Source organism: Perna viridis, chromosome 12 (assembly GCF_037379345.1).
Source record: "Perna viridis isolate PV_CMFRI_1.1 ecotype Kerala chromosome 12, ASM3737934v1, whole genome shotgun sequence".
Classification (NCBI taxonomy): domain Eukaryota; kingdom Metazoa; phylum Mollusca; class Bivalvia; order Mytilida; family Mytilidae; genus Perna; species Perna viridis.
Window position 1 is genome coordinate 20,582,177 of NC_142456.1, and position 72,089 is coordinate 20,654,265.

Consider the following 72,089-nt stretch of genomic DNA (forward strand, 5'->3'; position numbering starts at 1 on the left):
ATTTATTTTAGTATAGGTTCTGGTAATTTCTGTTCTATTGTTCTATTGTTTTATTGTTTTGTGTGTTTTTGTTTATTTTGTTCTTTTGTATTGTAGATTTTATAATTCGAGAGGTTTACCTTGTGTACATGCTGTTATCAAATTTTCCATCGTTTGCACTTTAGGCATTCATTTTTTTTTGCTTTTGATCTTAAATTTCATAGATATGACTGAGCAGTTATAGTAGTAATATAATTAGTGTGTGGTATTTTGATTGAGTTGCGTTTAAATTGTCCATATCTCAAAGAGTTTAATATAATATTTTGGTATTTTTAGTATTTCAAAAATACCAATTATATAAATATTGAAAATGTTGTTATGCTGCACAGACGTGAGTAACATATTAACCGCAGCATTAGAACCCAATGCATAGGAATATATCTAAATGATAAGAACATGTATACACAAAGTACTCAAAATATGGCATATGGGTCATAAATGTCAATATTACAAATTCTAAAATTCTTTGAAATAGTTTGTTGTCTGCTGGGCTGGTGAATCCGGAAACTTAGGCCCATCAGCTGTGTCATCGATCTATTGGGTCTATATACAAATGTTCCAATCATACATGTATACATACTGCAAAAAGTGGTCTGTTATACTCAGGTTTCAAAAGTTATCTTTTATCAGCAATTATGAAAAATCGCACATTAACTATTAAATGACAGTTAAAATCGTTAAAATTAAGTATAAAGAAGAGTTTTTTAAACACAAATTAAAAAAAAATACATCTAGTGAATTGATGTGCATAACATTGATAAAATGAAATTGACAATGACATCTTTATTTATGACCAACATTGTCAGTATAGTGTCTCTGAATATTATCAATATGACTCAGAGTGCTACTTGATCATTATTTGAGAATGTTAATGAAACAATATTTGACATTTACAAGATAGATAATGAAATTGGAGGCTTAATTCCTTACAGACAAATCCATACGCCATGCACGCTTTTGCAAGTTTGTATTTTGCATGCAATGTAGGCGGGCTTGCTTCTGAAAAAAAAAATAACCTAGTATAGTATAATTAAAACATATTCTTAAAATAGATATGTTTTTAAATGTGTTTTATTATATTTTTCATTATAGAAAACATAAATCAATTGACATTGGTTTCAAGGCGAATTATGCAGAAATGAGTAAATCAAAGAAGGATTGGCTACTCTCGTACATTTATTTGAGTAGAATACCAATATCAGATCAAATAAGTAGTTTAATGCTTATTTATTTTGATAATAAAACTAACACAGTCGTGCCATAACTTCGGTTCTTACTGCTGTCTTACCAATTAAGGTAATGTATCTTGAACGTTTAGTATACTCTAACACATCGATGCAACTATAATTGAATAGTTAATACAGTTGATGTGGCGGAATAAAATGATATTGCTTAAGAGGTGTACTGGAGTACTTTAAGAGTATACAATACTAAAACTGTAATAAATACTACCTACTTAATTATGTCATACAAGATTGTTCAATGAATAATTTATATTTCCTATCAAACTGTTTATGAATTCATTTCCTCGACATAAATTTCAATCTGAATAAGTATTTTGTTCCCTATTTATCACCAAATTGCTATGAATAGATACAAATACACGCAGGTCAACTTTTTAGCAAACAAAGTCTAGCAGATTTTACCGATTTTGTGATATCTTTCACTTTTTAAAATCTTAACTACATATCAGATTCATGTTGTCATAAAAATTGCTTATTTCACTGGTATCATAATTGAATTCTCTATAGTCACTGGAACACAACAAATAGCTTTAAATAAGGTGGTGCTGAATTTATATGTAAATAAATACTCGAATTTTTCTTCATCTATATTCTATAAGAGGTTATGTATCGGTTTTGTAACTGAGCAATCAACATATATTCCTGCTTTAATCATCTTTATATGTTCTTTGTGGTTCATGTGATTTGTCGATAAGGTCGTTATTTGCACAATTAGTTCACAGCAGTTTCTTCTTTGTTGAAGCGTATGATTAAACTCGGTCATCGTCAAATCTCGTAGCTACGTAATTGCTATTTAAATTTGAAAAAAAAGATTGATTAAAATATTTGCAGTACCATACTAAGGGATGAAAGTGAATTGAGGTATTTTACAAACATGCGAAATTCTTAAGTCAATAAACATCGGCAAGCCAGAGGAAATGAAACAAACAACGCTGGATAAACATAAATTGGAAAAATTACTAAGAAAACATATAGTAATGGTATACCTAACCATCTATCTAACATAAGCATTGATTTCAATTAATTTATATATTTAGATATCTGTTTTTAAACAAATGTTCTTTTAATTGTTAAATTGAATTTTGCCATACCAACATTCCTTGTACCTTTAATTTAAGTGGGGGCTGTTACTATCTGTGTATTCTTATTTCAAATCAATGGAGCCCAAATCGAACGGAAATAAAAAGAATGAATTCCAAAGATAACGTCTAGACAGGGGAAATAGACACAAATAACACAGAACATAAAATAAACAAAAACGAACAAAGAAAAGAAGTAAATGAGCGACCAAGACTTCCCTAAAAGCAAGGTTATGATGAAACAAAAAAACAAACAAACAAACAAAACAAAACAACACAAAAATAAAAACAAAAGCAAAAACAAAAGCTAAAACAAGAAATAGTTAAATAAAACAAACACGCAAATAAATGTGTTTTACAGCCACATCAATCAATCGAAGCAATAACACAATGATACAACTTGTATACAGGTTTTAGAACGAGTTATTATACTGTGTTTCGCTTTTAGTATTTGTGTGCTATTTATCGATTACCACAATGCTTGGTATAAAGTCAGTTACCATAATCATTAATTTTGAAATGCCAATCAAATATTAAAGTACATTTTATTTATGAAGAAGAAATGACAAAAAATGATAATCTACTAGCACTAATAATTTTTTTTACAACTCTAATACAAACATACTGCTCATATTAATGTTTATATTCGGATATACGTTTCTTGGAGTAGGTTTTCATAAGCAGCGTTAGAACGAAATGCATAGGAAGACCTTCATGAACAAATAAAGCATTCTTTCAACACGCACAGACTGTTGCTTTTGGACAAATAATAGGAAATCTTTTATACTTTTTTTCACACATATTTTGCAAATAACACTAACTGGAGAAACAGTAGGCATCTTCTCTACTTTTAGAAACTGTTGTCTACCAGTTATAAGATACAGTAGAAATGTTGGGAAGTAATAAGACAAAAATCTAATAATACTGTGACATGCGTGGCATTTTGTCAAGATTTACAAAAATTGCCTCTGTTACTCAACAGAAACGTCCCCAACCTTGAATAAATATTTATTTTCATACACAAAATAAACAATCAAATCTGTTGTAGCGAACATGAATTATCCTGTATATATAGACCCTATGTCTCACTTAACTATGAGTTTCCTGGTCATTTGAATATAACTAAAGAAAGTAGATATAAAGGGTAATAACTCTTGAAACCAATGATATGTTTTCATTGTAGTTAATTTCATCAGCATCAGTCATGCGTTTATTTGAAGGAGAATGAAATCAATTTACGTTACGTAAATGCATTTTCAAATATCAATGTTCAAAAGCTCTAATTACAATAAATACATATAAGGCATTACAAACAAAACAAACTGATGCGGTGTTTTTTAAACCGACATACATGTATGTAACAGAGCAATTTTATACATATAAGACCGTCATGACATAGAGAATGAAATACTCATAGCAGCAAAGCATACTTAGGAAAATTTTCAACATGTAAACTGACAAAAATTGTGAGAATGTCTCACTGTGTTCTGCCCCTCAGTGAGCTTTAAGTAGTTATATGCATAATAACCAAGTAGCATTGATTATAGCAATTGAAGTAGTTATATAATCAAAGAGAATTAAAACAGCAAGGTAAAATAACAAGTTCAGAGAAGCTTTAGTTTTAATGCATAAGGTTAGATGGATGCAGTGATTGCATGAGCTGTCATATGAGTCATTCTATGAATAAATGAGATGTTTTAATTGACTGAAAGAAGTCCGAGTTCTAAAACGGTTTTGCAGCTTGTTCATTAACTTGGCAGTTGAATGATTTGAAACCATATTTAGTTGTTATTACTGATAGAACTGCTGCTAATTCTGGTACCTTTTATAATCGCGTTTTCTTTAATCTTGATTACGTCATTTATGTAGGTTAGCCTTCTTTTTGTGTACAATGTTTAAAGCTGCGAATGTCATATATCGAACACGTCTGATTTTAAATGTTGGTATCATAGACGTTTCTAGTAGTTGTTTATAATATGTGTTTTATATAAATCTGAGTGCTTGCTTTTGAATTCTTCCGATTGTTTTTGTATTGCTTTTGCTGCAGAAGTGCAAACTGAATTGTGAAGTTCAATAATATGTAAGAATAGTATATGGTAAGTTCACCCGATCTGTTTACCTATTTCCATAAGTATGTTGAGTTGTGTTGATGCCTTTTAATAATCATTTAAGATATGGCTGTTGAATTTCAGTTTAAAGACAATGGTAACACCGATTAATTATGCTTTAACTTTACAAGTACTCCCTGCCATATGAAAGCTTATATTTTTATCATTTGTTTTCTTAATTAGTTCTAAATTGTCCGATTCTCGATTTTGTATAACCATATCTATGTTTTGTTGTGCATAAGACAGAGTTTTTTCATCCGCATTATTGTATAGAGTGTTATTATTCGTTAAATGGAAGATGTCATATATGAAGAAGTTGAAAAGGACTCCAATAATCAAACCTCTTCAATCTCCTTCATAAATATTTTGCAATTCACTCAGAGTTGTACCAAGTTTCATTAATTGTTGTTTGTCAGATAAGTATTTGTTGTGAGTTTGGGTGCATTGTAAGACAATCAATGGTATTTCAAGTTCTGAAGAAGATCACGCTGTATTTAGTCGAAGTTTTTGCTTACATGTTTTTTTTTTTTAAATGGTTAGATTATTTGTAAGAGTTGTGCCCTTTAACCAGGGGTAATTCCTTAAAATGGATTTGATTGTACAAACTTAATCGTTGTTATTTTTAAGCATTTAAACGGCAAAATTGGCATTTTCATTAAACAACAATAGGCATATTACATTAACAGTGATTTATTGGAGATTTTCTAGTAAAATGACTACAATGAAAGGCAATTGCAAACTGTTTTATGGTGACTAAATAATGCCGGTTTTGACATTCAATCCAAAAGTGTGGGCATTCCGAGGAAAGCTGATGATACGTTGATCGTCAACAATGCGGTTTGCCTCCCGAAAATTGATCACCGTCTAGACAATCTTTTTCCTCTGGAGAATCTTTTTTGTGTTCTACAAAACCATCAATCAACCTTCGATAGGTCTTACCCACGTAAACCATTTTACAGCGTTTGCATTTGGCAGACCAATGCGTAAACAATGTTTTCAAATGTACAAGTGAAACCATCATTTAACTCAAAGAGGTTGGCGGACCCGACGACATCGCCAGTTGCCGAAGTAAAATGACATGTCAAAGAGCAGGGTCCTTTACAATGCCGTTTGCCTTTGCAACTGGCTGGGAGGGGGCGCCTAGGAACTCGTAACCAGGTGCGTTTTCTGTCACTAGAACGTTTGAATGACTCCTGATGATCAAACATTAAGGTGATATTGATGTAAAGGGAAACGACTCCAAGCAAGGGTTCATACAAAGATTGCATGAAATATTTGTTTTTAATTGAATTATGAAATATAAAATGTCACAAATGAAACAGTACGGCTTACAAATAACCTTCCTAGTTTTATTAACTTAATATCCAGCATATAACTGTATCCATCATATAATTATTTACTATCATTTGGAAAATGAATATGTGTGTGAAATTATTTTGCTCAATTCTGTGCTAAACAATGCGCTTTCGTCAATAGTCATCATAATTTGATATAAGGTAACCATTGTATTAAATGCTTGCAAGATTTTAGCAATGACTTTGTTGAATAACGATTTTATCAAAATGCTTTAGATCATTTAAACCTTTAAAAACTCTACAGTGAGCTTTTCGAAAACTTTGTTGTGGTTGTGGTTTTGTACATAAATGGTCAGACAATATCATTTTTGTACGAAAATTTAATTATAGGCTTTTGCAAAAGAGAGGGTTTTATATAGGCAAATAGCTGAAAATTGTTAATATACCTATAAAGTAAAAAGGAAAATTAAACGTTTGAATTACAAACAAAATAACACATGGAAATTTAATATAAAAGTATAAAAATTTTGGCACAATTACGTAATCATGGAAATTCCATCCATCCAAAATTATTTTAACAAATAGTAATATTAAAATAATGCCCAGTCATGTTTAAAATAAATAGCTACTAAATTGTTTAGCTTTCCTGCTTTCATAATGGTTTTACATTTTCATAAAAATTACATGGACTGATAGCATACAAATTGATTGAACAAACATGTCATTAATTTTAATCATTTGTATTTATTAAGATTACATCATTGAATTTTATTTATTTATTGAAACCTGCTTTGGTATTTTTTTAAAGAAAATATGGCACAAGGAATGACAGTAAAGGAAAAAAGATTTTAGAATGATGCATATGGTTCTAGAGCATATTATGTATTACTTTGACCAATTTTATGGTTGTTATGGGATTCCACAGATGATAGAATATATAACAAAGTTGACCCTGATGCCTTATGGATGCAACATTACAGCTTTAAATAATTGCTACAATTTGAATCTTACATCATATGCTGTTAATGCCTTTTCTGGAATCATTTTTTAACATGAAATGATTGCTCAAGTTGATAGCCAACGCCATTCGATAAATAGTAGGCAATGATTTGTACATTTATCATTGACAAAAGCATGTACGCTATACACCTCATGCATATTCAATTACGCTTGATATTGGATATCCAATTAAGCAGTCAGCCTAGTGCAAAGCTTAAATCATCTTTATTCGTCTGAACACTCCACTCGATCTTCTTAAAAACGATTAGTTGCCTGGTTCGTGAAAAGCAGTTTTCAACCAGGTGACGCGCAGTCGTGGACATTATACAGCGAGGAGCAGTCATGAATATGTAAATATGTGACTTTTACATTTTGGTGTATTTCTATGAAAGAGGAAGTTTCAAATTTTGTCCAAAGGTAAGTTTATATTTTGCTCTTGTCGTCATCATCATCATCCTCAATAACACAAATATAATATAATTACAATTTCTTGAATTAGTAATACTGCTAAATGACAACTGATTTTACGAAAGTCATATAATGTACACGTATTTACAGGTATATAGCTTAAATTTGACACGATTCGTTTCAATTTGTGGGTTATTTAACCAGTTCAATAAGGGGTCTGAATGATCATAAAAAGTTATCGTATTTACATTGTGTTGACAGACATATGTGTCCCAGTGAATTTAAACAATTCTTTCAGCATACATTGTTTAAGTAGCCATATACTAGAGATTTGATTATTTCAAAGCATTATTTTGGAGAAATAGCTAAAATAACCAGGAACACGCTTTTTTCTGAAATAACATTGCAATATAACGAATTGAGCAAACGAACTGCTAACGAATTGAAATAAAGTAATTATAAAAGTCATCTATCAGTTTTACGTGCCCAGAACATCTTTTGAACACGTAAGTGAATACAGAACGAATCCAAAAGTTATGTATACGCTTTTCTAACGATTTCAAGAAATTGAAAATTGGCAGTTAACGAATGGAACGCTTTTACAGCGATAGCATAAACGAATCTACATTTCATTTTATTTTGGAAATATGCTTACAAAATCAGTAAGTTATTTTAAAAAAATAATGCAAGCAAAAATAAAAAGAAAACAGCAAGAGGTTTTTTTTTTACGAAAATGTGATGTGATCAAATGTAATGCAGAATCTTTAGAAAGGATTGATAATTTATAATGCTTGATTGACTGACTGGTTCGCTGTCGTTCAGTTTTGGGACTTTTCAGTTATAATAGCTAACCTGATGACAAGAGTCCTACTACATGTAGATTGCTTGACTGGGCTTCGTTATACATATTTGTAATCGACAGTTTTGTGTCATTATATTATAAACACTCTTCCATATAAGACACGTTTATACGTGTACATCAGTATCAAGACTGATTATCTTTGATGTACAATAAATCAGGTCACCGTGTATAAACATGACATGCGCAGGCATTTGATAAAATAGTACCCCGTGAAACCCGTCTAAACTGAATATTTTCCGACTTTAAAATTGTTCGAAAAGCGTTCGGTTTACCAAGATTTAAAATACATTTAAATTGATACAAAAGGACTTCAAAAAGTGTTTGGTTTCGACAGAACTAAGGATTATTCAGGGTTCGGTATAAACAGGTTTAATCATATATGACGACTCTTTATGCTTTACAATTTCCGTTGTTTCTTGATTATCCATCATAAACACATATAGAAAAGTATTGCTGAATAGATAATTGCATTTTATGCAACATGCTATTGCTTAAAACTTTATTTATTGATACAAATCGAATGAAACGGTCATTCGAAGGAAATAATAAAAGGAAATCGAGGGAACCAAGATTCTAGCAGATATCAAAGGAACACAATTAATGGACAAAGACGGACAAGGAAAATACACAAAAAAATTATGAAATAACTAACAGAATACATACAAAGTAACAACACAGACTCTACCTAAACATAAGAGCATGGACCAGGTTCATTAGTTGGGTTAGGCTAATAATTTCTTTATACTAATGACATCTTGAGAGATCATCCGATAACCATAGTAAAATGATTTTTTACTTCAAATCTTAAATGGTTGCTTTTGAATATTCAAATCAAAATATAAAACAAACAAAATACATGTAGTTACTTGTATCGAGATTTCTTAAAGGCTTATTTTTTAAAATGAAACTAAAACGAAAAAAGCCCCCTCTCCACAAAATGTATTAATATCAAAATAAAGAAACGGGAAGTAAAATGTAAATTTCTAAAATATTTTTTTCGAACAGAAATGAAAATGAATGATTAACGTGTTAAAAGGGTTCTAACCGTAGTTAACTTTCTGATAACGAATAACGAGCGCCTGACAACATAACAAGTTTTTAATAACGTGCCCAAAACTCAACTATTGGTCTCTAAACGTTTTCGGCAATTCTCTGGCTTTCGTCGAGAACTTTTATGTTCGGAACCAGTGTTCCCATACGAGAAACAACAAATTAGAAGGAACGCAAAACGGCGATTACATGAACTTAAACAAACGTATGCGTTCCCTTTATGTTCTCTGAAATTATGACAAAAATGTAGTTCGTATGTCCATTCGTTAATATGTAAAAACACCTTAAGGAGCAGATGAGTTTTACGTGGGGAGACTGATAATTAAAATATTAATAAACAATAATAATTTATATCAATTCCATGATGAAAACGCTGCGAAGTACATGAATGTGGTGCACTTCTTCACTTTCGTCCGATTTTTGTCAATGACCATCTTTCCAAGTGAAAAAAAAAAAAAAAACACAGACCAATGAAACCAGTCTGTTATAAGATATTGTACATTGTGCCGGTACCACTCCAATTTACCTTTGAATAACAAAGTGTCTTATTTCTTTCCAGTTGTATTTTTATTCAATATAACAAACTTTGAATCACAAATTACCCTAGAAGTTTACTACAATTATTCTGTTTAAATGACACATAAAGTTACTTTGATCCAATTCATATATCTATGTCTTAGAATAAATTGCCTCTTAAACTAAATTACATAGACTTTTAATATCAATTAACATCTTGATAGAGAATTATGCTTATCACTTCAATTTAATGATCTAAACTGCAATAAACCAAAAAAAAAAAAAAAGCTTTGAAGTTTTATTGAATAACACATGTTAACGGTATTTTAATACATTTGATGCTACAAACTGTACAATTTCACTATAATATATCAATCAATACGTCTAAAGAGAGCTCAATGTATATTCAAATATTCTGTCACGAACAACAAACAAATAAATAAACACCACATTCTCGATTCTAACTGCATCATGAGCTTTGCAAAATGGGTTTGAAGTTGCAAATTTTCTTATATTTTAACTATCATTCAAAATGTGTAAAATACGAAATCACTTCAAGGAGACACCTGTCCTGTTTCCAAAATGTTGGTACAAAAAAAAAAAAGCTTGAATATCATCTGGAGTAACTTCCTTTATTTATACGATCAATATTTTAAGTGTCTTTTAAGCAGATAGATAATTGTTTGACATTTTTTTTCTGCTATTAAATAATTCAGCGCCCGACAATGTTCGTTTGAAAAAATTGTAACAAAAAATAGGAAATCCATAGTCAAGATAAGGCACCATACATATAAAAATTGCCATAAGAATAACATTATATACATTTATAAAAGACACAGGCTTAATAAAAAAATGGGGCGTGGACCAGATTCTTTGGTAGAATTTTATATTTAGCAACTTTTCTCTGTTTTTCATTAAGCGTCCGTCAATCTATTCTTATATAAATGATGTCATTCAGATTTAAACGTATGTGGAATACTCCAGCATTGCTTAAAGGTCACCTAGTATGTAACGATTAAAAAGAACGTGACAGAGATATTTTTGTAAATGAATTATTTCAAATACAATCGGCATTTACTGTCGTATAGAACGATAAAACTAAGTTATGAGTTGCTTATTACAAGTTCCCAGCGTTTCCAGCACCTTGGCTAGGCAAGGGTCACGGTCCTGTCTTTGCATTTTGCGCGAAGAGAAGGGGCAGGTTAGTAACTCTTAGATAACAGACTAACATTTGTGATAAATCCCAGATTCAGTTTAATTTGGCTCAATAACAGTTGTGATAAATCCCAGATTCAGTTTAGTTTTTGTTGATATTTAAATTATAACCGATGAGAGTTAGATACTATAAGATACTATAAAGTGGATCATTTATTCATTCTTTACGTGAAGCAGGCAGACACGATGAGGTGCCTGAAAATTAAAATTATGACATTGTAAATGTTCAAAATTACTGACAACAGAAGGAAAAATACTTTCTTATAGCACAAAATACAAACTACACAGCTCTGTACATGTATTTTTACGTGACCAAAAAGAAAGTTTATAACAACGTATAAACAGTAAATAAGAAATGGTAGATAGTATCCTTATTCATAAATGTCTTGATAAGAGTCCCTCCCTTTTTCTAATATTCCAGTCCGCCCCTTCCCAGGACAATGATGTTTCCTACGAACTATTATTCTGTAACAACTATGTTACCATTTTGTCCTATTCATATGGCTACTAAAAATTGGAGTTTGTTTGAAAGGAGAAACAATCTAAGAAGTTCTATTGCGTCTGAACTTCCTTAAAACGACAGTTTTGTGCGTTGAAAGTTTTACAAGGAATCTGGTTTGCTTTTATCAACTAGCACAGATCACGGCGGATCCAGAAGGGGTGCAGGGGGTTTGTACTCCTTTTTATTTGAAAATTTGTTATTTTCATTTAATTGTTAAAAAGTTGTAAACGATGTTCTAGCACCCCTTTGTTTTCCGAGGAACCTCGCCTGGCACCCATTCTATTCAAAGTCTGGATCCGCCTCGGCAGAAGATTTTGCAATACAACCATTAGCCAGAAAGCTAAAATTACGGCGAACAACATGCATGTACATGCGTGTACATGCTTCAAAGTTGAAAGTTTACATTTATGTATAATCAAATTTATTACGATATCCAGCCTTCTCCAAACCTCAAGTCTTTTCGCCAAAACGTGAGTCATATTCATGCAATGTATCAAAAACTCTACCACTTTTCAGTTAGAATAAAATGATAATAAAAAAACTGAATTGATTTATATTTCCATTGACGATATATAACCGTTTACTGTCTAAGCCTTTTTCACGTTAATTGGGCTGGCAGGCTGGTTAGGCGTGTGCATATTCAATTTGATTAGTGACCTCCGACAATAATTTAAACAAATCAGCTGTATATTTGATAAGTTAGATAAGTTAAAAATAATAATAAAAAAGATTGTTCTTGAATTTAGTAATATCGTAATCTCAAAACAGTAACGTCTTTCTTGAATATCTATCTAGATTTCAATTGGTACTCTTTTTTTTAATTTGTTGAAGTTAACAGTAATGTTCCTATATTATCTACAATAGATGTAAAATTGATCATTAGTAATGACGTGATAATAGAGAACTTCATTGTGACGTCATAATCTGCGATACATTTTAAAAATCGACAATTTTTTTATTGAACCTCAACGATTATCTCAATAACATAAACATGAAGTCCCAAAGTTACTGGAATAAACGTTTTCTCTTGTTGCTCTATAGAACGTTAAATATGTTTCGGGGAAATTGATATGATAAAACTCTAAAATTTTAACGGAACGAATGCCTCCTCTGTTATGCTTTCAAATGACAAAAGTTTAACTTATACAAAATAGATAAATCGTGTCGATTGCCTCGAGCTCGATGTTGTTCATTTCTTAGAAGAACACTTAAGATTTTAAAAGTTCCTTATTTACGTATTGTATATTGATCTTATGTTATATTTACATCACAAGACCTGTCATTTAGGTTTCCATGGTCATGCTGAACTGCACTTCCAATAACATAGTAATTTGTCTTATATTCAGACGTTATGTATTGATAATATTCAGTGAAGTAAAGGTGCCCTCAATCACACATTGCTAATGAAAATGTAGTTACGGTATGAAAATAAAATCAAAATCACGCAGAAATTGTTATCACTAATGAAACAAGTTTGTGCTCATCGTCATGACTCGACGATCCCATACCCATTAAGTTTGCTGGTTGGCAGATTCCTTTAAACTTTATATATATATTATTTTGTACCAAAAAGAGAAAACTATTTTAATTACGAATATTTCTAGTTTCGCAAGTCTCCCGTTTCATTACAAATATGATTCTTTATTTCGCCCCTATGAAACTGAGTGACTGAAATACAAAATCACATAAACATATCGACTTCAAAAGACACTTTCCTAAAAGATTATTATCGACAAGGGTTTAAAGCCGGCCTTTCTCTGCATCAGTCAAGATAGATTGGCAAATTCTTATCTTTACTCCTAGTTTTTAGTGGAGTCCGAGTTGCTCATTTACTTTTGTTACTTTGTATGTATGATTTTAGTTACTTTATGTTCTTTGTTGTGTATGTCTTTTTTCCATGTCTGGTCTTTGTCCCTGGATTAATTCTTTTGATAACCGCTATAACCTTGGTTCCCTTGATTACTCTTTCACCAATAAAATCGCCATTTTAACTAAGCAACGAGTGTTTATTTTCTATGAACTCTTAAACAATGTGAAAACTTGTTATTTCTAATATAAAATGTTTAAGACGTAAACCACAAATAACCAATATATACTTTAGCCTTACATCCAGACGAATTGCTTCTTTACTAATGGATTTGAATTGAATATTCGTATCACATGGACGATATAACGATCACCACTTCCTATTAAATGACATTGACATGTTGGTTTTTCTACATTTTAGTTAACAGGCATGTATAGAAATTGAGTTTTGATATATGCTTTACATGTCTGCCTCTGATTCATTTTTATTGGTATGTTTATCACTTTTTATTACAAAAGAACCGCATTTTTATACATTCACTGTATCCTTATTGTGATGTAAAAGACTACTCCTTAGTTGATAATTGTCATTTTTACAAGAATATGTACGGTTTTGAGTGATTGAAAACTGCTTTTGTATGCAGTTAGTAAAATATCAATGCCTTCTTCGGCCCATCGCTCATGATGTCATGCACATTTTAAAATCATTTTTTTATTATCTGCTTTGCCCATATGTCCTCATGCATTTAGTCGGATATCAACGCTTCTTCAGCTTTTTCGCCCATTGCATCATGAATTTAGTAAAATATCAACATTTTTTCGGCTGCTTTGAGGATGGTGTAATGTCAACCCCTTTGGTTGTTACTTTGCCCTTGGCTTCACCAATAGAAAGTATATCAACTACGTGTACGTGTACAACAGCATTGTTTACGTGAAACGAAAAAAAATGTTATGAATTATTTTTGTTTGCAATTGATGATCATATAAGATTATCCTTTTGCAATTTACAATAACACTTTTGAAGAGACTAGAAATTCCATAAACAAAGCTGTTCGATATTCCTTTATTCTATTAGAGTAATCATGGGAACCATTATTTTAGAACATAAAATAACCAAAATATATACAAAACATTCAATTGTAAATGAGCAAACTCGGATTAAAAAAAAAAAAAACAAAAACAAAAACAAAAACAAAAACAAAAAACAAACTGGGAACATAGACCAGGTGCACCGGTAGTGTAAGCGTACTCTGCTTTTCTGCAAACACCCGCTGAGCTGCTCATATAAAGTCCAGTCAAGGGTAGACGAAAGAGGAAAGTAAAATTATGACATGTTGTACAAATCGATTCTCATGGTGTAGATTGATACACTCTAACAATTTATGAGTTCATGATGAAGACCACAAAAGTTCTGTAATTATGTATTCAAATTTTGTATCATCATAACCATGTTCCAGAAGCCTATAAAGCGCATAAAAAGTGCACTGCTGATAAAAGAAATAACGTTTTCTAAATAAACCTACACATTATCAATTACAAGAACACTGTTTGAATATGGTGTTCAGTCCTTTTAATTTTGTATATTTCAATGGTTGGGTACCGTAGTTAATCACATTTTGCTCTGATTATCATTTATACAACTCAATATACATTGAAATAAACTCTAACTTTACGAATGTGATTTAGCTAGTTAATATTTCCTAAATTGTTTACAAAAGAACAGTTTATGTTATCAAACAAAATTTCAAAAGTTCAGTTAGTCAATAAAAACATTACTAGCTTACCTAGATTGATAGGAAAAGCATACCACACAAACAATTCTTATGTCCTAAAACATATTGAATCAATAACCTGTTGATTTTTGACTCAATTCATGCCAGGTAAATAAACGAGGGCAATAAACAAGGAAAGTAACCTCAATGAACCCAATTACATAGCAGTAAAATACGTTTTTTCGTTTTCTTTAATGTAACAATCACAAATAAATTATTTCTGTGTTTCGACATATTGAAACAATTGTACCTTACAAAATGACAAAATTTGTATTAGATGACAACACATTAGAAAAATGGCAACACTATTGCCTACATAAATACCGGAGGAACAACAACAAACTTCGAAACAGCACGTAGCTTTTAAAATTAACCCTGCAGCCACCCTCTTACGGTTCAATTTTTATGAAAATTAGACAAAAGGTGATTCATACATTTCAAAACCCACCAAGCTCACTTCTATTTCTTTTAAGATACATTTTCTGATCACATAACCAGTCTTAGTTTTTCATTTGGTTCTTGCGCTTTTGAGATATAAACTACACAGATTGTGCATGAAATTGACACTTTGCAAGAGTTACCGTTCTTGATTTGGTTTGATTTGGGTGATTTTAGTTGCAGTTTAAATTGTGGTTTTCGTAAACGAACACGTCTAAATACAGAAAAGATTATTGTCAAATAAAAATATAGCATACGTATACCAGAAATGCATTGTTTTACTGTACAATGAATCACATTTCCATAAGAAGTATCTGAATTTTATATGAACTGGTACTTAAAAAGATGAGAAAAAAAAAATCTTGCAAAGTCAGGAAAATATGAAAAATTCTACGCAAGATTATCTAATGTTAAATAATGCTTGATTTGAAAAAATGTCCGAGAATTCCGTAAGACCTGTCTGCAACAGTAAGTAAAATAGGAAACAAACGACAGCCGTTGCGTGGAACCTAAAATAATAAAGGGGTTTTACGCGTCAAACCAGTGCCGAGAACACAAAAAAAAAGCGAAAACAGCAAACCCCGCTCTCCTGCAAGACACCCGTAGTTTTGAAAGTAATACCAGTTGAAAGATGATGTAAAACTGAGATCAGCTTTCATGAAATCTAAACTTCATATTAGTTTGAAGCGGCAACTTTACACCATTGGCAAAATTTTTTTGTCTATATATAAAATGGAGTTTTATTTGTATAATGAAAAATGGTTGTTTATTGAAAGAGTAATCAAGAGAATCGAGGTTGTAGTAGTAACCAAAAGAATGTAATCCAGGGACAAAGACCAGACATGGAAAACAGACATACACAACAAAGAACATAAAGTAACTAAAATCATACAAGTAACAAAAGCAGATAAGCAACTCGGACTGGGAGCATGGAACCGGTGTACAGGTAGGAAAAGCCTTTTTGATAAATAAAACGATAATATTCTCCCATTTGTCATTCATTTCACTAAACGCCGCCATTGTCTAGTGGATGAGGCGTAGATGATATTGTGGCAAACTGAGCTAAATACTCTTAATTCAAAGTCAATTTGCTGATCATTACATAACTAACAAGTAAAGATAAAAGTAATTTTGAACAGAGAACCAATTATCATTTTAGGACTTAAAAGTTTGTAGCATTTAATAGTTTGCTGCTTAAATGCATTAGATATGGTATGTAGCCTTTTAATTGCGCTAAAATATCAGTCATTTACTTTGATAAAAGAAAAAATTGTAATTTTGATGGCAAACAACAGCAATGAATTTCTTTGAGTGTTACATGCAATTCTTTAAACCGGAATTCGTATTGTTGCAATCACTTTTCCTTTAATTGGATATTCTTACTTAACAAACCCTTGATCGTTTTTGAAAATCAAAGAACGTTAATTAAAGTGTAAAATTAGCTTTTCATACCGACTTAATTGTTACATCGTTGTTTGCTATTTTACACGATTAACGTTCCCTAATAATCAATGACATTATGGTATATATTGTGAATCCTCATCACCCCATAGATTACAGTCTGCCTTGCTGTTAATGATCTTGGACTTAAAGTTGATTTTTTTGTAACAATCTGATACAATGCAGATGAACTGATGATAGCCATGGATTTAAGAATAAGTCTGGTTTATACACGTTTCTTTGATTTTACTGTATTTCAATGTTAACTTTGTTTTTAATTTTTGCGACCACCATACAAACTGAACAAGCTTGTGGTGTATAAAACACCTGAAAAGTAACAAACCAAGTCACATTATTGTGCGTTACATATACAATTTATTCGCGCTACACTTTTAAACATGTGCCCAGTAACACCTGTGTTTATCTTAAAATTTAGAATAACACATATAAAAATATATGTCTAAGTGCACCGAGTGGATATTTCAGGTATAACTTCGTGTAGTTTAAACATTTTTGTTAGGACTTGGCTGCAAAATATGTCCGAAATGTTTGACAGATCAGAAAAATCTATTTTATTTCATAAACGAAACTCATTTTTTCGATACTTTTTATACTTTTGTAAAATAAATCATTTTAAAGTACGTTTAACGATACATTTCAAGAGTTTATGCAAAGTTCAATGTGTTACAGAAATCTTTTATGGACGTTTTGTTGAAAATAAAAGCTAAAAGGTGTGCACAAACGCAATCTTAAATGTGAATCATCGTAAATAGTTGTGAATACATGCAAACACTAGTGTGCCTTTGCATGTTTACCTTTTTCATTTTTTGTTCAAAATAACACAACAAATTTTGCAATAACTCGTTTATTACTGAATATAAAACCATAAGAAGTGGCCCATATTAGATTCCGCACTCTATATTGGTATATTAAGAATGATTCAATGTAATATATGTTTCTATTTTTCCATTACATTTTAGCATTGAATTTGCAGTCAAAACATTCATGTATGTAACTGTGTCGAGTTAATTGTGACGCTAACAGAAGAAATCGTTTCAAATCAGTTTCAATAAGGAAACAGAGTCGTAGATATCAATTCCTCCAATTTTTCCTGAAATGTTTCTATCGTATTTGATTTAAACCTAAATCAAACGGCGTTATTTTTGTGCATCAGTTGAGTTTGTTAATAACAAATGGGGATTCTATTCTTGCTGTTTGATTAATGGCAAAAAGAAGCAAAGTATTTGATGTCTTAACAATGTAATTAATTTTCTCATCGGGAAGATGAGTTTTGTGCATAAGTTCTTTCCCTGTCCGTAGTTGCCATTCTTCTGTTGAAGACTAAACCCTTTTTCCATTTAAGAATTATGAATAATTGAATAATAGCCACATTTAAAAAATCAAAGAGATTTTAATACAAATAAAATACCTATAAAAACATTAAACACAGAAAGTGCCTCCCCCATTTCTTTTTTTAACTTTTTTCTAATAGGGTTCTTTTCCCCCTGATATCAACGCCAGAGATACTCATTGCTTGACAATTGTTAAATACATATTACTATACTATTTGAAACAAACAAACAACAGCAACAACAACAACAACAATAATAATAATAATAATAATAATAATAATAATAATAAAAAGAATTAGTAAATAAAGAAAAAAAAAATTATAGAAAAAAAAAAAAAAAAAAAAAAAAAAAAAAAAATATATATCCACGCACGGCCACCGTTTCTATGTTTTTTTCATGAAAGCATATGATAAGAGAAAACATTTCGCTAACTTTTATTAAAGTTATTTGGTTTAAATGTTGTTTGTTTTAATTCTTTTAATTTGATTGTATTAGGGAATGCAAACAGCTTACCTGGATAAATAATATAGGATTCCGATTAATGGGGGGAATGGTTGATAAATGTTTAGAATGATCATGTGAGAATTTGTAATTTTTTGTTCTTAAGTGCTTTAGCATAAAGGTATAAGAATTGTTGAAAATATTCTTTATAATTTTGAAAGCATAAATGCCAGGATAGTATATATTTTTTGACTGGGTATGAGAAAAATAGTAGAATGGTATGATAGTAAGTTTATATTCGCGAGAATCGAGACGAAGCCTAGGACAATATTTGTAACCGAGGGGAAAGTAAACTTCCTCGAATATACACTCAGAGATACTGAAAGAGACAATAGACACTAACACATACCAAAGAATGAAAGAGGCAACATACTAGATTTCTGAGAATTAGGAACTCCATATACCTATTCTAGTAGTCTTATACATCGTCGTCATATTTTCTTACCTTGATGAGATAACAGACACGCAAATAGACCTACCGACTTGTCATCGTCCACGATGTTTTTTTCTGACATTTGAAATATCCGGACTGGAACTTAGAAAAAACAACAAATGCCGAGAATTCCGAATAAAAGTCTTAAAAACCTGGTCAATCTCATAACAGCAATGTACAATTAGGGAAAGTTCGCTTTTGATCAAATAGTTTCAGGGGGGAAACAAAATAAGAAGCCATTGAACGCACTTGGTGCACAACTCATAAGAACAGTAAAGCTATGCATATTATTTTTTTGTAAAGAAAAAAAAATGTAATGAGGAATGATAATTTATGTTATAGTACATGTACTTCAGCTGTAGCGCAGAATATGATAAATAGCGAAATTAAGAATGGACAATAAAGGATGGTGTTTTATGAAGGAGAAAGATTTCACATTCAAAAGCTGTATGTATTTGTATTTTGCAAAATACCATATGGGGTGGTGGAAATGTGGTCAATGCTGATTTAGATTGTGGCGGTTACTTATGTTGCACATAGTACTACTAAAGCTCAGGACTTCGCGGATTTTATGTTGACGTTCTTAGAGAGATCGTTACGGTGTTTTCATTCGCAACATCAAAACCGATTTGTTCAACATGTCATAGTTTTCCTTTCCTCTTTCCTCTACCTCGGACTTGACTTTTAATGAGCAACTCGGTGGGTGTTCCTAGATAACCAGAGGACGCTTACTCTACCGTTGCATCTGGTCCATGCTCCCAATTTTTATTGGAGTCCGATCTGCTCATTTACTTTTGCTACTTTGTATGTATTATTTTAGTTTCTTTATGTTATTTGTCGTGTTTGTCCCTGAATTTCATTCTTTTGATTTCCGCTATGTACAAGATTAAGTTCAGAAAACATTTTACAGCATTTCTACAGTATGTAGGCTTTAATCATAATAATTGGCTTCATGTTATCAAAATTATTAACGCTAAAATCACGTAGCTTGTTATGTAATGAAGATAAAGCAAAATATGTATTTGAGTTATAAAGATAGGAACTATCGGACAAACCAGAAACAGTTATAGATTACCAGAAGTGTCTTAGTTTTTCATATGGTTGTTGAACTTTTGATATGAAATCACGTAGATTGTTAGTGAAATGCACTTTGCAAGGAGTTCTAGTTCTTTTTTTAGCATTATAATTTTACGGGGAGGAGTGTAATGGTCATTCTCAAAATATCCGAACTGTATGCGGAAAGGACTATAATTACATACAATATGGCTTTTGGAGGATGAAAAAAAACCAAAAACAACACGTATATCTAATTCAGAATATTAAATGATAAAGAATAATGTCAAATTTCTTACTTTATCATTTTAGATTGATTGATTGATTGTTGGGGTTTAACGTCCGAGCAGAAATATTTTAGCTATATTCAGACGATGAACATGAAGTGGATGATGAAATGAACATGAAATGAAAAATGGGATGGGACGCAAGGATAATGGGGTCGAGAAATTTTGATTGCCACTGGAAATAAGGAGAGGTGGGTAGGGTCGGACAATTTAGCCTCCTGTGGCGGAACCCGATGGTTCCTACTCCGGGAGAATACCACAGTAGGGTTCTTTAACGTACGAGGAACGTGGCATCTTTCCCAACACGGTACACCACTATGGTTTGCGGATAGGTTTTCCGTATTGTAGCCTGACAACCCCAGCATGTAACACGCCAGAGGTACCCCATTCCACCACCTTAGGCACACAACCCAGTTGTTCTGTGGGCAGAGCGCCCTTGCCCGAGGCGAGTGTTCTGAGCACTATTCAGTCGCCTTTTACGACAAGTTTAGCGCTGCTGCAGGCCTATTCTTTTGACACCCGGACCTTCGCTGGTCTATTATTTTAGAAGATGATGTTCTATATCATCATAAGCATTGGGAGACAGATGGGAAATAACTCTGTACAAATCAGTAAAACGTTTTATTTTGTGACATTATGATAGCAATCTCCAAACATCTTAGTGATCAAAAGTTTTGGCGATGAAGCAACTATATGTTCATTGAATTTTTTCCGATGACACATGTGGTTAAAATTTTATATTCGTTGCTTCTATTAACAAAGTAGAACGCTGAATAAAATTTCTACAAATAAATTGAAACGTGGGATATATATTGTAAAGAAAATAATAGGAATCCCTTTAAAATCCAATGCTAATATTTAGTTCCTTTTAAGAAACCGTTAGATTTGTAGTTATCATTGTGTAGTTGCACATTTAAGATAGAAAATGTTAATTTTACATGAAATTTCATTCATTTATTTTGTTGATTTCAGTTGGTGATGAATGCTTTTCTCTAAAATACAGAATTATATGTAGAAAGGACACTAGTAACGTAAACATGTGACATGTATAGATTGAATGCGCATCAGATTTGCACTGTTTTTTTTCTGTACCATGACTCTACTTTGGGCAGTTACTGTATTTATTATAGATTGGTACTGTAAATACTGACTGAATCCACAAAACTGTATCGGGTTTTAATTGTAAAAAGAGTTTCTGTCATAGAGCAGTTCTTAAAGAGTTATTCTATATTTACAATCTAATCAAGCTTTGTTTTTCTAGACACGGAAATGTTCAAGAGTTATATTCAATAGTCATGACATACGGACATGTTTTTCCAGTAAAATAGGATAAAGTTGAACACCCGTACTCATAAATGAGTTTTTATAGTTTGTCTACATGTTTTTAGTTCATAAATATATTGATAACTAAATGTTTAGGTATTGTTCACGAAAATGTGTACTTTGTTACTATCTTATATTTGTTAAATGGTAATAATATGGGACTTGTTTTCTTAAGATTCCTGATTTCGTTTTTATCGCTGATATATACTCAATATGACATTTAAAGATAAATGGCTTAGGACAGAATACAAGTGTAAGAAAGCAAACGTACATGTACCAGTATTCCTTGTACACGTGTAACAGAACCATATTTGAGAGTATAACCGTGATATTTCTTCACTTTTTTTTATAAAAAAATTACTTAGGTAGAATTTTAGTATCCGGAGATAACTAATATATCTTTGTAGAACACATAAAGTATGGATGTTCGAAAAATTGATATAAGAAATGGTGCTTTTATTAGTGCATAAAGTTTGATTGCTTTTATTTTTCTCAAGGAGGTAGACCTAGGATAAGGGATATAACTCTTTGAAATCAGTGATATGTTTGTGTCATATTCAATTTCACCAAAGCCTTTCAAGCATTTCTTTGAAACATAATGTAATCAGTCCTAGTTACTTTGATGCTTACATGAGATTGATTTTAATGGTGAATACTATAGTTCCAATGATTTGTATGAGTTGCGTCCCTTACCCAAGGTCTACCTCATTAATGCACTATATTTTGTAAAACAGCATACAGTGAAACGAAATTCCTTTCATACTTATGCTGTAATACAGCATTATATGAAAATCATCAGTCTACCTCATATGAAAAGGCAAATACAAATTTGATACTTTCCATTAACATCATACTTGATAACTGAACACATTGTTGAAGTACAAAAACCCTTAAAAACAATGTCTGAACAATATTTTGGATTGATTAGAATATAAGGAAACACTTTTGATAGGTCTTTCGGGTTAAATCGTACAAATTGAATCCAACAAAAACATTGTTTTCTTACAATTTGTCTACTTTCCTGACATTGACACTTCACTTCCAGGCAAAAACAAATTCGCTTTGATCCATTTATCTCACTACTGCGTCAGTAGTTAAATTACTCCTAGACAAAACATTTGACGAAAGCTATTTCATAAACAAATTTGAGAATTGAAAGTTCAAAGCATTAACAAAATTTTGTTTTACAATATTAAAACAAGAGCAATCTAATTAAAATTAATTATATCGATTGTTCCATTAAGGAGGTAGACCTAGGGAAAGGGACATAACTCTCACAAATCATTGGAACGCTTGCACTCAGCATTTTACATCAATCTTATGTAAGCATCAGATTAACTTGGATTGATTTCATACTGCTTCAAATACAAGCTTGATAGGCTTTGATGAAATCAAATATGATACAAACATATCACTGATTTCAAGAGTTATGTCCCTTACCCTAGGTCTACCTCCTTAAATCACTGCATGTAGGGTCTAAGTACACTCCATTCTACTTTCTGTTCGGACGCCCTTTTTAGAATCCTTCTTTTTTTTCATTTGATGATGCTTTCAAAGTTATGGAAGATGAATTCTTCTGATTGGCTTTTTAGTAAGGTCGTCAGAATAGAAAGTAAAATGGAGTGTTGTTAGATTGAAACAAGAGGCATTGACATTTCAAGTGCTTCAATTACATTAAAATCGATCGATTTAAGAATGAGCAAAACTCCAATAACATATTTTGCAAGATTTTGCTTTTATTGATAGTATTTCGACTGCACAGCTGGTACTGCATAGAAAGATGAGCATATTAAGAAAATCTTATGCTTAATGACAAACGCGGTAATTTTTCATTTCGTATTTCTAATTTTTCCATACACTCGCTGTAGACTTTCATTCGATTATGTGTATCGCTTTTAATCCTCAACAATTCCATCATCAGTAAGCTTGCAGTGGTCACACAGACTATTTTTTAGGTTCTTTTTACAGTTAAGCTTCTAGAGAAGGGTATGTTATTTGAAGACAAAAAGCTTAACGTAAATGTTTCCTATATACACTTTCATGATAATATTTACAGATAAAATGAATCCATCGCTAACATTAGGGTTGATCTATTTTAGTACTAAATTAAATGTCTCTTTCCGAGTATATTAGGGATGACGTTAGAATTACATCAGTTTTTACACATCCGGTTTACTGTGTCCATGTGTCAAGCTTTGTTTATGCACTTCTAATATTATGATAAGGTCAGGTTAGGTACTTAAAGAAATGCTGTTGGTACAGTCCTTGTATTGAGTAAAAATCCATTTTATTGTATACCAATGAATAGAGAACGTAGGATTGGTATCAGGAAATATATTTAAAATGATCGAAACCTTTTTCAAAATTAAATCTAGCTTAATGAAACAAAGTTGAATATTTTTTAAATGTACAATTTCGAAAATAATATGCTTTCATAAGAACAAAACAAATATTGACTAGGATTTTCATATGGTATATATAAGTAATGGGTCAATTGACAATAGGTAATGGTGAATTTGGATGATAAATAATGGATTTTGGACGCTTATAACACTCAAGAGCTATATTGCAATGCATTATTTTTGTTTTCACCTTTACATAATTGCCTATACAATCAAACAGAAGGTTTTCGATACATGCATGTTCATAAGTTGTCTGATTACATATCTTTTATTGCAGACCATCAACATAAAATCCGTATTTCTAGAATAACGAGATATATTAGTTATTGATATGTGCAATTAAGCAGCACTACAGCTAAGAAACATGCAAAAATGCGATACATGGTTGGAAAGTGTACATGTATTTATATGCTATAGTTCATTAACTCACATGTAGCTTTGCATATAACCCTTGGTTTAAGAAGACATAAATTTTATAGAATGCATTGTGGAAATTTATTCAACGTTAAAGGAAATAACTATGTAAATGACATTGAAATTCAAACAGTGGAAACTATTGGACATGTGACGTGAATTATCTCCATAGAACAAAATGATTCGGATGAATAGTTATACATTTCACCATAAAAAAAAACATCATGCAACTTTCAAACAAAAAGAAGAAACAATAATATGCAGCTTTTCGGGGAGTACTGGTATTACTTTATTATTAGCAATTTTGGCTGGATGCTAATGCTGCGCTTGAGTACTTTGTGCAGCAATTAGCAACCGCCAAAATAAGAAAGGCTAACTATTTCTAAAACCTTTTGACTTGAAAATCGCTTATATTTTACACCCACCAAGCGGTATTACATGATGTGCATGATACTTAAGAAGACTGCTTTGAAATTCATAGTAGGTGTCATGTGGTTTCAGATTAATTTGTGGTAGGCCACTCTATAGCAGCTGTCGTGTGGTTTCATTGGTTTTATGTCATTAACACAAACCTGTTCTATTTTCATATTGCAATAAATATGATTGTATATAATCGTCAAAATCACTTCTTGCACGATCTATCAACAATTTTATTATATCTTAATTCGTTGGGAAATCATCAGGCAAAGGTATTTTGATAATGATTTATTTTGTAACAGCACTTTTAATGACGTGAATCGGACCTTAATCTACCGAAATATAACACATTTCTTTTTTAAACCGATTGATTTAAAATCAATTTCCAAGAATATGTTGGAGAAAAGCAACGATAAACACATTTCATAAACACCAAAATCGTGTGAGCATAAACCAAGTAAATGAAAACACAAAGAAAAAATGAGCCACCCAGTCTCCATTAAAACTTTGAATATGATAAGAAAAGTCAACATATCGATCTAACAGAGGATATCAGTTTTTATCCAACAATCATAATTGGAATACATCTAACTTGAGTATCTTAACCGAGTGTTTACTTCATACACTTCTTTATTTTAATTTTTTCTAGCTGTCAAATAATAATTCCAATTTTGTCTTTTTTCTTCATTGTAAAAAATGCGTCATGTCATAAAAAAAAGTAATAAGTTCTCATGATAAATTGACATCTACGAAAAAACCTCCTAAAATTTGATTGAGTAATGGCATTGTCCGACTAGGATTATATAGATATATACGACTATAAGATATGTAAGTTGATGACGAATCCATTTGTCAAGGCGGATAACTGTATTGGTGTTTTACTATCCATAACCAATCGGTATCAGTATTGACTGAAGAAGCAGCATGTATCATTTTTAATTCCAACTGCAATAAAAGCTCAAAATATAAAAGGGCTCTCAGACGATTAATTACATTTGAATTTCGGAAAAAATATTTGTTGGGAGTTGCTGTATTTTTGACGCAGTTAATTTTGAATTGGTCAGGTTTCATAATTATACCAAAACACGTAAGTAATTTTAGATAAGTTTATACATATCCATTTTTATCGCAAGTATTTCCCACTAAAATAGCCATGAAATGAGATTTGTAATTGTAAAATTAAAACTTTTTTAAAGATGATTTTGGGTGTTTTTATAGGATAAAGGATTTACCCAAGTAAATATAAATACCGTTCATACAACATTGATTGAATAGTAAGTTCAGGCGTTAATATTATTAGTAAATTTGGTCGTTTCTCTCAGTTTTAGGTGGTTTTAAATGCAGTTTTAATTCCTGTTATATTATGCTAATACGGTCCGTACGCACGACTGTATGAGGGTTCATAATTATGAGTACGCACAGTTTTAATCATAGGAAATGACACTAGATCACATTTTATGAGTAAAGTAGTAAACTGTTTAGTTGCCACTGCATCTTACATATCAAACGCGCGTTGTTATTGGGTTGATAGTTGATGGTTTACTTCACAGCATAAATTAGCATTTCAGTTCTAGAACTATACTGCGGTTACATTTATGTATATTTATGTGTATTGTGAAGTTAATTTTTTTTTCAAACGGCGCTTTAATTTTTGTGCATGTACATTGTAATTGTTTTTCTGAACATTCGTCCTTCGGTTTGAATTTACAGGAACATGTGCAGTTTTAAGCGTAGATTATGGTATTGACAATTATCACAATAAAACATTTTTTCTTAACTAAGCTATTAAGGATCTAAATGGAAAACAAACAACTTATGATAATCTAGATTTTGATTGTGATAGAATAAGATTTTATTATACAGAGAGAACGAAATATTCTAAACTTATCTATTTATTATTATAACGAGAATGAATATGGTGAATATGTCAAAGAGACATTCCTGCCGGATGAAACATGAAAGCTCAAGAACACCTATTGGTTTTCAAAGAATCCCTCACACCACATGTCAACTGGCCGAAAACAACATTATACAGTGGTAAAGTGGAAAAGTTGCCCCCATATGCTCCAGCAACATAAAAATAAACTGAAAGTGAATAGGAAACAATACATTCAGAGAACAGAAATTCCTGACGTGGACAGGCACAAAAAAGCGGCGGGATTAAATATATATATTTTTTATTATAAAAAAAATATTATCATATTTTATATAAGTAATGTATTTAAAGACAACACATAAATGTTAAAAAAACATATAACGCATGGTTGCACTAAATATAATTCAATATGATGCTGTTTAAAATTCATCCATTGTATTCAGTCACTGAACCAATTCGCGTAACTATTTGACGGGTCTACGACCGCTGACTGATTGATTGCTGACGGATCGATAACCGATGAACGGGGACGATCTGTTGCAGTTTTGTTACAAAAAATGACGGATGATCGGATCATGTAAATTTAAGAATTTTCATTCGAACAAATCCAATATACAACCATATCCATTTTACTATTTTACTATTAACTCAAGATGTTAAATTCACAAATTGTATTTTGTAATAAAAAAAAACAAATGCAAAATAAAAATAATTAATTGATTTTCAATTTTTTTTTGTATTGTGTAAATGTGTGTATAAATATACAAACGAAACAACGAAATCCGTAAAATATATTGACCCTGTGTGGTCACGTAATACGATCATCGGTTTAATGTGTCGGTTTACAACAATGGCTAATCTGAAACTGATCGATGATCTATGACCGATCGCAATTTAGTGACACGAATCGGTTCATGTGCATTTTTAGCAACTACATTTCTATTATACATTTAATTTTCAGTATTTGTGTTAAAACGATAAAATCACTTTTCTTAACTAGCAGCATATAAAAATAAATCAGGACCGACTTTTCTGCACTTGCTAAAACAAATTGCTGAATAATATGTCTAAAATTACGCAATTATGTTACCTAGACATAATAAACAAGAAGTCGAAATAAAATAGTGGGAGAGCATATCTATAAATAATAATGTGAGACTGCATTTAAAGCGGAGTATAAAATGATACAATATTTATGATGTACTCTTTTCATGAGAAGCCGTTTTGTGATATGAACGAGCAAGTTATTTAACACATTTTAAATATCGGTAGGTGTTTAAACAATTTTTATTTCAAATTGGAATGAAATTTTGTGTATGTGACGCCGAGTATAGAAGATGCAGCTAGCCCTCACAGAAAATACAAGACTCTTGCAAACTCAAAAAAATTAAAAGAATTGACGCGACGTTATCCAATTGAAAAGAAAACGACGTCTGGAAATTTCGAAAGGCCTGTCTGCAGCGATTAGTAGGGAGGAAACGAACGATTGCCACTGCGTGACGCTTGAAATTAAGTTACAGAAGAAAAACACTTTATCCACTTTAATTGTTCCATTTTCGTAATTTCTAATATTTGGTCAATTTTTTTATCATAATAATAGAATATTCAAATCAATTAGTTGATATCAACACGCAGATATTAAAGAATTTTGAGTGTCTGTTGTGAATATAGTGGATATTATCTTAAGGATTAAAACAATCTAGGCATATCTACTTATTTTAAAAATGAGTGTTTATGAGAAAATCCATCACCACACTGATTTATGATAGATGTTTCCATTTTTTCTTCATCTTTTGGATTATGTCAACTTTTGACAAATTAAAACTGAATATGTTAAAAATCACATTTTTACACTGGATTCCACTTTCAAAATGATCAGTTCATTTCAGTAACTAATATGAAGGATATGTGCATTTGAATTCAATTTTATGTGGTTCTTATATTTTGGAATAAGGTTTCTGGTGATTTATTTGAATCGCATGTGCTAATTCATCTAGACGCAAAACCTGCACCCAAATTTGACGCTGATTCCAGGAAGTAATTTTCAATTTCGAAAATAAAACTGGCTTAAATTGAATCATTATACTATAAACTTCACGAAACTAAGAAAATGTGTTCTCGTTACTCGGATTTATTATTCTTCTTTCGTGTAAAATTCAGTTAGGTTTATTTATCAGTGTCACAATAGATTTTCAGTTGTATCTATAGCGACGAAGATGTCGACTTGAAAAGAATAACGTCCCGAAAGTAATCGCATCTAATTATCTTTAACAGTAGTCATTACTGACAGCCATTAAACAGTGCATATTTTTCACTCCTTGTATTTCATTTTGTTGTTATATTGGTTATGTGACTGTCTGCAAATTTGCGATAACGTTATTTGTTAGAAGTCTCAGCAATTTGGACCGTGAAAGACATGTATTCGCTACTTATGATCATAGTTGGTCTTGTGATTTTATGAAAATGGCAAAAGAGGTAATAGTTAATATAAATAACAAAATAATAATTGAGTTTGCGCACCATTAACATAACAGATTATATAGTAGTTGTCGTATATAGAAAGACAAAAAAAGTCAAATGAATAAGAGGATTTTTTAAATGTTTTATGCTGGTTGAAGACTTGAAAATGAAAGTTAGATTGTTGATAAATCTCACTTTATGGTATAGATAATTTATACATCTAATCATTTCGAACTACAGCAGGAGTATTTGCATGAAATCCACATTTATAACGTAAGGTGAAGTAGAGTTCAAGTAAAACAGTATCCCCAATGAAAGAAATACATTTTGGATACAGAAAGGGGTTCAATTATCACCAGTGAGCCGATTGATATACGGTTTTTTTGTAAATTATGTGATACAAATTATCGGTTTTGCGGAACGATATACAACTTCTTGTTTATATTTTTCCACAGATGACAAAACAACGATCTTTGTCCGCTTCACATCACTGCAGAGGTATCATAAACAATTGCAAATAAGATACGTTTAAAACTGAAAATTAAAAAAAAAAACAAATAAAATAAAATCATCACCTCGGCTCCCAAAGATATAAAATAATAAAGAATATACAACTCCCCCCCCCAAAAAAAAAAAAAAAACGAAAACAAAAAAACCGAGTTTGTAAAGAAAACGTTTGCGCATAAGAGGCTGTCAGTGTAAAATTAGACAGATCCTATGATATAGGTGGCACAGGGAAAATTTTTATCATACTGATTTTTCCCCAATGTAATGTATATATTATATGTTTGTCAAAGACTGACTGACTGAATGAATGGATGAATTTTGTATTAAATCGACAACGGATGGCTCATAAACTGACATTTTAATTCCCTAACATTGCAATAAATTTTTGCTCAATTTAAAAGTTATCTTCCTTTTTTCAATGAATTTGAATGTTTTCTAAGTTATTCATTTCTCTTTAATAAAAAACCAGATTTCAATTTTGAGAGTGGATGCATTTGTTACATGAAATGGGCGAAAAACTGAAAAAAAATATAATGAGCAAAAAAAAAAAAATAATAATAATAAAATATAATAATAATAAAGAAATAAAAAAAATGGATAAAATCCTAAAAATGAAATAAAAAAAAGTGAGCAATATATTTCAGGGTTAAAACGCATTGGAAAATAAATTGAAAAAGCATCGTTTATTTGAAGGGTTTTTCAACCCCATTAATCATTTTACCATAGGCAGTTTCTGAATTTTATATGAACTGATACTTAATATCTCCAGTCTCCAATTTCCATGTTCTCTTATTGTCTTATTGTTTTAATGCAGAACCATCTATAAATGATGGAGTCAATTAAAAAGCTTTCCTTTTCCCAAAATAAATTTTGCACCCTTTCTTGTAATTTCGGGCGTGGCTCTTATTGTATACTTACTGATAAGATTTATATAAATTTCAGTTGACAATCCTTTGGAGTTTCGTGATTTTTTGTTTTAGATTTAACTGCTTACTGAAGTATTCTGCAGTATTTTGGCTTGGATTAAAAAAAATTAATTAAGCATTTCAGTCGTTAGTGGGTGTCTAATAAGTGATCAAATGACAGTTTCATTGACTATTGTTGTGTTGCTTGTGGCAAATTTGTTGAGTTTGTCTAGTGTGCCAAAATTATACAAATAAAAGTGTCAAAACGAACTTGATTTATCAATCAATTCTGGAAAGTAATATATAACATATTCGTCCAAACGAAAAAGCTTTCAAGCTGATTAAAAATCATTGTTAATCCTGTCATCGAAATGTCTAGAATATTTGATTCAAGTCTTACCAAGTTTTTAATGATTTGATAGAAAAGTTTCTTTTTTAACCTTCAAAGAAAAGATACGATGAGAAGATAAATAGCTTTCAGGAAAAAAAATCTAAAATGGGATCAGAATATATTTTTCATATGTTTGTGAGTTTAAGAGTTTAAGAGCAGAATAACAATACGTGCTTTACAAGTTTGGGTAATGGAAAACGTTCACATGTTCGTTTTTTATTGTATATATGGTACATTTGCCAACGTTGAAATCTAATTATGACATAGATAGCAGTGTTTTATCAAATGTTACCAATGTAATTTCGATAATTCACACTATGAAATAAATTCGGAACTTTCTTGTGGTTATTCACTCTTTCCAATTAATTATACTATTAGAACTCAATAATTAAAAAAGGACAATCCTACTGAATTCAATATTCATTAATATTCTGTAGTGTTTCTATGTTGCAATTTTTGCTACTTTTTTGGCAAAAAACGCACAAAATATATATAACATCTTGTTATATCCGGAAACATGTAATGATCTTTCAGAAGCAATTTTATCTAAAGTGTTATATTACAGTTTTGCAGTCACTTCCTATTTACTATTTACTTTTGAAATACCCTTTTTGTGCCAATAAATCTTTGGAAACCTCTCTCGGAGTTATATTTACGAGAGTCACAAAAAAAATGTACCATTCATCCTGTAACAATTCTTGCAGGTTTGGTGCAACAACTCTATAAATAAATAAATTTTTGCAGGTCTTAAAAGCTTTTAAAGCTAAAACTCTAAACTATACCATGAAGTTACTTTCATTTTTTTAGCTATATAATTTTAAATGTGGATGAAAATTTGTTAGACCTATGAATCTAGATGACAATCAAACTAAACATACATTTTGGTCGCAAAAGTTTGTAAAAAAAAATATATCAAGGTCCGGTATATGCAAAGACTCCTATTGTAAGCTTGTCCTGCTTTATTATTTACAGATTGTATTTTGCCATGAATTCATCTCATTATTGTACTGTAATTGATTATAATTTCAAAATCAAATGCTGTTACTCCCCCCCCCCAAAAAAAAATGCGAAAAAAAATGCGAAAAAAAAAAATATTAATACACTGGCTTTAACCAATGCTCATCCTATCACTATGGAATTTTGGAGCCCTGCTGTTTTTCATGTGTGCTTTGTTGCATATTAAATTATAAGCAAAATATCATCATTCGATTAAGTTTAATGAAATTTTCGAAGTTTTCATTTTAGGCCAGAAGGGTGTTTTTCTTTACAAGGATCTACTTTGTTTGCCAAATCTACAAAAAGTTATTAGGTGCAATAGGACATTACACCTATTAAACATATTTTATATCAATTTATTTGGAATTAGTTTAGTTTATTACAAATCATAATCTGGTTTGCTCACAAAGTGGTTTTCTGGATTAACCGTCATCAGAAACGCCTGATGACAAAAGAGACGTGACGAGTAGTTAAAAACACCAAATATTTTGTTCAAGAATAACTATCTTGATTTTAAAATTAGAAGATTGTTTTATAAGTTGAAATTAATATTATTAAAAAAAAACTTTATAGAAATAATTTTGCTTCTTTCGAAACGCTTGGCTGCAACCAGTCTACAAATAAAGAAATACTAATTAGTACCTGAAACTAAAAGCTCCTGGATAAAAGGTCTACAAAAAAAAAGAAAAAAAAGAAAATGATTTAATGACCTGAAATGAAGCAATAAGAGTTAGTGCTGAAGAAAAAAAGAAAACAAGAATTAATTTCGCTAAAATAAATTCATACAATAAAATCCTCACATCACCCTTCTGATAGTCCTCTTATATAGGATCCTAAAAAATGTTGCTATCATCTTCCTTATCGTTCTCAGCATCACCATCCTCGAAATGATATGCCACAGTCGACGAACTTGTAACAGCATCATGTCCTGTGTACCATAAATTACCCACCATCAGCCCCTTTACTAAAACGGTGGTCAACTCGTCTACCTACAATCAAAAATGGGATACAGGGGCACAAACCTCAAATCCCTAAAAATTAATCTCATTAGCAAGAGGAAACTGTAAATCTCTGTCTCACCATCATACACCAAACTGTACTTGTACTTACCGCGTCTTCCCTTTAGTCCTGTACCAATACGATAATACCATTTGCTGGATTCATATGGTTCTTCTATCAGTGGTTGGACTGTCTTACCCATCAGGTCATCAGGTTCAGGTGTGTTTGGAACTACCCTACTTACTGTACCATCTTGTGTCTTCTATCTATTCTTTCGAGCATATGTGTTCCTCTGTCTGTATTCCTCTGCAAGTCTCTGGAAATTCTCATTCACTGCCTGCAGGCATAAACTAGACAGTCGGTTAGCAAGACCACTTACCCGCTAAACGGTTTGTATTTCTCTCTCTCATCATCTAGTTGTCGAAGCACACACTTCTGGTTGACGGTTAGTCTACTAGCACATTACCTGAGTCTGCAAAGCTTTCACTCTCAGCTGTTCACTGGCTATGAAGCGTACCTGTTGGTTAACCTCGTATTTTGTCTTCCACAAACCTCCAATGTCCTGTAGTTTCTGGGTCAGTTCATTCTTTTTAGCTCTGCCACGTTGTTTCTTGAGCTCTTTCTTTTCCTTCTTCAGGACAAATGCTTCCTGTCGTTGCTGGCGAATAACTGCTAACCTCTCCATATACATATGTCTTGGTTCCTTGGCGTCTTCCCAGGCATTGTGGAGAACCTTTAGTATTATATACATCTATAAATATAATACATGATAATCGTTATACAAACCTAATCTATTAAAGTATGTTTTCTACATAAGAAATGATCCCAGCATTGGAAGAATTCAAAATTACTAGTATTCCAACTTTAATGGTTTCACTTTTTTTTGAAAATTGGTGTACTGTAGCAATACTGCTTAGTTCTCATTTCAGTATAAATTACGATATTACATGTGGGTACTTCCAGTATTTCTGTAAGTCTAGTAAAGTTGTATTTTGATTCATCTATTTTAAGTATTCAGTTATCATGTAGTTTTAAAGTTTACAGAACTTCCAAAATGTTAATCATAATATTTGACTACACATTTATCAACTAAATTCTGACGCTCATATGCTATTATACAGGTAATTAAAACTAAAATATATCGATAAATCATCAGAATCTCTCTGTTAAATTGTGATAATTTTGGTATTTTTGTCTTGGTTGTCTTGTTTTTGTGTCTTGATTATGAATATCCTGTTCCACTTTCTGATCATGACCCCCTTGTATTCACTCATATCAGTTTGGAATGTTTACTTTCCACTTTGTTACCTGTCACCCTGATTTTCCTTGTTCTTAATCCATTACCATGCTATGTACCATAGTTCTTATAGAACCACATATATATCATTCAATATGAAGAAAAGCAGAGGTCACTTACTCTTACATTTATTTTTGAAATATTTCATTCAAATAATATATATAATGTAAATACTTGTGCACGTCGTTCTTCATCTAAATTATCTAACCAGCTGACTGTACGGTTCTGGGTACACATAGTGATTCCGTTAAATGGCGTTGGTGATGGATCGGGGCATTAATCTGATGAGCTGTCCCATTGGACATACTTACCTCCCTCAATATGGTCTTTCAACTATCTTCAAACAACTTTAAACGATGAAAACAGAAGCTCTAATTTCTGTCGTGTAAGGTCCTCTAACTACGGGGAATGACTTTCGAGCCTGTGATACGGCTAATCCTTCTGTACCGTCTCCTCACCAAATATGAACTCTCTTCCTTTCATCAGGGATGACGCATCGGTAGAGAATCTCTTAAAGGCTTCATACAACTTCTGGTTCACTTGGTCAACTCACTCACATTTCCATTCTCCTCCATCAATCTCCACATCGGCCCTGTTACAATCTTCGATACAATACCCAATGCTCTGGCTCCGGCGTGGAAAGACAAAATATCTAGATCAGCATTAAGTGCTGCAAAGAGTTTATTATTTTTTATGGTCTTCTGCAAAGGACAGACGATCATTAAGTAGTCATCTTCTCCATTACAGTCTTGATGATCCGTGGGACATTTATTGCTCCAACTCTCATATACATTAGCTCCATGTAGACTTCTCTAATGATATCTGTATACTTACCACCATGGAAGGTAACTACTTCTAGCTGGTTCAAAAAGACTTCCATCTGCCCCTGACACTCCAAACACTGGCCTTCCCAAAATACCATCTCCTTCTTGAACTCATTTATTTGTCTGAAAAATACATCATTTTCTGGTATCTTACTCTCAATACCTTTATAATACCTTATCTGTAACTTCAGGTTCAGCTTTCCCGCTGAAGTTCTGTGGTAGTGCTGGCCATCTTCTCCATTCTGTCCTACATACCTCAACCTACCTCCTGCTGAAGTTCTGTGGTAGTGCTGCCAATCTCCTCCATTCTCTCCTCCATACCTCAACCTACCTCCTGCTGCTGTTATATTTCTTCTACAACATAAAAAAAAACTTTCGTTATATTTATTATTAAATATGTTTTATGCTGCTAAACATTCAAAATGCAATGTCTGTATAATTACATTCAATATTGTGTCGCTAAGTGTAAATATTTTTTGTTTTTTTATACCATTCTTCATATTTTGTAAGTACATGAATCTTGTACAGCCTTCCATGTGGTTTGTGTTGGTAGAGTGGTTCTGCCTAGCACATTAGTATATACATGTCTTGTAAAAAAAAAAACAAAAAAAAAAAAAAAACACACACATATCAAATAGTAGTTGCAAACATTTATTATCATCTTTATACTTGTCATCTCTTAGATTTGGTTGTTTTGTTCTTGCATGGTTAGATATTTGCACTATCAAAAAAAAGTCGAGGTCTCAGAACAAGTCGTATAATATATTGGGTTTTGTTATAGTTTATATGATTGTATCATAGTGGCATGTTTGTTATGATATTAATGTGTTAAGTTTAATCTTATTTATTCAGAATCCTCTTCTTTCTAAATATAATCACATATAATTTTTAAAAAAATTAATCCCATATAAAATGTAAGGTTTCTTTCCAAACTGAATTGAATCTATTAAATCATTTTACAAAAATATAATAATATTTTACATAGTTTATACCACTCTCTTCGATATTGCCTTTTCAGTCATTTTCTTGTTGTTGTTCTTCAGTCGCTTGGCTGTCTTCAGTTACCTGCTCTTCTCATCACGTCGGGACTTAATCGTCTTTGTTTCCTTCCGGTGCTGAATGGAGGTTGCTTCTTCTCTCAACTGACTAACCCTTCTTTCCTCCTCTAAATGTTCTGGGTACCAGTTTCTGCTACTCTTAGTATATAGAGGAAAAAGAATAAGCTTCAACCTGTCAACTAAGGCATCTCCACCTCCAGGAAACACTTCTCTCTTCATCATCTCTATCTGTCAAGTCTGGCTTTCTTCATCTTCTTCATCCTGTCCTCTTCTCTCTTCACTCTCATATGCAAGTTGTTCTTTTCTGTGTCAGTCATTTTCGTTACCCGAATAAAGAATCAATTATGTCATAAAAAATATCTACGTTGAAACAACACTATACCTATCAACATACCTGTGGATCTCAATCATCAGTCCTAGTGATGCCTGTCCTGAAGATATTTTTGTTACCCCATGTAAGTCAGCTTCTTCCAGTCCGATCCGTTTACATTCTGACAAAAACTAAAATTCCCCTCTGGACCAGGTGTCTGGATAGAGCGTCATACATACCTGTGCACATGAAGTATGACCTACTCTATCCAGCTGAGCACTCAGAAACTGATAGATTGGAAAGCAGGTTCCCAATCTATCAAACTGACCAACATACTCACCCTGGACTGAGAAGCTCCAACCATTTCATCCAAACATTGCCATATCTTAGCCTCAGCCCTTATTCGTCTACGGGCATAGTCTACTATGCTTCTCATGTGATCTGAAATAAACAAATATTGCAACTTAATGAATATGTACTGTGAAGCAGTTTTATAGCAGAGTCTACACACAAAACTAAACAACCATTCTAGTAAATATTATATTATTGAATTGAGAATGCCTATTTGTTGCCATATATTTAAAAAAAAATCAGTTTACTACTAAACTAAATTAAATAATGAAAACTAACTAAACAACTCAACAAAATGAAACTAAAATGACAAACATCTACAATCTTGTAAAAAAATGGATATGTAAGTTAGCTTAAATCAGTAAATATGAAACTTAAAAAGATGCACATGTCATATATTAAGTACACAGTTACCACATATTTAAATCACATGAGTTCTATTATATCAAGTAAAGCAACAGCAGGACTGTATTATATTCTTTTATGATAAAAGAAATAATTAATATAAACAAATTCTTAATTAAGATAAAATGAAAATCAGAAATTAAAGATAAGTTGTATATCATTTGAAGAAGGTTGATTTTTTTTCTATATATGATAACTTTGAAAAACTTTAACAGCAATCATAAATAACAATGGTTTATGCTTTAAATGTGAGCTTTAAATAAATTCAGCACCACATATAAAGTTAGATTGACTTTTCAAGGAAATAAAATGCAGTGTAAGCAAATTATCCCAACCTATAAGACTTCAGATAATATAAGATTCTCAATAAAGTTCGAAAGGTTCCGAATGGATCGCTTTACAAAAGTGGGAAGATTTTTCTGAATACATTTATCGTTTAATGGAAATGTTACGGGAACACGTTCCTAATAACGAATGAATGCTGAATGAAAGTAATCTTCTGTTCATAAACTAATATAGAATTAAACAAAAATCAGACTTTTCAAAAAAAGTAAAAGTAGTTTTTTATGTTTGAATATTTAAAAAAGTCATTATAGAATTTGACCTTACGGAAACAGACGATTATGCTTATATAAGACATTATTTAGGTACTTATCGTACGTGATTGAGCTATCTAATATGTGATTGGCCTAGGTCCATCGTTGTCTACAACACTAGTAAAAAAATTCGTCCAGAGAAGAGTCGGTAAAAGGCACTTCGTATGAGCGCTACGAAAATCTTAGCAGAAGCTATGACGTATCAATAACAAGATTACCGTTCCCGCTTTAATTGTTTAGAAAACCACGCCCTGAACACCCTATTATCCAATCGATTCTGCAAGCTGTTCTTGTTTTTTTTCTGAAACCAAGGTTACGGATGGGAGCTGAAAGGATTAATGTTTTTGAATTCATCTGTCAGGTCATTCCAGGTAACGATTTTTTAAAACATGTTTTTTTCTTTAAATTACGTAAAAGATGTGATAATGGATCAAAAAGTGTGGTTGACAACCAGATTATACAAATTGAAATGTATGAGGAACATCGGTCCAGTAGCAGGTTGCAGAATGAATTTTGAAATAGGTATGATCTTTGACGCATAGTTTTTCTTGCAGCATTTTTTTTCTTAAAAAGTTGTACCAAATAACCAATTGACAAAATGTTATTTTAATTATTTAATTTATTTGTAGCCCGTATCTAATGAATTGGTTTGCACGTTATTTCTGTGTTCTGTTTCCTAATTGCTGTTCAAATTCTTGTTCCTTTGATATTCCTATCGAACCCCAGCATAGTCCAAAAGTTTAAAATTTTAGAATTTAAAATTGTTGATAGGCTTTATTTTTTTCTACTGTTATCTTTGATGAAAAATGGTTTTTTCATATTTTGATATACTAGTAAGATAACTGTTTCATTTAATTCACCATAATTGTGGCCAAGAACAGCAAGTACTAATGATATGTCTTGCATTTTTATTTATAATTTTGTAATGCAAATCTGAAAACAGTGGAAATCATCTTAATCAACCGAACATTATCATACACTCACTAATAAAAGATACGATATATAATAAAACTTCAATTATCATTTATATGTAAGAATATTTCTTTCTGTTTTAGTATATTTCTCATAGAGAAATATTCTTAAAATATAACACACGGACGGACGGACTCAAACAACGTCTAGATCATACAATTTAGCAATAAGTAAGATTCAAGTTAAGACTTTCTTCACAATAACAACCTTAAATAGCGCAAGTGTGAATATCTAAAGAAAGCTTACTCATCACCTATAACTATTCTTAAAATTCAGTCTAAATAAAGAGTATTGCAATAACAACCACACATAGAGTATGTGCGAATATTTGAAGAACGTGTTATAATAAGAATATGACAGGATAAATTTATCTAAGCTCTTTAACTGTAGGATTTATTTTTGTAAAAATTTGCGGTGTACTAATAAGTAGAAAAACAACGTGTTCCCGCGAAATACATATTAAACACTATTCATTTTTTGTAATTTTTTTTCAAATCCACGAGAGTGTTTAAATGAAATAATCTGCAAATATTATCAACAATTTATATAACTGTGCATGTCTTCACATCATTCTGTTTGGTGGCTTTTACAGCTTGCTTTATAGTATGGATTTTCCTATCATTATGGTTGTGTGATGACATATAGAAGTCTAGTCTTTCTACTTCCATATACGTTATGGTGATGGACAGATAAACGCACAAAAATAGTTTTAACAAAACTATTATAACATTATGAAACACAAGTGACATGTTTTTAAACTGCTAAAATATATTGATACCTACAGATATGTTCACCAAGAAAAGCAGAGGACGCTTACCATACCGGTGCACCTGGTCCACGCTCCCAGTTTTTAGTGGAGTCCGAGTTGCTCATTTACTTTTGTTACTTTGTATGTATGATTTTAGTTACTTTATGTTCTTTGTTGTGTGTGTCTGTTTTCCATGCCTGGTCTTTGTCCCTGGATTACATTCTTTTGATTACCGCTATAACCTTGGTTCCCTTGATTACTCTTTCACTCAAAAGAATCCTCGAAAATTATAATAGAACAACATTAATAATTTGTTGCATGTAGGGTTGAGCAATCATGTGCTTGAAGACAACACAAAATTAAAAAAATAACTGAAAACCTTGATATGCTGCAAATGCGCCTCAAGGAGCAACCCCCAAACAGCTGTACCAAAGTCAAACAAATAAGATCTAAATCTTAACATAATTGTATGCAAGAAGCGCAATAAACCCGAACTTATCTAAAAACCCTGAAGAAAGGAAAAGAATTTACAGCAACGAATACTGCAAACAAAAAAAAAAAAAAACAACAACAACAACAAAATAAAACAAAATGTAGAAAATGCACGTGGATATAATCACAAATAATTAAGTGTCAGTCTCTGTAAAAATCAAACAATGGTTGAAACATGGTATGAAAAAAAAAAAACCAAACATAAAAAAAACAATAATAGTGTAATTTGATTATTTGCAGCATCAGAATCAACGAAAAAAAACCAATATTTTGTGGTGCAATTTCATTTAAATTCCCTGGAAATGAACATTTCAAGCGCAGATAACTCCCTCAAAAACTTCATATTTCTAATATTCCATTGCAAATTGTCTGAGCAAAGCCAGTGATGCAGAAAACAAATAACGGTTTTAAATATAATAGAGAAAGTATACTTGTGTGATATTACATTGTCAGATCGGTTGTTTTGTGACATGCATATTTCTGATTTTTCCCATTTTGCCTGATTCTTACATAAACTTACACACTCAGATGTTGTTTATATCTGTTCGGACCTTTTTCGCTTCGTGATTTGTTTTTCGCGTCTGAAAGGGTTTTTGTCAGGCATTCCATTTATTTGTCCATTTGAAGTTCGTGAATTTGTGACTTTATAATTTATACATGTTTTTAACCAAATTAACTATAAAGTTTTCAATTAGAACTAAAAAAATAAATACATAATCATATGTTTTAAAGAATCTTCTATTTTTTTAATTTCAAGTAAAATGAATTTGATGGTACTTAAAGACAGGTGAAAGCTTCCGACGTAATTATACATTATAATAATGCATATTGATTAAAAGCATGTTGTCCATAGATAACGATCGAAAATACTCAGTCGTTAGCGTGATCTTATTCAAAGCATTTTGTCCATAGATAACGATCTAAAATACTCAGTCGTCAACGTGATCTTATTGAAAGCATGTTGTCCATAGATAACGATCTAAAATACTCAGTCGTCAACGTGATCTAATCGAAAGCATGTTGTACATATATAACGATTGGAAATACTCAGTCGTCAACGTGATCTTATTGAAAGCATGTTGTACAAAGATAACGATTGGAACTACTCAGTCGTCAACGTGACTTTATTGAACGCATGCAATGCTAGAGGAGAATGTAACAAACGGCTTCCATCCACAGAGAATCCACACATGACTTAGAAGAACGTAACTGGTAGATTTTTCTCAACACAGGAATCTTCGATCTTGATATATTCCCGAACAATTAGGTTTTTGTTATTTTCGGGTACAGTATTATTCTGTGCTTTATAGTTTCTTTGTATAATTTGAAATAAGCCATTCGGCTGTCACCCTTTAGCTCTTGCAAGCTTTGTGTGACATTTTCTTATGCAAATTTTTAAAAGTAAAAGTTTTATTTAATTTTTCTTTATCTGAAGCTACTTTCGAAATTACTTAAATTTACGTCATTGCCTTGTTGGAATTTTTCCACTTCAAACAAAATAAGGCGCAAACTGTTAAGTGACAGTCTTGGAAGGAATCAGGGAGTGTATGGAAAAACCAACGATTTTTAAAGTTTAAATTCTCATTTAGAAATATTTCATGGACAAAATAAAAAGAGAAACAAGTTATATAGTAATATATTCCTATTTGACATATTCTTTTTGTTTTTTATATTTCATAATTTTAATTTAACTCGCCCTGTTAGATGATTTTTTGTTTTTTATTGTTATTTGACGAGACCAATATATCAGATAACTAGTAATTCTAAATAACGGAATTAGTCTTCGACGTGATAATATCCGGCGGCTCTGTCAAAGCTATAAATACATGAAAATATATTAGACTCACCACGAAATCCGTCCCATCGTCGGGTTTTACCAACAAGAAGAAATAACACCAGAGATCGACGATTTAAGTTTTGTTACATTATAGTTGCTGTAACATTTGTTCATTAGCAGCAATTCAGTGGAACAAATATATGTTGCAGTTATTGCATGAAGTTTTACATCTATGATTTTATATAATTCTATCATAGTGGATGTAAGTTTACAGATGTAACTATTTAACTGAATCTTATATTGTTTGCTAAATTGTGAATGCGGATTATTTAGCTTTTCAGTTTTTGATTTTTTCCTTTCACGTTTTGGTCATTTCTTTTAATACTGATGTCTCTAACTTTTCTTTCTGTTTTATGTATCGGTATTTTTATCGATATTTACAAAACTCTAGGTTTTTCCATCAATAAAATTTACAATGACAGATTGAACAAAACTAACCATGACAATATTGTTCCCATGATATCATTAAAAGCGAAATATTTCAATTTTAATTTGCAACTTCTTGAAGGAGTCATATAATTCATTATTCAATGTCAGGTACGAGAGTAATAAAAAAGCAATCGTAGGGAACTAAGTTAAATTGAATAAAGCTAATTTGAATTGTACTGCATTGCAAAATGTAGAGTCTTATGAATCTTATGAACACTGTTGGCGTTGAGGTTTTCTGTTTAGGTGGATGCGCTCTCGATGGTGTTAATGTGAGTCTCCTTGCCTATGGACGTGCCAAGAACACCAATGTATAAATATTGAACAATATAGATCAATATTACTGCAATTTTGTAGATAACTACAGAGAGGTGATATTTTATCCTATATGGATTTTAAGGAGGTAGACCTAGGTCAAGGGACATAACCCTATAAGTCAGTGATATTTTTATATCATATTTAATTTCGCAAAAGCCTATCAAGATTTCATTTGAAACTGAATGAAATCAGTCCAAGTTTCTTTGAAGCTTACATGAGGTTGATGTAAACTCCTGAATAGAAACGTTCTAATGATTTGTAAGAGTTGTGTTCCTTACCGTAAGTTTACCTTCTTAAGACGAAAGATAGCATCAAACACATTCCTGACATAGATGGTCCTTAATTGCAATGTACGACCAAGGGGGTGTGTAAAGTAGGAAGTTGTCTCATTCTAAGACGCATAAAACGAATTTTATTAAGTTTGACTAACAAAATTATCTTGGTCGTGTCTCCTACACTTCTATACAACTATAATGAACTGTGCTACCATAGATCAGGTACTTGATTATAGCCCTAGAATAAACATACAAGGAGGCATCGTCCGGTCAGATATAGATAGTGTTTTTAAACCTTCGTCGGCAGATGTCTAAATACGTTCACATATGTTCATGAGTTGAAATATTTAATCAATCTGTCAAAACCTATTTGCACTTGCTAGCTAATGACATAACGTAATTGTGTTTGTTCACGGAATCAACAGTCTAGTTGTTAAATATCTTTGGTGACGTAAATTGTGGATTCACTAGTGTATTAAATAGTTTTGGTAAACTAAGATTGTAACAAACTATAAAACCATCGAAAATTCAGCATCAATAATTATCTTTTTCATTTATATAACAACGCAACGTCCTTATTTCAAATTAGGGAATGAATAGAATAATGTGCGTCAATGTATATGCACGGCAATTATTTAGATACTTCATGATGAAAAAAGGAACTTTCTTTAAATCTGATGTCCAAATTGTTTGTTTTGTCCTTTGCATAGCAAAACTAGGGGAGCTCTTCTTTAATTGAAAGAATATTTTCAATTGTTTCAAAGAAAAATAACCAAAAGAACAAAACAATTAAGAATATTCCACACATACCATATTTTTAAAACAAACAGTAAAATGTTTTTTATTTCTGTTTGACAACATCATTGCAATTAGCAATTTTGATCCTGATAGAGTCCAGAGAATACGCATGCGAGTTTTGGTTTTCTTTTACTTTAAATTCATTATCCATTGAGGCACACACTAAATTTAACATTCAATAAAATTAGCTCAGGCACATTGATTTCAAGATTTGAGTAAAACAATAACCGGAGATAAAGCTTTCCGTGAACGATTTTGTTTTACAAAATATTCTTTCGTCATTTATCACTAGCGTTTGTATTGACATCATAACCATATGATCCATTGTATGCATGAGAAGCTTGCATGCGTATTCTCTGGACTCTATTGACGTATCATCAGGATCAAAATTGCTTGTTGCAATGATGTTAAACAGAAATAAAAAAAACACGATTTTACTGTTTGTTTTAAAAATATGGTATGTGAGGAATATTCGTAATAGTTCTTAATTTAATTATCAGGAATGATTGTTATATTTTGTCGGACTATTTGAAATACCAGTGCTGCACCCTTGAAAACTACCTGCTACGCAGATTATTTAGTGTGCATCATGTGATTGAGGTTATTTCCACATAGACCAAAAAGCTCCTTAAATGTCTGTGTTTATTAGTCAATTCGTGTAAATCATCAAACAATTTATTAACAATGTTTTATATATAAAGTATGACAATTGGCAATATTTAACCATTTTCTTAAAAACGAAATATATACATATCTTTGGTTGGAAATAAAGCATTGACCCATACCAAACATTGTGACTTTCACCCTCTTAATCATACCTCTACTCGTAAACCTTAAAAATTCATCAATTCCAAAAAAAACATACGGTTATATATCAGTTTTTGTTTGTGGAAAGAAAAAAATGTAAACTTCATCGTAGTCAAATTTTAACCTTGATTAATCAGTATATAACTGATCAAATGTCAACATAGTTATTCTTAAATTGCAAAACCGGACTTCCCATGGCCTGAATTCCATTTTCGAATTCTTCTGTTTTGTAATAATGCTTCCGCAAAATCTGCACTTAACCACGATTTGTTTGGACTTCACACGTGTTGATATTTCATGGTGTAAAGTTGATTAAACTGTCTAGAAACCTTTAAATTTTGTTAATCTACATCGCCTACGGTAATGATTGGCTAATAAACAAATTCGATATTTGTCTGTTATTGTACCTGACGGAATCAAACATCACAGTACTACTTGATTGATCGATCTGACAAGACCAAGGTAAAAATTTATGTTCAATACTCAATGCAATGAATGTGTCAAATTTATATGTCAAAGTATATATATATTGAATGCATGTATATTGTATATTAATTGTCATATTAACATTTTAAATGCAGATACAAACGATGAAAAATTATAGTTTACAATATACAATAAGTGTATATAAGTACGCAAATTTCTTTACATATCTGAAATTTAGTTTGGTTATTTTATGTTCATTGTTTTGTGCGACCGTTTTCCCTGTCAAGTTTTATCCTTGATACATATTCGTTTGATTTCTATCGGATCTTGGTTCTGGCCATTGTCATTACTCCATCTAAAAATCAGCAATTTCAAATTTTCATTCGGCTATATATCATTTATGTTTGTGGAACAATATAAAAGAGAATTTAATCTTAGGAAATTTGTGTATTTCGACACAATATTGTTGCTAGACTATTACCGAATTATACACACTTGTAATTTAAAGGGTGCTGCTGTTGGAGCAGGACATACCTACCCTTCCGGAGCACCTAATATCACTTCCAGTTTTGTTCTTGATGTAAGTGTTTAAGATTTTTTAGTCTTTTTTTTTCTCTTCAGTTTCTATATGCAATCAATTGTATTCGATTTGCTACATTGTTTAAGGAGGTAGACCTAGGGTAAAGGACATAACTCGTGAAATTAGTGATATGTTTGTATTATATTTAATTTCACCAAAGCTTCTCAAGCTTTAATTTGAAGCAGAATAAATTGAATCCAATTTAATTAGACGCCTACATAAGATTGATGTAAAATGCTGCATACAAACGCTCCAATGAGTTGTGTCCCTTAACCTAGGTCTACCTCCCTAAGAAGTGCATCTTTATTTGCACGTTTAGGTCATGAACAACTTTTTGACATATTTGAAAAGTACAATCACTTATTCTTGGGTATCGTTTGCTGTTATGCTTATATTTAATAAGTATAAAGCATATGGCATTTCATACCATGTTGATATGAACTTCACATTTACACTTTCTTCTCACGTAATTTTTCAAAGTGTCGTAACAGTGGATATAATCTATGCGACTGTTAGATATTGAAATCAGTCACTAAAATTTTTCATAAAAAATGTAGTCTAATTATTCCCATGATTAAATCATAAGATTTCAAATTTCTGCTTTAATAACCTAAAGCAATATTACTAAGTTCATGCAGATACGTGATATAGTTACAAAGCTGTATGATTTGAAGCTAATATAACAAGTATGCATTTTAACGAGTACAGCCCAGGTATTTGACCTTCTTCAAGTAATTACAAAGACAAGAAACAATTATTTGTGTATGACCGTATTGAATTAGAAGATTTGCAGTAAATCATCGTTCAATTGACTGTCACTATCAGATTTAATGTTGTAAAATACGTGTATGATATACACATTTAATTTGTCATATTCATGTGTAAAATTGTCAAATAATGGCAAATAATGTACCTACCTCCTTTTTGATGAACCCCGGCTGGCATCCCTCCAATTCAAAGTGTCTGAATCCGCCTGATATTCTATAAATTTCCGGATTCCATGAAAGAGCGACCATAAAGATACGGCCATATGCAGCTCGCTTTATTTGGCTGCACAACAAAACTGAAAAACAAATAAAACCAACCAAATAAACAAACAAACAAAAACAAAAACAAAAACAAAAACAAAAGCAAAAACAAACGAACAAAAAAAAAATAAAAACAAAGAAGCAACTAGAAAACAAATATAAACAGAACATAAAACACAAGAAAAAAAAACAACATAAAATGTATGCACAAAGTCCAAAACAAACATAAGGACAAGATAATGTAATTTTCTTTGAATTCAACTTTTACACTAAAACTGTATTTACATGTTTATTTTGGATCTTATGAAATACATTCGTCCACGTTCTGTCCTTGCATTTCGTTTCGTTTGTCGCAGAGAAAGACATTATACTAATGTTTCTCTGACTGAAATAAAATCCAGATCATAAGATAAATAGGGACTCGGGTAAAAACATGTTTACATTTTTGGAAGTAGACTTTCTTTAACAATAAAATATATAATAACGCTATTACAACGCGTAAGTGTTTTTTAACGTTTGATCAGTTAAACCAACATATAAATATCCATATGTAAGTTAGGATTTATTTTTTCAAATTAGGCAAGTAGTTTAATGTATATGACGTCAATGTGTATTATGCGATTTGGAAAAAAAGTTATAAAACTATAGAATGTGAATTCTCCATTTATAGTTGACTATAGGTGCCACGCAGACAAAATATCGATCAGCATAAGCGTCGATCACATTATGCACCAACTAATGAAAACCAAACAAATGACAAAACAATCTATAATGTGTAGAATGATACATTTTAATGATGTAGATAACAAAAAAAAAAAAGATTCATACAGTTATCGACTTTTTGCCTGCAACACAAATGATGGCACAATTCAGATTATGTTAATCTCATTGCAATAGACGAAAATGGCACGGACATCAATGAGAACTGTAGATACAAGATAGAAATAATGGTACAGTAAGTTTTGAATAGTTGAGAGGAAGTGATGTAAGTGAATTTCACGTGTTGCATGTTACCGGCCCTCATAAAATTCTATTTCTATCGGGTCAGAAACCATAAGATAAACAATGGTTTTATAGCGTATGCAAAATCGGTTGTATTCAAGAAAATTGTAATAATATAATGTTGTTTTGGTTAAATATGAGTTCATAATACAACTAAGAACGGTGATTGGAAAATCTAATGTCATGTACAGATGCTAAGAATCGGTGATGTTGACATAAGTGTTCAAGAAGTCGAAATCATGGAAGCCATATTTTTTTAGTTTTGTAATTTAGGCTTATAAATCATGAACATATATTTTTGTAAAAAACCTGCATATTCTGAACCCCTTTTGGACTGTCGAATTCGTCAGGATTTGCTTTATATTCGGTTAACCCAGGTACAGATTACATTTTTAGTGAAAGTTTGTAGGAATCAGATAAAATAGGAAAAATCAGAAACATGCAGGTCAAAAACCCACCGATCTGACAATAAAATATCGCCAAAGGATGTTTTCTCTATTTGAAAAAAAACATTATTTGATCTCTGCATCATTGGATTTGCTCAGAAATTTTTAAATAGAATCTTAGAAAAATGAGGTATCTGACAGAGTTATATGCCCTTGAAATATTCATTTTCAGTGCATTTTAATGAAATTGTAACTCAACGGTCATTCATGATATGGAAAATCTTGTCTGTTCTCCTTGATTCTAATAATGCGAAATGTCAAATTACACTATTAAAATGATGGTTTTTTTTCACAATATGTTTCACCTTCTGCCTGATTCCTACAGGGACTGACGCTTAACTGAAATAAAGGACAAATGTCTTGATTGGACAGATTTTTACTTTATTAAATGTTCGGTTTAAAAAGAAAATATTTTTTAACTCGAATGAGTATATGAAGGTTACTACCTAATACTGTATAAAAATAAATATGCAATTAATTTCATTTATATAAGGCGATTCTCATTCAACTCAAACATCAATGTTAAAGACATTCGTCGTACATTTGCTTGAGCAGGAAACTACAAAATCTTGACAGCAACCCGTCTAGCCAAAGTAATTATCCTTCGCATCAATCATTGAAGAGCTCGTTAAAATGAAAACTTATAAGGTTCTAACAAGATTTGTTTAATGGACATAATAGTCTTAGAAACTGACTGAAGTCGTACATGTATACATGTGAAAGACATTTCAATTCAATTACATTAAAAATCATACAATTGGCAGTTTATTACTACTAACCATGACTAATTTAGATCGCAGCTAGCGATGATTGCTTAAGATCAATGCTTTGGTCACTGCTTAAGATCACATTTAGGATCACTGCTAACGATCACTGATGTAGATCATTCTAAGGATCCATGCTTAAGATCACTGCTTACCATCACTGATATCGATCACTGCTTAAGGTCAGTGCTAATGATCACAGTTTAAGATCACTGCTAACAATCACTACTCTTACAATCTCTGCTAACGATCATTTAATTTTGATAAATGATATTGATCACTGGTTTAGATCAGTACTAACGGTAATACCTTTAAATACCAATATCAATTTTTTAGATCTAAAAATCTGCAGAATTTTTAGTAACTCTATATTAAGAGGACAAGTTGAGATAACTGTAAAAAAAAGTTAATTAAACTGATATATCTTGTTTACTAAGTTGTTGTATATAGTAAACCAAGTAGTTAGCTAAGTCGGCGATATTGACATCAAAACGTTAGCACAGTTGGGTGATGTAAATCGTTACTTAAGTTGATTAATCAAGAAGTAGCTTTTCATAAATAACTGTATGATAAATACCGAAGCATTTCAAAACTAACAGGTAATTCAAAGACATGATCAAAGCGTGAAAACCGGAAAAGAAAGATAAAAGAATAAAAAAAAATAATAATAAAAAAAACACACACATTACAAAACTGACAATAGAACAACAAGACATTACACCAAAAAGTTAATCGATTGGCATATGAACACCTGTGAAAACGAAATTAATTTTGCTCTGATTTGCCAGTGGCTTTGTCACATTGAAATGAAGTTTGGTTAGCACTATGTAAGGTGGGTTGTCAGTCATGTAAGAGGTCTGATTAATAATTGTACTTTGTCATGTGTGAAATAGACATTTTATAACGGTCATTCGTAGCCCATTTGCTTTTGTTACTTTGTATGTATGATTTTAGTTACTTTATGTTCTTTGTTGTGTATGTCTGTTTTCCATGTCTGGTCTTTGTCCCTGGATTACATTATTTTGATAACCGCTATAACCTTGGTTCCCTTGATTACTCTTTGATAACCGCTAAAACCTTGGTTCCCTTTGATTACTCTTTGATAACCGCTATAATCTTGGTTCCCATGATTACTTTTTGATGCCGCTATAACCTTGGTTCCCTTGATTACTCTTTGATTACCGCCATAACCTTGTTTCCCTTGATTACTCTTTGATAACTGCTAAAACCTTGTTTCCCTTGATTACTCTTCCATGTCTGGTCTTTGTCCCTGTATTACATTCTTTTGATAACTGCTATAACCTTGGTTCCCTTGATTACTCTCCCATGTCTGGTCTTTGTCCCTGCATTACATTATTATGATTACCGCTATAACTTTGGTTCCCTTGATTACTCTGATTACCGCTATAACCTTGGTTCCCTTGAATACTTTTTTATTACCGCTATAACCTTGGTTCCCTTGATTACTCTTTGATAATCGCTATAACCTTGGTTCCCTTGATTACTCTTTGATTACCGCTATAACCTTGGTTCCCTAGATTACTCCTAAGCATATTTCATAGATTTTTTCGTAGTGAACAATTACGATTCAGCACATGCTATAATTTACGACATAAAAGATGATGGCTATCAAATGACTTAAATATATAATCATTTTCTTAACTCTGTATGCAAATAATTAAATTATTGACCATTAAAGAAAAGGACTGTACACTTCTTTTGACTAATTTGGCCAATTGTCAATCATGAAAGAAATCTAATATCTAAGGATGAAATGATAGTTTGATTTCATTTATTTTGTTTTATTGTTTCTCCAGTGTTTTCGTCGTAAACAATTACCTCAAATGGGTATAGACCTACCAATAAACCAACACACACTTCGATTCACATCTTTCTTTTTACAAGCAAGTTTCTGCTTGGTTCAATTATTTATAAACGTAAACGTCTTAACTGATATAAGAAGCTATGTCATATAGAATATAATTTGTACTTTATACTTATATTCGTGCAAATGTAATTTTCAAATGTGCGAGTACTTAGTACCAAGAGGTGAAGTGGTATTGCTAAAAGTCGAATTAAAAATAATCAGACAATAATATATAAATCTAATTTCTCATGGTTCCAATAGGGTATGCAAGTCTTCTCACGTCACTCCGTTATTCTATGAGAATGGGTCCTCGCCTACCATTTGAATACACGGAGATTCCTCTTTAAGATTCCAATGGGTTCAATATTAAAAGCAAAATATTTTTTGTGTGTAAAAATACAGATAAAAATGACAAATATCTAATTCTACAGGATAAAATGTTACGAAAAGCATACAATAGAAGATTTTGCATAGCGATGCAGCGTTTCGATTTCTCGGAAGTAAATAATTAAATGCAGATCATCTTCGGATTTCAATACGTCGGAAATTCCTGGAGTGAAAATGATACTAGAACGAGACTTACAAACCCTGTTCTCGCATGTTGCTTTATTGTAGATTTTTACTAAAATGCACGTATGTATATTCTCGATCCTCTCAGAATAAACGAATGAACGATTATATGGTTGAAAAAACGCCTGGCGTCGGTTTCACAAAAAGTCGTAAGTGTGAAATTGATCGTAAATCATGACGTCACAATGCTTTTTTAGTTTGTGACGTCATTACTTACGATCAACTTTATACTTAGACTTTTTATGAAATCGAGACCAGAAAAATGCGTTGCATAGATTATAAAGTTAACAGCGATTATAAATAAAATAATTAGATGTTTAGTATATTGTGCCTAACAACATATGTTAAGCATCTATAGGGCATGGATGATATAGAGTGAACAGAACTTCCATGGCGAGCACCCAAATATACTGCTTTATTAATTTTCGTACTCTAAAAATGTTCATGACTTAAAAACAGAAATCTTACAACTTAACATTATAAGTCTTGATTCCTTTCCATACATTTCCTTAATAACTTCATTAAATACAAAAAAAAATTCAATATCAAATTTCATCCTATGATGACAGCGTCAGATAAACAAAAACGTTTATTCAATAACATATTCGTAAATCAAATCTTCAATAATTTGATTTAGATATGACAAAATCCACAAATCGAAGGGCACTTTAGTTGAATTATGATATGAAAACAACGTTGTTCCTCAATATTTGGAATTGAAACTATTTGAATAAAAGGTCACATTGAACTCAGCACTTTGAGGATTTTTTTTTTGTATTTATGAAAAACCAGACAACAATTCCGTGTTCTTTAAATAAGACAATCTTTTCAACATGTATAAATGAACTTCAATGCATGCACTTGAACCCGCTAAAATAATTATATACCTGTCGCTTTTACAAAGATTCAATTTATAATATCAATCATATGACGTTAGTTATTACCCTTCTCACAAGTATCATGACTGACTTACAAACATAAAACATAATTTGCTAGAGGTCCTCACTTGAACATTCACTTTTTATTTTTAAACATGCCAGAATTGTGATTAATTCGAAAATATCAAAACTGAACAACGTTTTATAACATCCGTTTTTCAAATCGATAATGTCTCCGTTAGCAAAGAAAATTTTATAAGTTAGTGGAGTCCGAGTTAATCATTTGCTTTTGTTACTTTGTATGTGTGATTTTGGTTACTTTATGTTCTTATATTCTTGGATGTGTATATCTGTTTTTCATGTCTTGTCTTAGTACCTGGATTACATTGTTTTGGTAACCGCTATCACCTTTTTCCCTTGATTACTCTTTTTAACTACTATTGTTGTTTTACTCTTACAGATAGTGCCAAAATGTCTGACGCTGAATTCACGGGTATAGAAAACCACCAAGACTATCCTGAAATTCTTATAGCAATTTGTCTATTGGCCATTTTCAGTATAGGAGGAACTATTGGAAACGCTTTCGTTCTGTTTGTGTATGCAAGGAAGAAAGAAAAATCAACGACAACCGTCTTCATATTGTGTTTAGCGTTAACAGATTTTCTTACTTGCTTGATTATCATACCATTTACTATAGCTGTTGAATACGTGGCCAAAAGGATCAAGTACGATAGTGTCTGTAAAGTCTATCAGTTTCTAATAACATCCAATGTTCCATTTTCTGCATTCATAATGGTCCTTATTGCTTGCGACCGCTATCTGAAAATTTGTCGCCCCTGGAATCATACACTTGATACGAGAATGGCAAAAAGGATAATTGTTTTCCTTTTTCTTTTTGCTGTCTCATTAGGAATCATAACAGCCTTAATACATGGAATACCGAATGACATCCACTCCAGTATGACTGGATATATTTCAGCAATTAACTTTTCTGAAGACGCTTCAAGTACCGTCGTGTCGTCCCGATCAATGTTGAACAGAAGTGGAAATAATGTATTTACTGATATGATACTGAACACCGAAACACCTGCGACGAGTAATACGTCTCAACTGAATTACTTTTATAATTCTAGTGGGCTAATGGATAGCTCCTCTGTGTTGTATGAGCGGAATTCGAAACACGATCTATGTCTACCAAATGAAATTTACATTAGTGCAACCGGTAGGAATGCATTTCAGAAATTCTATGCCTCATTATTTCTTGTATGTTTTATTTTAGTCGTTGTACTTTATAGCTTAGTGTTCCGATCATTGGTCATCCGACGCGCCAGAAAAGCCAAAAAGACGTTTGCTACTGAAAGCGGACAGCATAATACTCAAAACCTTTTAACAACGAATGTGTGCACTGTTGCCACTAAATCAACAATGACGGAAAATTTTGAAGTAACAAGTTTCAATGTTCAACACGAAGCCCACAAGGAACAACTAAGAATAAAACGGTCAAAATCACTAAAAGAAAAACAACGATTTGCTAACGTAAAAACCGCTGGTATTTTGTTCATTGTAACTATTGTTTTCATTGCTGCGTTTTTACCTGCATGGTTAATGGCAATGAGAGCTATTGGCGGAAATATCATCGTGTTTTACATGCATTTCATTTATAATTTCGCTAATCCAATTATTTATGCATTTTTTAATCAAAATTTTCGGAAAGACATAAAAAGAGACTGTAGTATATTTAGTCCATTTGACAAACAATCTTTTAACTAATGTTGTAAAATAGTTGCTATTTTTTAATATGATAAAAGCCTTAGTTTCACTTGTTGTATGTCACAGTAAATAAAGGTAAAAAAATGTATTGAAATTACATGCCTGTTTTAAGCGAAAAATAAGACTGAATAATTTGGCAAATAGTTTAAAGGAGAATGGATATGGTAAATATGTAAAATGATAATAACAAAACCACAGGGGATGAGGAGTGCTTGCTCTAGGCTACAAATAAGTCTGCACAGAACAACGTGGGAACGTTCGTTCCACTGGGCAAGCAGCAACAATATTTTGCATAAGTACAGTGAAAAAGTTGCCTCTTTGTACTCAAGCAACATAAAGTAACCTGAAAGTGAAAAAGAAATAAGACAGAAACAGTGTCCAGGTCCAGAAATTCCTGACTTCAGACAGGCTAAAAAATGTGGCGTGGTAAAAGACCACAATCCTCCTTTAAATACTGGCCTCAAACATTAAAGATTGATTGATTGATTGATTGATTGTTGGGGTTTAACGCACGAGCAGCAATATTTCAATTATATTCAGGTGATAAACATGAAATGGATGATGAAATGAACATGAAAGATGATGATGATGATGATGATGATGAAATGAATAAAGGGATGAGACACCGAGATAATAGGGTACAAAAATTTGATTGCCACTAGAAATAGGAAGGAATGGGTTGGGGAGGGCAATTTATCCTTCTGTGGCGGAGCTCAAAGGTTCCTACTCCTATCGAATACCATAGCTGGATTTGTTTAACGTGCAAGGAACGTGGCATCTATCCAAACACGGTGCACCACTATGGTTTGCGGTCAGGTTTTCCGTATTATAGCCTCACAACCCCAGCATGTAACACGACAGGGGTACCTTATTCCAACACCTGGGGCACACAACCCAGTTGCTCTGTGGGCAGAGCGCCCTAGCCCCGAGCCTAGCGCTAAGTTTGTCGTAAAAGCCGACCAAATAGTGCACAAAACGACTAGGGTTTTGTGCACTATTTAGTCGGCTTTTACGACAAACTTAGCGCTGCTACGGGCTACTCTTTTCACACCTGGACCCGCAAGGGGCCAAACACTGAAGAAAGAAGTTTTACACGATTAAACATACCTGAAAATCAGTTTAGAAGGGTCTGAGTCCCTTGTAAAACATAAATGAAGACACCGTATGTTACACAAATGACCAAGCAAAGGGCTACTAGCAGTAAACTAACAGGTAATCCGTAGACGAGTTTAAATCTACAATTAAAATCTTATAGTGATGCCTTCACGTATATAATACCAATCCAAAATCTTCCAATGGTTCTGACTTGGTACAGGCATTTCAAACACAATGGTAGGTTAAATCAAGGTTTTACAGCGCGCCAACCTCCTTCTCTTCAATTGCAGCGGCGTGAACATACCGTTGGTGATTTATGAAAACATAATTTAATCTTATTCCACAAGTAAACAAATCCCGAAAGTAGAGAATCAAGAGAACCAGGATTCCAAAAGTAATTAGAATGAAAATAATCCAGGATCAATAACTTAATAAATACGGACAAAAATATTGGATAACCAGAACAAAAAATATCATATCGAAACGAAAGTTAATATAAACAACCAGGACTTCACTATAATTGAACATATGGATCAGGTGCACCGGTAGGGTAATCGTTCTTTGCTTTTCTAGAATATTCGTGCAGTTTATCAGTCAGGTGTAGACGAAAGAGAAAAAATAAAAACAATGACACCACGAAGAAATCTATTCATGATTTTGACTTATATAAACTCTAATGATCTACGCGTTCCTAATGACGATCACAAAATTTTTGAAGTGATGACGTCAATTATATAGTAATATAATTCTGTTCTTGGTGTCTAATTGTTAAAAATCTGGCATAGTAGAACAAGAGATTTAAAGAGCCTGAAACGCTTTCCAGGAATGACATTGAAATCATATTATTATTTGGAACAAACATTTCTTCAATTAAAGAATGCCCATGTATTTCTATCATTCCTAGTACCATTTGAGCTACTTGGGCAACACGAAATTATTTCATAAGTAAAGAGCATTGAAGCCAGAATCTTAACTAAATTACACGATATTGGCATTTGAATGATAATTTGATGATACCAGGGATCAAGTTAGGAAGAAAATATCTCCACGGTCAAAGTACGTCATGCTGTATACTTAAACCAGAGTTAAAGTTTGTCCACACAAAGCGATTGTTGAAGAATTTGCACGAATCTGCTGTTTGAACTCCCTCTGCCTACTTTTAGTAAGGGTTGCCACTTTTGTAAACGGATACAAAATCCTCAATTCTGTGCACAACACCTAAGAGTCATGTCAGCAAGCTTTGGTAAGAATCTGTTTCATAGCTTCGGAAGAGTCGATTTAGAATTAATACCACGAAAAATAACAAAGTAATGAAATAAAAGTACAATAACTAAAACATTGGTCAGCAGAATTTAAATTTGGATAGATCTCATCTTGCTGAACATACATATTGAGCCAGCCTTTATTTAAACCTAATGTTAGAGATGTTCGTTAAGAACTGCTCTCCCCAACCTCTTCAGTATATTTTAGTAAAGATGTAATGTTGATAGTTGGATAAACAAAATACCCAAATCAGTTGTAATGAAAACCAAGTTTACCTCCAATTAGTCATGTAGTTTTCTAAGGAGAACAGTTTTAAAACTAATATCAAGAACAAAACAAAAATGTTAAAGATTGCTTTTTCGGGGGCAATAACTCAATATAGCGCCATTTGATTTACTTAAATTTTTGATGAAGATAAAAAATCAGTCTCTTTAAGCTAAATGATATAATTTTCAAACTTATAACTGAAAAATCGAAACAAAAGGTAAAAATGACATGGGAGAATCGGACAACTCTTAAACTAGTGGTAGGATTTTCTTAAAATTTGCAGAAAAGTCGGATTTAAGCCTAAAAGTCCTAGTCTTTGTCTTAAACATGTTAAAGTAAACAATGGAACCATGATTCTAGTGGAAATCAAAAGAATGTAATATAGGATTAAAGACCAGACATGGAAAACGGAAAAACACAACCATGAACATAGAATAACTAAAATAATACGTACAAAGCAACAAATGTAGTTGAGCAACTCGTACTCCGCCGAAAAATTGGAGCAATAACCAGATGCACCGGTAAGGTAAGCATTCTTATCTGTTCGAGACACCCACCGAGTTGTTAAAAAATCCGGGATAAATGAAAGTGGAAAGAAAACTTATGACCAAATTAGTTCTCATGGTGCAGAAGGACTCACCGTACCGATCTACGAATTCATGAAAACGACTATAAATCGTTTGTGGCGATGACTAAAACATATGGCAAACTACGTTTTGATCGAGCAGGTGCTATATTGTGGAACGACCTTCAAGTTCATCTCAGCAAAGATCAATACCTCTTTCTCTCTCTCTCTCTCTTTAGAAAAGAAATAAAAAAAATACGTTATAGACTGACATACCGTGATGATTGAATGACTGTGGTTATATTTTAATTAGATTAAATTATAAATGAATTAAAATATATATACATTTTGTATATTCTCTTAAAATTTGATATTTTGGTTTTAATATTATCGTCATATATAAATAGTTCTATTTCACTTAACTGAATCACTAATTCTATATCAAGATTTATATTGCACTTGTCGTTTCTAATATCTAATATCTAAGATAAATGAATAAACCCGAAGAATGAATTACTGAGGAGATTAGTCATTTTGTTTGATATCATATCTAGAAATAAGTTTTACCTGAAAATCTCGAATAAAATATGTTCACGTATGTTATCATTTGCAATTTAGATGATTAAATGTAATTACATTTACTGAGCAAATATTAAAATGTAATTACATATACTGAGCAAATATTAAAATGTAATTACATTTGCTGAGCAAATATTAAAATGCAATTACATTTACTGAGCATATCATTTAAATACACTAATATCACTGGATAGTCGTGATGTTTCTTGAGTCAATGAAAAACATCTTCATCTTTGAGCTATTTAAATACAATACACCCAAAATTAAGTGGACTAGTTTAATTGATTACTGCGTGTTTTTTTTTTCTTCTATTTTTATGTATCTGACAATAAAATAGAAATAGAGTAAAAGAAACATAAAACGTAGTTATAAGAACTGTATGCTTCATTTTTGATATTTCATCGGCGTGTAAAAGCGTTGACCGTAGATCATTACATTCAATTCTTAAACGGCAACAACATGTTCTACTGCTTTCAATATGAAGATCCAGCAAAATTTACGTTTCTATGACCTCGATTATTTTCAAACATTCCTTTTACTACAATATGTCAAAGCAATTGACCCATCTATCTCAACACGTGTTATTGTCTCAAAATATATATTATTGAATAAGACAGCTTCCACTATTTTATGACAATTATTTAAACAAAATGGATTCAATAGTTGTTTACATGTAACATAAATGCATTTAGTTCATCGGCAAGAACCTCCATCAGCTAAAGTACCTGTATTTTTTTCATTTCTGAATATTGTGCTGGAAAGAATAATAAGGTAACCAAGGTTATAGCTGTAATCAATAGAATGTAATCAGAAGACAAAGACAAGACACGGAAAACAGATAATACACAAAAAAGTACACAAATTAACTAAAATCATGCATACAAAGTAACAAAAGCAAATGAGCAACTCGGACTCCACTGAAAAATTTGAGCATGGACCAAATGCACCGGTAGGGTAAGCGTCCTCAACTTTTTCTAGAAACACCCGCCGAGTTGCTCATAAAAGTCAAGTCTAGGGCAGACGAAATAGGAAAGGAAAACTATGACACGTTGAACAAACCAGTTTTCATGGTTGAGATGGATACACCGCAACGATCCACGAGTTCATGATGACGACCATAAAACTTATGTAGTGAAGTCTTGTAACATAATCCTGTTCCAGAAGCCTAATTGTAAAACGTCGGTACAGAGAGTAGTACAAACAGTCTACGTTGTTACGGCAAGGTCTGGCATAACGTATTGATTGTGATTTGCTGATGGGGTGTTGCCACAGATGGATAGTGATTCTTTCCGAAAATTGGACTATCCTATGGTTTATTAAAGAAATAAAAAAAAATGAGGTACGGTAAAAAAAAATAGTATAAGGCGAACACTATTTTAAATCTTAATGGCGATACATTTACATGAGACCAGCTTTTGTTACCAAGCATTCTCCAGAAAAAAAAGAAAGAAAAAAATGGCAAATCTAGCTACCTGATATGTTGTAGGCATGTGCATTGTCTTGTGTGGACCAGATTAATGATATGTATGAAATCCGGAAATATAGTGGTTGGAGAAATTATTTACATTTAAACTATGACATATACAGATGATTATCAGATTGACGTAATTAATAGCTCATTAGCTATGCTTAAATTGCAAATATAATTGCATTTTCTGTCTTAGAAAAGCTATAATTGAATTTGAAGATTACAATCGGACTTATGTTTTACTAGGCGGCTCAGGTTCTTTATTAGCCAGAGGAACAGCAGAGAAGGATTCATAGCTACCTACAACCTTTCCGGAACTTATCCATTATTATTTTCTTAAACAGAAACAAAATGAAATGAATGCACTGCAGACGACTGTAGGCTTTTAATGATAAAATGAACTCTAATCTATTTCCATTTAATGATCCCGATAAACGTCACTTCTTTATTTTCTTGCTGCGAAAATTCCCTCTTAAGGCTGTTTCTGCTGACTTACGATCCTTTCGATCATACCATAGAGTCATGTGAATAGTGGTAGTGGTTCAGGAATAGTTGAATTACTGCACAGTTAAGGCAGTACTTGGATTGGATTATTGTTATTTGTATCACACTGTGTAAGAGAAAAATATTGACCAAATTTTACGACACACATGATGAATTTTCTTTCAAAATTGTTAACTTTCCTTTCATCTTTGGCAACATTCTTTTAGCACCTGCTTGAGTCATATCTCAACTCATATGTTATGCTAGAGCTTGTCGTAATTACGCATACTTTTTGTATCGCGCTAGACTTCTTACAATTACGCGTCTGAAACAGGGTTATGTTGCCACAAGATTGAAATCATCCCTACAAAAGTTTTATAGTCGTCATCATGAACTCATTGATCGTTGCGGTGTATCTATCCGCACCAGGGAAACTGACTTGTTCAACGTGTCAAAGTTTTCCTTACCTCTTTCGTTGACTTTAGTTTTATGAACAACTCGGCGGGTGTTTCGAGAAAAGCAGAGGACGTTACCCTACTGGTGCACCTGGTTCATGCTCCCAGTTTTTAATGAAGTTGCTCATTTACTTATGTTAATTTGTACGTATCATTTTAGTTACTTTATGTTCTTTGTTGTGTTTGTCTGTTTTCCATGTTTGGTCTTCGTCCCCGTATTATGTTCTTTTGATTTCCGCTAGAATCTTGTGTTCCCTTGATTGCTGTTAAACCAAGTGATAATATAGTTATTCACCTAAAAGTTTAGAACAATTTGATATTTAATAGAATCTAGGAAATTTAGAAATACAACAATTCAAAATATCATGAATACTGTACAAGAAATAGAGGCTCTAGAAAGCGTGAATCGCTCATCTGTCTCGATAAACAAAATTATATTTTTTGTAGAATTGTTAGTGTTTTGTCCTTGGATAAAAATTCCTAACGCTCATACCTGACAGCCGAACAGTAGAGTGCCCCCGAAAGCCAAAAATCCCATGATTTGACCTGTCCTGATCTTTGAGTAAATGACTCTAAATGGCGGCGCTTTAAATACCGAACGAAATTGTTCAGTCTCGTATGCCCGCCTCAGGAAATCCATTAAAACATTAATAATTTCATAACTTAAACGGTTAATTCAAGTGAAATTCATGAAAAAGGATGAAATGGTTGATGTTTGTTTACATCTATTTTTGGAGTGAATATTTGGACCAATGAGCGATGAGGTCGAAATAAAATCTCCCTCTCGGAAAACGATTGTTTCCATTGTTTACTTTATTTCTCAATGAAAAAGCAGACAAAATCGCATTTATCACGTCAACATTAAAGACAGAGGGGTTTTCTTTGTAAATTGACCAATGATCTTTGACCATCTAAGGGGATTAATTGTTTCAAAGTCGGGATCACCGTTGTTAAGCAAACTTTTGAGACCATCATAATGGCATGTGCTCGTCGCTGTCAGTGACAAAATCAAGCACTATTTCGCCGAAATTCTTGTTGATTCGTACAATAAATGGTACAATTTGGACTAGTATATGTTTCAGCATGTTAGTTATGATACCTAAATATATCTAATGTATTATTTTTGTTATTCTTATCACCAGTATACACAACGTATAAACATATATATCACTGAAGTGAAAAAAGTGTGCCCATCAGAATGGTCCAGTGTCTTAATTTTTTTCTGTTTGTAAACATTAATTTTAAGAAAATATTGCTTTCACCCATCAGAACAATGGAAAAAAAGTTTTCTGCAAAATCTTTATTCATCTTAAGACACATAAAAAAAAACATGTTCAAGTCTTTCAAACCAACAAACAAATATATTCTTGCTCTTAATCTCTAATTAATGCTTGATTTCTGCAACATCTTGACATGTATTTAAAGATAGTGAGTAATTGAGAGTTCACTTGGTTTTTATTCAAAGCATCTTAAATATGTATATATTATATTTATTCGTAATTTCAAAACATGTAGAAATAAAAATATTAATATTTGGAGGAGCAGAATCACATGTATACTCAAATATATTTTCTCCATGTACATGTGTTTTATTTTAATTTGTACATTTATCTAATTTTGGTATCAGACTCAAAATTTTAATAGTATATTTTTAAATGCAACAGTTCTTTAAAGTATTTCATATACAAATGTAGTATTTTGTCAAATATATGGATGGGTTAATGGTATTAAACTGGTAATTATTTCTCAAAGGTAAAGAAGAAGTGATTTTTTTCAAATAATTATTTTTTTTGACATAATTAGCATATCAGACTAATAAAGCCTGACTATATTTTTATCTGCGTTGAATCCTTTAAATCATGACAAAACAATTTTTGTTTTTGTAGGAAAGATCTTACTATTTCAATATAGAAATAGTGTAATATTTTACATTGCAATAAAATTGATAAAAAAATAACAAGGTATTCAACTCAAAGTATTAAAGCTGCATTACTGTCATTTTTTTTTGTAAATTTTTATTTCTGTTGAAATATAGCTTAACTTTGAATTATGTCTACTAAATTGTACCTTTCCTGTTTAACTTCATTCGATATCCACAAATGAAATGCATTAAAAACATGAAATAGGTGTCTATATATTTCTTTTCTTGCAAGACAAAAAAATAGACCAAGAGAAATTCGTATGCATGTGACTTTTGGTGACCTTAATCCGTGCATATGCTGTAAGGGTTGCTTCTTTAATTACAAATTTGATAGCAAAGCGAAAGCGGTTATTCAACGTTAAGGAAGACCGGCGGTTTCTAGCCGTAAAAGAAAAAGTTGGAATATAACGCAAGGATCCTTTTGAAATTTACCTATTTTGGTATAATATGGCCATTATTTATTTGAAAACTAATCAAGAGGTAGATGAAATGAAGTGAAAACAAAACACGTGCTTACCTGTATCCGTTATTGTCATTTTTTTACAAAGGTTAAAGTATTTTTAACCCAAGTGAATGTCTTGTCGGCAATCGTCGGAAGTAATAGCGGAAATAATTAGATCAGAGCAATCCATCTTCTCTGATTAAAAAAACGCTGTTTTCACAATATTCTGTAGGTATTGTCGACATATATTGCTTCAATTGCATAACTACTAACTTATTTCATTGAATCAGCAAAATTCAGTAGAATCAAAACGGAACAAATTTGGCAGCTAATGCAGCTTTAAGGGAAGAAAGGATTATTATCATCTATAAAATCACTATGGGAAAGACAATGAACACTTGTTAATTAATACTACTTTTTTAAGTTTACATATTTATTAGATGGTAGGTCACCACTTCTGTCTGACCCCTTAAATCTTCTTCTTAGTAACGGTGGTCATGTTTCCGAGGGATGAAATACCCTCAGGTCTATGCAGAACACCCTAAGTAATGTTCATACCAAGTTTGGTTCTAATCGGTCAAGTATCGTCAGAGATGAGTAGTTTTGAAAAACTTTTAACGACGGCGAGCGACAACGAACGATGACGGACGACGACGACCACGACGACTAACACTTAGTGATGGCAATGGTTCGCGTGGGCCTTTCTGTCAGTTAAGCTAAAAATTAGTATATTTCGTTTACTAACTACCAACTGGTGTTTCATTGTAGCAAATTGCCATATTGACAATCAAGTGTAGGATTTTACGCATTTATACAGAACATAGAGACAAAATCAGAAAGAACAATGACAATAACAACAAAACATATGAACGTAACTCCAATGCATCCAATAACTGCAGTCGATATTCTAGTATCATTGGCCGATCCAATTCATCTTTTATATGAAGAAAGAGAACTCTTGTTTACGCAGAGCTCTTTTCTTGTCTACGTAAGTGTACTAGTTCTAACAACTCTAGAATCTCGTTTTTTGTATAATTTCGTTCCGCATTTAATGCTTTCTCGTTACCATTGGATGAAGAGTCACAGACTCTATTCGCTGTTTGATGAATAAGAAATAAATAAATGACAATTAAGAGTTTTGCCATAATTGTTGAATGAGCATACCAGTGTTAAATCATTTTCAATCGTCTGAAATGTTTTATATGAGGCGTTTATCTTCAGGTAAATCTGAATTAAAAGATTTACCCAATATTAACTTAAAAAAAAACATAGAGAATCTCTCATTATACAAATCAAATATAATACATTAGACCCCTAATTGGAAGCGAATCTATAAAACCACATGACTCTGAGGTGGTGATGCCAAACTTGCATGATTGTACAATGTCATTAAACAATTTTACATAAAACTGATTTATTCAACGGGTCATAGTTTGCCTTTCCTCGTTTGTCTACCCCGGACTTGACTTTTTATGAGCAACTCGGCGGGTTTTTCTAGAAAAGCAGAGGATGCTTACCCTACCGGTGCACCTGGTCCATGCTCCCAGTTTTTAGTGGAGTCCGAGATGCTCATTTACTGTTGTTACTTTGTATGTATGATTTTAGTTACTTTATGTTCTTTGTTGTGTATGTCTGTTTTCCATGTCTGGTCTTTGTCCCTGGTTTACATTCTGTTGATTACCGCTATAATCTTGGTTCCCTTGATTACTCTTACATAAAAGAATGCCTTCCGCCTGTCTAGCAATGATAGTATATACTATTGTATAGCTTGTAATTTTCACTATGGCCAAATTTTGCGTCTTGCTCTCTGAAAAGAGGTATCAAAATTTCATTGTCTTTATTTTCAATAGAATGATAGTTTATACATGTAAATTATCTAGCAAAGCCGACCATAAATTCCCGCTGTTTGGTATTTTTATATTCCAAATACACCTGTACAGTATACATAGTACAAAAATGAAACGCATGCTGCTCATCCGAGTTTGAATTATTCATCAATTTAAAGATATAAATATAAAAACGGAATGTAAGAAAAACATTTTTTTTTGTAAGAGGTAAACCTGAATTACTTATTACGCTCCCTAAGGGATCGTTAGTGGTTGTGTCATCAATGGGCCATGTATACTAATGGCCAGAAAAAAACAGAAATATCTAGTTGAGTGCATGTAAAATCAGTGGCTTAAAATAGCATCATGGCAACTTCAATCTGGAAATCTTTATAAATGCAATTGAAAATCACACCAGTTACGTAATACGTTCGCTTGGTTCGATGATCAAATGCAAATCGAATCTAGGTTTTTTATCTCCAATATACGGGTGATTGAAACATGGCATCTAAATGTTTACGCAGTGTCATAATTAGCTTATCAATACCAGACAATTCGACGGAAAGACATATTCGGACCATGACAACCCAATGTTTCTTACGACTACCGGACATTAGCACCCTTACTACCGGATCCTTGTTGGAGTTTATATTGTTTTTGCATTTTATATTATGTGTAGTTTTGCTTATTGTTAGTTTTTACATGTACTGGTATCTTTTTTTCTGTTCGCTTTTTGTTTCCTGTTGTCACGTTTAAGTCCATGTTGTTGGAATCTGGGTTTATCTGAATTGTTCCACTAACGGTATTTCATTTGCCGGTATAATAATATTATAGAGTAAGGTTTTCTATATTGGCTTAGTTATGGTCCGACGCCAGCCATATTGGACTGAGGTGTAATTACACCTAGTTAGTCTAATACGTCATAAAGGTCAGGACAATATGGCGTATTGGTATAAACAGTATTGGACGGCTAAATCCCGTATTGACACACTTTTGTATCTTATATTGTTTTTGCAGTTTTGATCATATGTAGACTAATATTCGAACGTTAGTCAGTAATAAAACGTGTACATTAATTACAAAATCAAGTTTCATATAACGCCGAACTACTTCAACTCACCGGTTGTAACAGTGAAAGGCTTGTTAGTAGTCACATGGATAGTTGATTGTTCTGTTGTTGACAGCCTGTTAATCCAGTATTGACCATGGTTCTTGTAATTTGTGATGTTATAGGCTTTTCACAAATGAAACGATTAATGATATAGCACGATAGCTCCAGTAGAATTTGGAGTGCTCACCTATAACGATACCATTTTGAGATAACGGAACAGGATATGTTTCACCATTTGGCCAGTGGGATATTGAAATATTTTCTCCTGTTGATTTCCAATACCATCTTGAAGTAGAACCACCTATCCAAAAATCTGATTATTTTTATTTTAGTATTGATTGTAAAACCAATTTTCATTGTAATTTTTTTTTCATTTGCGATTGGTCAAATGTTTTGTGTGAATCCCGACTAATTCTTATACCATGAAATAAACCCCTTCAAAGTGGGAAGCTCTTTTTTGTCACAAAAATTGGAATCATAACAAATAAATGCTGATTTGAAAAAAACAAAAATGAATCGTATATGATATCAGCAGTTAGATCTATGGTAAGGGACATAACACTTAAAAATCATCTGAACGTTTGCATTGAGCATTTCACATCAATAATATGTAAGCATCTGATTAACTTGGATTGATTTCATTCTGCCTCAAATGAAAGCTTGAGAGTCTTTGGTGGAAGTGAATATGATACAAACATATCACTGATTTCAAAAGTTATGTCCCCTACGCTAGGTCTACCTCCTTAAGTAAATCGAAGCTCGTCGGACAGATTTATGTGTTAGCATGTCCCGTTGATACATTAATGTAATCCCACAAACAGCCTTTATTTCCATTACATTTCTGCTTTGTTTAGCAGGAGTTCTTTTCACAAAATTCGTGACTGTAAAATTAGCCGTCTGTTATGACGTCATAATGGATCAATGTATTTCTTGATAAGTGTAACAGTTATTTTTTTTTGTTACGATGAAAGTCAAATTAAGTAAAATTATAAACAGTTATACGCAGAGACAATGAAAATGTACAATTACATTACAATAAAAGGTCTTTCCTCATGTATAATTCATTCTTACATCGTTTCAAGATAATTTGTATTCCATTTCCGTTTTCAATGATATTTTTTTTCTTGAACATTTTTGTATTAATACGTATCAACAAAATACATACATATCCATATTTGAGGATCTCTTTCTACTAAACTGCTGACAAACCCAATCTTGTTTTGGGTTCCGCAAGTTGTCACCCTATAGTCGCACATTTATCCTAAAACATTCAGTAGGGAGCATGACAGAGGAGTTGTAAGTAAATACATTGTGTTTGCGCACACAAATCACCAATATTTTCCACAAAAAGAAGGAATTGCAAACTAAAGGACCTGTGATGTCCATCAAAGAGTCAATACGAAGAGTATATCATTATGGCATAGACACCATGATAGATTGTTTATTAAACATATATAATTGAGAATACATGAATTTGTAACGGAATCAATTGATGTACTTCGTTGGACCGTAGTGGTGTATGTAATAGATGAAAAAGAAACTGTTATAGGAGGGAGTAATGAAAAACAACATTCGAGCATAAATAAAAAAAAACATTTCTAGGAAAAAGACTAGACAAGAAAGATGAATACACAACAACAAAGAACATGAATTGAAATAAAAACGAACGAAGAAACAAAAGGACTAATTACTTGGGACATGGACCAGGTACACCGGTAGGTTAAGCATCCCCTGTTACTCTAAAACAACCTGCTGGGTTTGACGCGATACAGACATTTCATTATCATTCAAATGCAGGATATAAACATTTTACTAGTCGGAAATCATTCCAAAAACCTCCATTTTAATTACATAAAATAATCACCATGAGAAGTGAATATCAAACCGCCGTTCACAAAACTTTATGTTGAAAATTGCAACGGATAATGCTGGAAATCTATGTAATAAATAGGATAATCAATTTGTTATCGTGAATAACCAAAATATCACCACTGGTGCCAAAAATACATTAAGATTTAACTCGTGATCATATTTTGGCTATTTACTCTTTCTGATTAATTGTTAAATTAGTATTACTATCATGGTTACATTTATTTGGTTATACTTACAGTTGGTTAACAGTAACGTTATATTTTATAACAGAAATAATTGTGATTAATTGAAAAAGTAATCGCAGGAACCAAGGTTCAGGTGGCAAATCAGAAAAACACATTCTCAGGATAAATAATAAACAACAAAGAAATATATGACAAGACTAAAATCGCGAATAATGTTTATTGTGATTATGTACTAGTTCACAGAAAATTGAGACACTGCCATTTGGTAAAGTTATTCATTGTGAAGAAAACCCCACCAAACAAACGATGCCTTTTCAGTCTACATTTGCTGTAATTTCATACAACAATAATCATTTCTGCATTTAGATCTGCACTTTTTAGAAAACCATACATACATTTCCAACAAAAATTAACAAAATGAAACAAGTTTGCAAAGTGTCAATTGAAAGTACAATCTAATTGCATAAGCGCAGCAAACAAAAATGAAAAACGAAGACTGTTTATGTCGTGAGTATCTGTTGCTGAATAAGAAATAAAACTGAATTCGGTGGGTTTTTGAAATGCTTATGCACCTTCTGTTTGATTTGACTCATACTTAAGTAGCAGTCTTTCTAAATATCAGACGGATGTAGATTCATGAATGTGAAAATCTCACCAAATTTAGTTTCATTTCTGGTTAAGAAACTGTTATACATCACATTAACAGTCTTAGTTTTACATTTGGGGTTTGCGTTTTTGAGATAAACGTATAAAGATTGTACATGGAGTTAACACTTTGCAGGAGTTATGGTTCTTGATTTGGTTTAATTTGGTTGATTTTGGTGGGAGGCTAATATGTAGTTTTCTCCAAAGTACAGATCTAACTACAGAAAATACTATTGTCACATGAAAATATAGAATGCATAGACCAACATATCATTGTCTGATCCGTGGGTTTTTCTTTACCATGAATGTTTTTTCACTAATACTTAAATACACAGTAAGTTAAATGTTATCTAAAATAATCTTTCTTTTCGTTAAAAAATAATAATAATAGGATAATTAATTAGAAAGAGTGAGTAACAAAAATATAATCACGAGTGCCGAAGAACATCTAGATTTAACGAGTAAGCGGAACTTGTTCGACTTAAATCATCAAGCGTTCTTGGTACGAGTGGTCATATTTTCAACATGAATTTCGAATCCTTTGATTGGCGAATTGATATCAAAGTTGCGACGGTTTGGCAGGAGAATGTCCGAGAGTGGAATTACTAAATTTATTTCACAGTGTGCATTATCGGCATTTATTACATGGAAAAAATAATAAAACACTGCTTTCTATATATAATAAAAATAGGATAATTAATTGGAAAGAATGAATAACCAAAATAGCATCACGAATACCGTAGAACGCATAGATTTAACGAGTGAGCGGAACTTGTTATCATATTTTCATTATTCACGATAATGAACTGATTATTCAAAATGAATTTTAAATTCTGTGATTAGCAGATTCATATAAAATTTGTAAAGTTTCGTTAGGAGAAAGTCCGAAGGTGACATTACCGAATTTATGTGTGAGTTATCGAAACTTATTACACTGTGAACATTTGATTAAACACTGCTATCTATATAATAAAAAAATCTTTACAAAAATACTAACGTCATGCATATGACTAGTTAAATTAATCCTGGCATCGCATCCAAGCAAAAAATGAAGTTAACATATTGTCCTCGGAAGATTTTAAGATGAATACTAGCTTTAATACAATTTCCACCCTTTTAGCTATTGCACTAAAATTTATCATCATAACATTGCAACTATGTGGTAGTTTGATTAGTTCCAATCATTCTCTCGTAACTAAAGGTTGTAAAGTTTACAAGCAATTGCTATTCTTACAGGAAGTACTTTTAGAATTTTATGAATCTTCACATTACAATTAAACATGAGGCTTCCAGGAGCTTGAATGGCTCACCTGGTTTTTTTTGTCTTTCAAGGGTAATAAATTTAACAAAGTTGTCCAACAATTTTGATTCAAGAAGACTTGGGTAGGACTTATCATAAGATCATTTCAGCGATAGAAAGTTTCTATCTATTATAGTTTTCAAGATATTGGCTGAAAACTGTAAAAAAAAAACTGTCATCTTTCATCTTTCAAGGGCAATAACTCTTACAAGGAGTCATCTGACAACTTTGATCCCTGAGGACTTTTGAAGGCCTTATAATAAGGGTCATTTCAACTATAGAAATAATTTTGCTAAACCTAACGGTTTTGGAGATACATGCAAAGTCGTTTTATCCTTTTTTCCTTTGTATGTCCGGTACACATGAAAAATTGCGATATATGTGAGAAATTCCATAATCAACTCGTTATCGTTGTAGATTCTATATTTCTCTAATTTTGCGTCAATTTGCATACCGCTTGACTGGTGTGGAAAAAAATGTTCTCATCACTAGTGACTTTTTTGTTCTCAGAGTTCGATTGGCTTAGAAATCGATTGTCTTGAACTCCATCGCCTCGATTGCCATTGAAATTATATTTCAGTTAAATGAGATAATTTTGGTGTTTTCTTACCTTAAATACGAAATATGAAGGGACTCGGGAAGATTTGAAGTGAAAAAAAAAACCTTTGAAATCGTCTGCTTCGTTCTGTTTGGAATGCTTGCAATTGTGTGATGTCAACATGTTTTCTACGAATCGGAATCATTGTGTTTTGCGCGCTTCTCATTTTTGGGTATTTTTGACGTTTTTATGGCATTAGAGAAACAGAATCTATAGGTAAAGCTTGTTGATTATGAATTTCTCACATCTCGAGAAAAATATAGTTTTTATGGCGAGGTTTGCTATACTGCTAACATTTTCTACGTCTACCTCTGATAATAAAAATTGGATGTAATACGTTTTGCAGACAAAAACAATGTTGTTTTGTCTGCTGGTACTCCACATTTTTGTCATGTATAGTAGGCAATGTTTTAGCTACACCTGGGTCCATGAAAACTGATGTAGCAAACACACTCGTCGAACTACTTAAACTTTCATTCGTTTCAAAATGAAAGACTCACAACCTTTACCCACTCTGACAAAGAATCAATGTCTTCTTGTTCTCGTTTTATCCATCTTCTTGCGTAGTCCTTCACGGCTTCCATAAGAACTGATAAAGTTATAATTCCCATTTCTGGAGCTTGGATCACGGAACTTGGGACCTTTAGAAAGGACCTTACGCAGAGATTCGTTTTCGATGATGCATAAATCGCCGTAACGACCTGACATATGTTTAAGACTAACAAATGGTCAATAAACATCAAATGAATATGATGTCTTCCTTAGGACGTAATGTATGTAAAAGGTGTAGTTATCATGACATTCAGAAGAAAATTGAATTCAATGTGATTTCATAGGCACAAAACAAAAAATTCCATTTTGTTTTTAAATATATGTTGAAACAAGTAAAACATTATATTGCTATATTTCCTATGTAAATATCTAGTGGTTGATCGTTTGTCTGTTTATGTTAGATTGTTAATTCTTTCTGCTACAGTATAGTGTCCGGTAAAATAATAACATTAAGGAGGTACAACTTAGGTAAGGGATACAACTCTTACGAATCATTGTACCGTATATTCAGCAATATCATATAAGCATCTAAGTAACTTGGATTGATTTTTTTCCTTTTCAAATGAAAGCTTGGTAGGCTCTGGTGAAATAGAATATAATACAAACATATCACTTATTTCAGGAATTATGTCCCTTACCTTTGGCCTACCTCCTTCAATAATATAAGCTAATAATATCTAAAAAGAAAGATGGTTCCTTGGTGATGTCAACGCAATGTAAACAATAACTTTATGTACTTGTTTTTTTTTAAATATCTCTGACTATACCTTGAATCTAAATTAAACATCTTTTTCATTTGCCATCGCTTATCACTTGAGTGCAGATCTTTGCCGTTACCATTAGGATTTTATTTCAGGAATAAAACCAGTTTTCCTTAGTTGTCTCAGTCTAATGCTTAGTTTAAGAGAGTAGACCTAGGCTAAGGGACACAACTCTTACTAATCATTGGAACGTTTATACTCATCATTTTACATCAATCGCATGTAAGCATCTAAGTAACTTGGACTGATTTCATTTTGCATCAAATGAAAGCTTAATATGTTTTGGTGAAGTTGAATATGATACAAACATATCACTGATTTCAAGAGTTAAGTCCCTTACCCTACGTCTACTTCCTTAAGGCGTGGTCTCTATTTACACTGAAATAATGACTTTTTGTTGTATCGACAAGCAAAGATATGAAATTTCCTGATACATCTTTCTATTACAATTCGTTCCACACAAACCACAGATTTGTCTCTCATCATTGGTTCGTAACCAGTGGATCATCTGTGAAAAAGACATTCCGAAAGTAGAATTTAAGAAAATTGGCCTGTACCGGTTATCGGAAAAAAAATCGCATTTGCATATGCGTCATAAGGGAAAATAACATTTCCAAAGTACATATGTTACTTTTACGATAACTAGCCTTTTATAGTTTCCTATAAATATACGGCGCCACACACAGATGTTTCATACGTGTTCTAATAAGATACGATCTAAACAATACGGAGAATTTTCCCCAAAATAAAACAAAAAACCAAGTGTT

At 32.0% G+C, this 72,089-nt stretch overlaps 1 protein-coding gene and 1 pseudogene across 2 annotated transcripts; one reads left to right on the forward strand and one right to left on the reverse strand.

Moving 5' to 3' along the window:
* The first annotated feature begins 6,975 nt into the window (after window positions 1-6,975).
* Window positions 6,976-54,020, forward strand: LOC148601636 (uncharacterized). Of its 2 annotated transcripts, none has more exons than XM_088555164.1 (2): window positions 6,976-7,181; window positions 52,625-54,020. In XM_088555164.1, exon 2 carries the CDS (start codon window positions 52,636-52,638, stop codon window positions 53,932-53,934), a length of 1,299 nt encoding a protein of 432 aa, XP_088411290.1. In that variant the 5' UTR covers window positions 6,976-7,181; window positions 52,625-52,635; the 3' UTR covers window positions 53,935-54,020. The 2 variants fall into 2 exon arrangements, with proteins under 2 accessions (XP_088411290.1, XP_088411291.1); XM_088555165.1 differs by lacking the exon at window positions 6,976-7,181 and adding an exon at window positions 45,469-45,609.
* LOC148601637 (uncharacterized) lies at window positions 32,688-35,109 on the reverse strand (annotated as a pseudogene).
* Window positions 54,021-72,089: the final 18,069 nt, after the last annotated feature.

Bases quoted from the DNA above. Each gene is read 5' to 3' on its own strand.
- LOC148601636 (XM_088555164.1), top strand. From the start codon at position 52,636: ATGTCTGACGCTGAATTCACGGGTATAGAAAACCACCAAGACTATCCT.